Source organism: Cebidichthys violaceus, unplaced genomic scaffold, assembly GCF_023349555.1.
Source record: "Cebidichthys violaceus isolate CVI_PGR_0920_01 unplaced genomic scaffold, fCebVio1.0.p SCAF_19, whole genome shotgun sequence".
Taxonomy (NCBI): Eukaryota; Metazoa; Chordata; class Actinopteri; order Perciformes; family Stichaeidae; genus Cebidichthys; species Cebidichthys violaceus.
The window spans coordinates 6,437,202-6,509,290 of NW_027176361.1; the positions used below are offsets into that span (position 1 = coordinate 6,437,202).

General features: G+C 41.5%; 3 protein-coding genes across 4 annotated transcripts; 1 reads left to right on the forward strand and 2 right to left on the reverse strand.

Moving 5' to 3' along the window:
- The first annotated feature begins 1,059 nt into the window (after positions 1–1,059).
- Positions 1,060–45,008, forward strand: LOC137874606 (multiple PDZ domain protein). 2 transcript variants are annotated; one of them, XM_068713385.1, is made up of 47 exons: positions 1,060–1,134; positions 3,570–3,655; positions 5,419–5,585; positions 8,000–8,161; positions 8,460–8,599; positions 9,050–9,263; positions 9,709–9,831; positions 10,122–10,319; positions 10,866–10,971; positions 11,596–11,684; positions 12,394–12,631; positions 14,482–14,568; positions 14,870–14,949; positions 15,161–15,307; positions 15,609–15,779; positions 16,493–16,678; positions 17,156–17,365; positions 18,376–18,534; positions 18,824–18,976; positions 20,881–21,225; positions 21,645–21,756; positions 22,646–22,844; positions 24,201–24,242; positions 25,457–25,564; positions 26,052–26,132; positions 26,341–26,518; positions 26,698–26,808; positions 30,520–30,582; positions 31,679–31,853; positions 32,862–33,058; positions 33,243–33,334; positions 34,150–34,228; positions 34,592–34,660; positions 36,210–36,305; positions 36,390–36,464; positions 36,644–36,752; positions 36,839–36,984; positions 37,755–37,838; positions 38,915–39,108; positions 41,076–41,223; positions 41,326–41,412; positions 41,522–41,618; positions 41,719–41,882; positions 42,649–42,753; positions 43,043–43,137; positions 43,314–43,437; positions 43,535–45,008. In XM_068713385.1, the coding sequence occupies exons 2-47, from the start codon at positions 3,640–3,642 to the stop codon at positions 43,679–43,681; spliced, it is 6,168 nt and encodes a 2,055-aa protein (XP_068569486.1). In that variant the 5' UTR covers positions 1,060–1,134; positions 3,570–3,639; the 3' UTR covers positions 43,682–45,008. The 2 variants fall into 2 exon arrangements, with proteins under 2 accessions (XP_068569486.1, XP_068569487.1); XM_068713386.1 differs by lacking the exon at positions 18,376–18,534.
- A 16,984-nt stretch (positions 45,009–61,992) lies between these two features.
- LOC137874905 (leucine rich adaptor protein 1-like) lies at positions 61,993–65,998 on the reverse strand. The gene is made up of 2 exons (XM_068713878.1): positions 65,542–65,998; positions 61,993–63,401 (listed from the first exon to the last, which is right to left on the reverse strand). Exons 1-2 carry the CDS (start codon positions 65,758–65,760, stop codon positions 63,012–63,014), a joined length of 609 nt encoding a protein of 202 aa, XP_068569979.1. The 5' UTR covers positions 65,761–65,998; the 3' UTR covers positions 61,993–63,011.
- Positions 65,999–66,423: 425 nt separating this feature from the next.
- LOC137874607 (5,6-dihydroxyindole-2-carboxylic acid oxidase-like) lies at positions 66,424–71,776 on the reverse strand. The gene is made up of 7 exons (XM_068713387.1): positions 70,104–71,776; positions 69,500–69,822; positions 68,507–68,711; positions 68,218–68,385; positions 67,943–68,122; positions 67,684–67,830; positions 66,424–67,567 (listed from the first exon to the last, which is right to left on the reverse strand). The coding sequence occupies exons 1-7, from the start codon at positions 70,456–70,458 to the stop codon at positions 67,380–67,382; spliced, it is 1,566 nt and encodes a 521-aa protein (XP_068569488.1). The 5' UTR covers positions 70,459–71,776; the 3' UTR covers positions 66,424–67,379.
- Between the last annotated feature and the right edge of the window lie 313 nt (positions 71,777–72,089).

Sequence of the window (72,089 nt, forward strand, 5' to 3'; positions counted from 1 at the left end):
TGATAATCAGACGCTGATTGAATTTGAATCATAACACCAGTTTGAGTCAATTCTGCCAAGAATGGATACCCTGCAGCAATGTTTGTAATAGGCCAACAGTAAAGAGGTCTGCTTTCTTACTTATTTGCCCTTCATGACTAGTATGTCTAAAAAGAATAAAAGCTGTATTACTCTTCCATTATAATAGGCCTATATTTAAGATACAGACCATCATATTTTGCTCAAGGGTGTATAAACAGTGCACTACAGCATCTGTGACACTTATAGGTTACTCAGGCCAAGTGTCCTCAAATGTTATCTTTTCAAGGACTTAATTCAGTTACCTTTGACAAAACAGCATGGTTTTGACATTTTGTCTTTCAAACCTGCGTGTTAAAAAGTTATCCTTAAAGGTTACCTTTAATGAAATTCACCAATCTATCAGTGCCATCAGTGCGAACAGTGCAAACTACAGCAGAACACTGCTGACAGAGCTAACTGTGTTAACCTGAGGGGGAACCGGAGGGTGGGTTCGGTCGGTTTTATCAGCTTTACCCGCTGCATGAGCACAGGGGCTGAGCGGCGGACGCAAGCCAACCGGTGTGGCATGCACACATGCACTCACATTCACTGACGGACACGCACAGCCAGTTTGCTGCTATATCAATGCTCTAAATATTGCACAGAGAACCTTTAAGTGCACACTGCTGACTACAACATCTCGGGCCCCTGGGTGCCTTGGGCCATGGGGAAGTAAGCCATTTGGTAAACCAGCAGTCTTGGTGATAGGTGTAAAAGTCTTAAGTTTATTACTGCTTGTGCTTAAACTGAGCTGTGCAAATTAAAAGACACTTATATGCATTAGGTAAATCAGAGAAAGTGAGAAACGTTCTGTATTTTATTAGTTGACCACAATAGTGCCACCGGAGCTGGAATACAGGCCCAACGTCTCAGGCCTTGGGCCACCAGCAAGCGGCGCTTCTGTCCCAGCTCAACTCTCTGTGCTCCGCTATCGCTGAAAATGTCCATAGAGGATCGAGTTACACTACGCCCCATCTTTAAGCCCCAGTCAGTGGCAGTGCGCCGTTAGCCGCAGGACAACAGAGGATAGGGTAGGATACCGGCGGCCGGGACGGTAAACGCTCCACACTCAATGTAAGTGGTTATTTTCTGACATGTTTCGCTCGGGAAAATGCGACTAAAGATTTTTTTTTTTTTAATTACAACAACAACTTCAGCTTCGGCAAGAGTCGCTTTGCAAGCTACAATGTCGCTAATGAGAGGGGAGATATTCTGAGACGCCTGTTGTCGCGGTGGTTTACTAAACAAGAAAGACGGGATTAAAATTGCTTTTAGTGTTTCTTTTCAAGCATAAATTACATCCCGACCCTGTAAGTAACCACCTTGGGCGTTTTATTTAACCCCAAACCGGCGATACTATGCAACTTCTTCTCCGTCTCCCTCTCGAAAGCCTGTTGCTTTGCTCCCTGGATGAGATGCGAAGGAGGAGGAGGAGGAGGAGGAGGAGTTGAGAAAAGCGGATTGTCCCGAACGCTTTGGCGACTTTATTCAAAATACAAGCAAACCCGACTGGATTTACACATTCTTCTATCGAAACAAGCGCTTTTTTAAGGCTAATACATATTTAATGGATACGTTCTCTCGACCGGCATTTCCTATTGTTTTGGAAAAGAGCTGCACGATAACGTGACAACGTGACAACGCCGTTATTAGCTATTTGTGGTCACTGCAAAGCTCACGCATGACTTCACCAACGACTATTTTCGGAGGCAAATGCCACCGTAAAGCTCCCGTTGTTTTTATTTTGGTTGAAGTCCACCGTGTAACAGTAGCTAATGAGTTCCTTTGGCCTTCTGTGAATCATTACAAGCAACTGGATATGTGCAACCGAAAGAGTGAATCACTTCTGCCCTTGCTTAAGAATGTGAACCATATACCTCCAATATATTTGAAGGGACAATGTGCTAAAGGTCCCTGAAAGCAACACCTCTAGTTATTATAGCCATACTATTGTAATAGCATAGAGAAAACATATAAACCCACTTATAAATCCCAAGACCATAATTGAAGCATTAGCCTATATGAATTGTTCTAAGTTTATTTTTTACACCAGTACAACAAATGCCTCCTGTTAATTCATAGTTGTTGGATAAATAAAATACACAGTGGCCACATACCACGCTTAGAAAGCTCAATAGTCGGTTTAAAGTGTCTAAACATTGGGCGAAGCAAATGAAATGAACATAAGCAAACCAGTGCTGTGGTGATCCTGCTGCCACATGTACTCTATTCTAAGATTCTATATCTGGCTTTTAATTGTCTTACCAATCTCCTTTAATCGTGTAATGTCTCCCAGTCATGTCATGCTTGTAACAAAGCCACCAGTAGTCGAGTGTGACGTTCCTAAGACGGGAGTTGATGGCCATGACAAAAACACCTCCATACATTATCATTTGGCTTCAAAGGTGTGGTGCATCGATGATTCTTCTCTGATTCAAGCTTGTGACAAATACGTGGACCACAAGTAATTAAATGGCAAAATGTTTATGTGTAAAGTCTACTGAACTGTCGCACAATATATAAATCAGACGTATGACGTTATGGTGGGTCATGAAAGAATGAGGATCTTCAATATATCTTATATATAATATATATTTTGAGTCAAGTAGTACAAAAAATAAAAGTCCATATAAACTTCTAAATCTAAATCTAAACTGCCGACTGAAATTCTGACATAGAGCTGCAACAATTAATCAAGACATGGAAATAATTCTGCAACTATCTTGATAATTGATGAATCATTTTATTCTTAAATAAATAAATTCTTATGGGCATTTTTACTATTTTCTGACATTTGGTAGACACAACAATTAGTTGATTAATTGAGAAAATAATCCTCAAATGAATATATGATAAAAAAGAATTGTTGCTGCACTGCTATCATGCAAGCAGGATCTTAAAAGACTGCTGACTGGCAGCCGACATCTAGTGCATACTACAAAACTACTGCCAAAGTGCACTGAATGAATGTAAATTACAAATTGATGATCCATCAATAAGAGCATTAGTCAAATATACGGGAACGAACAACCTACAGTAGATGTGTGCTCAAACAGAGCTGTGGACTGAGTAAATAGCCTACAGTTCTTCAGCACAATGGTTACTCTGTGATGTTATGATGAAGCATTTTTAAGAGATGAATATGGCCCTGATGGAATGGAAATAAATCCATTTTCTCTTTCATGTTGACTTTTTGGATAGAGAGGTTTCCAAGAGGCTGGTTCAGAGGAGAATGAGCTCTTCAGCTTGTGCTTCCTGTTTGGATCAAGTGTGTTGTGGAAGTATACAAATAAGGAATTTGTGGCTTGATGTTCAGTTATCTGATTGTTAAAGCTGGTGTTGGCAACATTGGAGAAACCGGCAAGAGAAAGCACACCTTCATGGGCTTATTACATTATATTCAGAGCTAGAACAATAATTTCAACATGTATACCAAAAAAGGTTTCTAAAGTACATCATCTATCCCAGCTTAAAGAAAATGACATAACACATTGTGTTGTTCTTTGCAGGCCTTGAAAAAGGGAAGCGTTTGAAATTGCTGTTGATGGGGAGAAACCGCGTTCAACTGGAGTTCTAAAAATGATAGAAACAATGGGTAAGTAATCACTTCTTTAATCGTTTCATGGCAACTAGATGTAACCAATACAAAAGCTCAACTTATTTAAGATTCATTGCTACCATAATAAACAAGACAAATATGAAATATTGCCTCCACACACTAACTGTGCCTTTTTACATTTTAATCTTCATTTCTTAGATAAGCATCTTTTCCGTAGAAGGGTCTGGTTTTGTCAAATGGGTGTCCGTCTTTGCTGGCTCGCCATCCGTGTTTGGCTTCTGCTGTGAGTTTCTCTCAACCAGAGTAAGAGGCACTGGATTCAGTTCAAGGCGTGGGGACCGCCAATGCTGCCATATCTGATCATGTTGCCATATACTTGATTGTTTGTTTGTCCCCATAGAGACGTACTTGTCCAACTGTCAAACATGGAGCCAAATTGGTGCTGCCAGCTTCTTTTGTTTAAAGCTGCCATCAGTGGTCACTCTCAAGACTGGCATGTTGACCATATACTTACTGTATGTCCCACCTATAGTAATGTGCAGGTTGGGGCGATGGGGCACGATACACCAGTCTGGGTAGTATGAGAATTGAGGCTTAAAGTCCCAGTAAATGGAAGTTAGAGCGTCTTTAGCTTCTGTACTGTGAGTATTCTCCAATGAAACGGAATATTTTAGCTGTGTACAGTGAAAAGAGGGATGTATATCAAATTCTTTGCATTTGATTGGACCTCTGTGAAGTGGGCGGGCTTAGGAAGTAGCACGATATGGAGTGCAGAGGACTAGAGTTTTTGTATTATGTAAATTTGCATATATTGTTACATAGGTGGACAATATTAATTTGACCTCATTCTAAAAATAAACTGTCTCATGTGACATGTTTTCAATGACTCCAACTAGGACTTCAATTTTGACAATTTTGATAGTGTCATCCTTATGCTCTGGTCCAGGACCACCCTGTCTTTTGGAACACACACAAATGCAAACAGATGGACACACACATACATGCCATGCTGGGGGGGGGGGGGGGGGGACTCTTCATTATGCTAACTGAGGTGGGGGCAGTGAAAATGATACAGCTACCTATAAAGGACAAGTGATGAACAGAAGGAAAAAAAACCTCGCTGACACCCCAGTGTTGTTGGCTTGTTTACATCCTTTGTTCACACAACAGAGCTTCTAAGTGCAAAAAGTGCTTTGGACCTTGTGCACGCACTATTAGGTGTTAGTCACAGTTGGTGAGCTTCGGAAATTGCTTTATTTTTGTCCAGATGACGTTGGGCTGGCCCGTCCACACTAACAAGCCACTCTGGAGTTGCTCCATTGTGGGGCTTATGCAGGGTCCAGCAAGCAATCGGTGGAGGGTCCGGTTCTTTTTTCTTTTCCTCCCGATACCCATTCAATGCTCCTGTGAATCCCACCATTGACCCTCAAGGCAAAAAGCCCCGAAACGTTTCTATGCTGAAGACAAATAGTGTTCTTCCTCTGGTGCAAACGTGATGCTATGGGATTTCTTCCTTCCACTTTGCTTATTTACATGTCATTGTAAACATAAAGACATATTTTAAAAGGTGGTATAGAATATGGTATATATTTTTTCAAGTATCTTATTAAAAATAAATGAAATCTAAATGAATACATGCGCCTATGTCCAAACACCGCTCCCGGTCTCACTATCTCTGCCCGTGAACTGATAAAGCCTCATCTCCTCTCTCCACCTCTATCTCCACCACGCCTGCTTCTCCCTACGTCCACTCCTTCGATCCGGCTGGTGCTGTCACTGAAATATGCGACGGCTTGCAGATACACAGCGTGCCTTGCAGGCGGTGGAGCGTCTCCAGGCCAAACTGAAAGAGCGGGGGGAGGTGCCCACTGAGGAGAAGCTCAGCCTGCTCAAATCAGTGCTCCAGAGTCCCCTCTTCCACCAGATCCTGGCCTTGCAGAAGTCTGTCCAGCATCTCAGAGACCAGGTAAACTGATTTCATGCTATCCAATTTGTTGTCCTTGTTCTAATAGTGTAATAATGCAATAAGCACGACCACAGGACCATTTAACCTATTACAAGTTTTCATTTTCATGTAAACAATGCAGTATTCATTGTTTTAAGCCTCACCGGGCCTTCGAGACTGTGAACATGTTCAATTAGAATAGACAATGCTGCATATAAATGAGTGATGCCGGGTTCCCAGGGTTCCAAGGCCCCATGGAAGGTTACAGGGTTATGGTCATTTAGAGTTCTGCGTCGTTTGTATATGAGTATAAACGGCCAAAATGCCAGATGGCAGCATCATACTTTGTTAGCACAGAAGTAATATAAACAGAAGTGGTCATGTTTAATGATAAATAAGAGCTTGTCCGTCTATTTTTTATTATCATGGTGTTGGATGAGCTGGGGCTGAGGCAGGGGTGATATAAAGGGCCAGGCATAGCTCTTGTGTTAGTGTAGACAAGTGCTGGAATCTTGCACACAATGTAAACAAACTTAAACCTTTGCATTACCTGTATTATATATAACATTTTCTATACCTTCCATAATTGCAAGTGCCTTTATCTTTTCCCGTTGACCTCACTGATTCTGTTTTTGGCTCACCCCCACCCCCTTAAATCCCCATCCCCAATAGTGTTGCTGCTATGGCCAAATTGCTGTCAGGGTTCGCACGAGCCAGAAATAATATGGGTGCATGAGCAGAGATACTTGGTCTAAGTCAGCAACTCTTTTTCAAGCCGATTCTCTCCATTGAGAATAGAACATTTGAGTGGAGGGAAAGAGGAAAGAGCTCTTAAGTCACAGTGGAAAGGGGCCAGGGTAAGCGTTTCAGAAATACAGACGAAAATATTTGAGCTATGCAGTGGGAGGCAGGGATGCTCAAGCTTTTTTACCCCTTGTGGAATTTAGATTATAAAGGCCCTGCTGGCATTTTTGTGTGCTGGTGATTTAGCTTATTTCAAAAGAGGTACATTCCGCCTACTGTATGTGCGCGTGTGTGTCTGCGTTTGCTGATGCATGCGTTTGTTTCACTAAGCAACATTCATCACAAATTCCCTTCAGATTTTGAAATGGACCGATTCCATGTTGTAAAAACGATAAAGAGACGCATTTCAGAATCTGCAACAAGTCGGCGTTATGTTTTTATAGAGCTTCAAAACCCAACTGCGCTTGTTTGTCCCCCTTAAGTAGAACCAATTTGGAGAGAGGGTGTGTTTTGTTGTGAGACAAGAGCCAGACACAAACACACACACACACACACACACACACACACACAAACACACACACACACACACACACACACACACACACACACACACACACACACACACTCTGTCCGTCTTCTGGCTCTGCTAGTTAGGCCTTGCACAGCCCATGTCGCTATGGCGACCAGGCCTCACTCTCCAATGAGAAAGAGGCCACTGTATGAAGTGGGGCAGAAACAATTTCTTAAATGTGCGAGAACCAAACTGGAACTTTAATCCTCTTAGCCAGGCCCCAGCTAACAAAGCTCATGCATGAGGACAGCAACTTAGCAGCATGCTACGCTAAGTTAGCCTGACCCATAGGGTTTTGTTTGCAGTCGCAGCACTAATGTGTCCTGTCCAATGCAGTTTTGTTTCTCAGGACTAATCTGGGACTGTATTTAAAGGAGGCATAACTTACAGTTCATGTTCCCTAAGCTGAAAGTTGTGCAGTCAACTTCCCAAAATGCAAATGCGGAAGTTCACAAGGACAGCTTTAGCTCGGCAATGCCATATGCCAAATGGAGTGTTTATGAAATGATTGCTGTGTGCTATATCCGTCCTTTTAAATCCAGTTCAGATGGCCATAAACATTATGCCCTTTGGCTAATGAAATTGGAAAAACCCTGTTTTATGTAGTTGTCTCGTTCATGTAATTCATCTGTCACACAAGTAAAGTCATTGCAGTAATTAAAACCAAAGCCTAGTAAGGCATCCAGATGGCCAGTGATGCTTTCCCCCCACCATGATAGAAATATTGTATTTGGAGCCTACCAGTCATTGTTGGAACATCAGCTAAGAGCCATTATACCCTGAAGGATTATGCTGCCATAGATCCAGCTAATCATTATGGGATAACAAACTATCCGTCATCCCAGTGGTTTCAGACACCCGGACTTCAGGGTTTTGGAGTCTCAAATTAAACTTGCGGAATGTTTACGTCCACAGAAGGAATTTTTGTTGGACTTTTAATTGTCTTTGGCTGGATTATCGCCAGTAATTGCCGCTCTCTGCAGGTGCATTTTTGCACAAATTCAACAGACAACATCACATTTATATTTAGTTGAAAATGCTTGGTAGAATAATAAGTCAGTGACACATCTGCAATTTTCAACGTGACACACTACATGTGTACTTGTTTATTTTTTTCCAGGAGAGTGTCCCAGTGTCGAGTGGGAGTGACCTCAGCGATCATGTTGCAGCAGTCAAACCAAATGGCGGCCATGTTGCCATCTCAGACGTATCACCTTCTACACTCATCAATGGCAAGACCTCATGTGAAGAATTTGAACTGCTTGTTAATGCCATGGCGCAGGTATGGACAACTGTAAAGCCAAAGCAATCATTGTGCAGTTCATTTTAACACGCGCACAAAAGTCAGCATCTCATCTGTAAACAGGTAGATTATCTTGATTGGGTCTTTCTCAACTCGAACCAAATATCCGAAGACAGTCAAAGAGGAGAACCACAGGCTGCACACTGCGTTATTTTCTCTTGAGGCACTTCAAATAGACTTCTAAAGGCAGCCACAGCTTTGATGCTTCAGTGAATCAGCACAGAGCCAAATTGTATTTTGTGTGTATATTGTATATGTGTGTGTGTGTACGACCCAGGGGCGCTGCGTGACTCAGGTGGACCTACAAAAGCCAGAATCAGGAGGTCTCGGCTTCAGCGTGGTGGGCCTAAAGAGCGAGAACCGAGGAGAGCTCGGCATCTTCATACAGGAAATTCAACCAGGAAGTGTGGCTCACTGGTATGTAAGACTCAACATTCCATTCTTCAAAGATTAAAATCGTATCCTAACAAAGTCAACATTCTCAGAAAATGTTTCAACATTTGGCCATTTGTTGAAGAATTAAGGATTTGAGAAGTTAATTTCAGACAATCAGGGGCTTATACAGATTTCCTGGAATATTACAAATTGGCCTATTTTACTAGAAATTAAAGTTTTTTACAACTTCTTAAAAATTATTTTTGCTAATAAGTCTATTATTATTATTATTATTATAATATAATTATATATTATATATATTTGAGATGTTTTCTTAAAATTGAAACCTTTCATACATGAATGTTACTCACATAGGAACATAATATTATAAAATAATTAGATATCAGAGTCGTTGACACCATTTAGCGTACCATACCCCTCTCTCTCCCTCACTGTGAGACTCCATGCTCCCCCCCCCCCCCCCCCCCCCAGTGATGGGAAGCTCAGAGAAGCTGACCAGATCCTAGCCATCAACGGCCAGCTCCTGGACCAGAGAGTGACCCACCAGCAGGCTATAGGAATCCTGCAGAGTGCGTCAGAGAGGGTGCAGCTCGCTGTGGCTAGAGGACCAATACCTCAGCTGGTCAGTCCTGCGGTGTCCCGCACGCCCTCGGCTGCCAGTACACTGTCAGCCAGCTCCAGCGCGGTAAAGATACACTCTCACACTAATGTCATGAATAAAAACTTGCGCGCCCACTTGCCAATATTGAAAGAAAGAATTGTGCAAACAGATGTCGGCAAGGAATGTGGAATAGGTACACGATCTGACAAATATTCTCGTGAGACATACAAAAAACGACACACACATGCTTGCTTTGCCAAAGAGTGTAACACGCATATACACAAAGACACAACCGAGCATAGAAGCAGTAAAATGTGATTACGGCCGACATACACATCTGTTTCTTAGCAGGAAAAATAAAGCTTTGCCACCACTACTGATTCAAATTTATTTTTATAATACACTGGACAACAACAGTTTTTGTGAAAACACCATCTGCCTTTTTCATCCAACAATGTTTATGACTGGATACATTTTTGTTCAAAAGTCATTTTTTCACTTTATTGATTCTTGTCTCTATTACGCCTAGTGGCAGCACGTGGAAACCATTGAGCTGGTCAACGATGGCACTGGACTCGGCTTCGGTATCGTGGGAGGAAAGACCACTGGGGTTATTGTCAAAACCATCCTCCCTGGAGGCATAGCTGATCAGGTGAGTGCATTAATGCATCCCTACTTTCTTTGGGAATTTTCTTTCAGAGTGTTGAGCCTAGTTAATAGTTGTTTATACAGTGTTTGCCATAAAATGGCATTTTTTGGGTATTTTATGACACCTTCAATGTTCTAGAAAGATGGCTCTTGTCAGTTAGGTATAATGAGAATTGCAAGCAAGCACATAATTAACTGTCACTCTTGTCTTTTGTTTGGTAGCGATAGTGTCATTATGGGTTCTATTGAAGCTACACCGACTTAAGTCAGAAAACATACTTTTTTCTACCGCAGGATGGCCGCCTGCGCAGTGGGGACCACATCCTGAGAATCGGAGAAACTGACTTGTACGGCATGGGCAGCGAACAGGTGGCCCAGGTCCTCAGGCAGTGTGGTAACAGGGTGAAGCTGGTGGTCACCAGGGGTCCTGTGGATGAGAACCCCTCTCTCTCCGCTGTCATGCCTGTGGTGCTCCCCACTGTCAATGAACAGGTAAGAACCATAAAGACGGCAGAAAATTGATTCAAATTCTTACAATATGGAAAATGTGTCACATTGAAATTGGTTGAAATATTTGGAGTATCAGTATAGTAAAGCAGTTTCTCTGTAACAAATGGTCAAGATGATTCAGATCTTAAGTTCAGGTCTCTCATCTCCAGTTCCATCCTTTCTGACAGCCCTGAATGAATGGAATTAAAGAAATAGCAGGTTGCCTGACTCACACATCGGAGAACAGATGTCGCTTCACTTTTTTCAAAAGTAGCGATTTCATGGCTACTCTCAGTACTCAACCCTATTTAAACATGAATGAAATGTAGTGACTCGCTATAGGACTGACATCATTCCCTTTGTATTGCACACATTAGCTGTTATTTTATGGTCGCCAGGTTCAGAGCGCTGAAAAAAGGTATTTTGGTGCCCATGTGTTACAGTCGTATGCCATGACTTGCTTTTCTGCTGTTGTCAAATGTATCGTCCTTTACTTTCATTTTGTTGTCAGTGGATGTTGACCTGTCCTTACCATTCATCTTTTCACAGGGCTATGAGGAGGAAGAGGAGGATGAAGCATTTGATGTGAGCCTTACCAAGAACACCCAGGGACTGGGGATCACTATTGCTGGCTATGTTGGAGATAAAAATGCAGGTGAGAAATGGCAGCCTTCCTTTTTTCAGAGCAGATGACCGTTTCAATTAAAGTGTCATATTGAAGTTTAATTGCTTCCGCGCTTCACTAAATACTCATATAAGTTGCTATGATGAATTCATTCTCGCCTATAATCAATGGATCAAGTGTGGAATATGAAAGCGGTTGCTAGATGTGATGAACCCGGTATTAACATCCAAGTCTACAGAGTGTTTCAGCATCTTTTAACAGCGGATTGTTTTGAGTGAATTTCAGACTTCCAAACACAACTTATATGTAAGTTAATATAATATTTGTACTTTTATAAAATGTAGCAATAAGCTACAATACAATGGGACCACAGACAGCCTGTTATTAAAGCTGTGATATTTAATGAATCTAATTGACTATTGAATGGCCTTGCATTAAAAGTCTTTGTTTTTCAAGGTTAGCGCAAGGGCACTGGGTTCATCACATAATTTTTTACGAGTTGTGTACTGTAATATTTAAACATGCTCACTAACCCTGACTTTGAACATCAAATGAAACATCTGTTTGCTTTTCTCCTTGGCTCTTAATGTCATGATTCATGGCTATGTTCTTCCATCTCTTTAATTTTTTTTTGTACTTGGTCTGACTCCTCAGAGCCCTCTGGCATTTTTGTTAAGAGCATAACAAAAGACAGTGCCGTGGATCAAGATGGCCGTATTCATGTTGGAGACCAGATAATAGCTGTAAGTATCAATTATGCTTTTTGTTGCTATTGCTATTTTATCTGTCTTCAGTGGCATGAGGCAACAAATGCAGTGAATGTTTAATATAATATATTATTGTAATCACATTTAATCAATGGAGGGAAATTCTGAGATGCATCATGACTAATTCACAATTAACTGATTCATAAAAGTGTTGTTTTTTTTCCTGTGACTGAATATAAGACTTGAATTAGCACTGAGCAATTCAGTTTTTCATTTCATTACTTTAGGACATCAACAACGAAGTGTAATTTCTTGCATCATTTGAAACATGAGTTGATGTTGCCCTTTGTTTTCTAAAGTTCTCACAAACTCTTGTTTGCAGCGGTGTATTGGTGTTCATGTGTGCCTGATTGAGTTCTGTTCTTAAGCGGAAATGTTAATGTGCTTTGGGATCTTTAGAACTGAATAAAACACCTAATTGACTGAGAATTCTTAATATGTATGCAGTTTTTACCTGTCTTAAATGATCTAAATAAATTAAGTTAATGGCTGAAGTAGATGGGAATACTCATGTGCAGCACTCTGTTTCTACCCCTGCTGGTATTTATAATCACTTTGATTAATGCTGTTTCAATTCCACTTCTATCAGACAAGAATATAAATGTTGATTCACACTCACAATGTCAGCACAAGCTGTTCAGGCCCTTCTTTAATCCATGGGCTCACAAATGATCGCCCTCTGCAGGTGGATTGCGTAAACATCCAGGGATACACCAATCAGCAGGCAGTGGAAGTGCTCAGACACACAGGCCAGACAGTCCACCTTAAGCTGATCCGGCGGGGCTTCGGGCCTGAGGAGATCCCCCCTAATGTGGCCCCCGTTGTCATCGTCCCGCCCCCTTCCGCCACCACCATCCCCACCACCACTGTTGTCATGATGGAGCTGGAGCTGGAGAGGAAGAAGGCCGAGGAGGCTGCTCAAGGTAGGAAGGATGAAGTGAGAGAAATTTAATGAGGACAGACGAAAACCCCTTCCCTGTTGCTCATCACCCTGTCAAAAAGAAGTTGTCATTTGATATGCAAATATGTCTCTGACAGGAGTTTTTATGATGCAGTAACGAGTGACTCCAAATGGAAATTTTCGTCACTTTTATCAATATAGTTGAAATACGGAAACAGAATATTCTCCTGCTGCATATAAAAACACTGACTTGAGTTGTACTGAAAGGCAGTCCAAATTGATGTCAACATTGTTATTTATTATTTAATGAGAAAGGTGGCCTTCTACTGAATATGTAGCAGGTGTCTTTATTCTTCGACAGAAGCATATATTTGTTAATATTTTGATTCAATATTTGACACCGTTCTCAAAAAACACTGATTGTGTTTTGCCTGTTTGAGGACTCGTCTTAATAATAGCAATAGAATGAGTACGCCCACATTACTGGCCATCTTCCCTTCCTAAGAAAGTGAAATGCACTCATTATTAATACAAAAATATTTTCTCAGACATGTAAACACATAGTCAAAGAATTCCTGTCAAATCCTCCCCTTCTCATTGGTTGTTATACTGCACTGGCTGGACTGACCCAACAACCACATTTCTAAAGAAAGAACCAAAGCTTTCCATCATGTTGTTTCAACCCTGAACCATCCATCCAATAATAACTCAGCATGTGATGCCCAGCATTTGACAGGGTATCCACACAGCTAAGACATTGACTATTGAGTTACGGCTGAGGTCTGCATGTGTGTGCTAGTATCCATCATGTACTTCCATGTTTTTTAAAGGACTTTTTTTCTCCTCGCATTTTTTATGATGTTTCCATCAAACAAGACAGACAGAGAGTAAACAGAAAGATTCTCGTCCCCAGTCCTGACAGGACCTCCAGGCCACTACAGAAGCAGGAAAAGCAACTTGCATGAGTTGCCAATAGTGATAGAGTTTGAAAGTGATTCGATTTGGCAACAGGAAGTTCTAGCCCAAAAACCTGCAGAAAAACTAGCAGCCAGAAGTCGACAAAACAGAGAGGGTCAGGGTTTTCTTGGCTGCTGTGAAACCAGCACTTTTGAGTATTACAGATATTCAAAAGGACTACATCAGTGCATATATGATGTTATGTCCCTGGAGCTCCCTTTGTTATAAACACAGAATAGTTTGGTGAGTAAGAATATATTTGAGTTAATATACTGGGCATGGTATCACAAGTTTGATGTACAAAGTTGGAATGGGTCATTTAATGGTTGGGATTAACGAAAAAAAAAAATTAACGACACACTTAAATTGTTGTCAAGTCAGTGTTAAGGTTGTTGAACTCCTTCTTGCATACCATGAGCTAGCATTAGTTTTTATGTTGGCACTTAAAAGGTGCCGATGAACAGTGTAAACCATGGCTTTCTCGGGCACATGGGTAGTCATTTCATGGGCGACCACTTTGTTGCCCTGTGGAACTCCAAAGACATAAACCGTGGCAATAAGTTGTAAAAAACCTACTGGGGTCATTAAGCAGATATTTGAAGTACTGGAACGTTTAGAGTCTGCCATTATGGATAACATCAGCAAGAGCATGTAACCCTTTTTCAGACCCATAAGGAAATTAGATAGGTGGGTCCTTCTTCTGAAGTGACTGTCATTATGAAAGAGTAGGAGATGCTCCAACTGTTTTGGAAGAATAAAGTAGTATCAAATATAAAGACAGTATTTCAAATGTGTTTTTTGGGTGTATGTGCTGTTAGTGGAAAGTAGAGGTTTTTGTAAGTGTCTGTCTCTACTGTCATGTGTCTGTGTCGCTGCCCACTTCCGTCTGTCTCACTATCCATTGTGTGTTTACAGTCACCACGGATGAAAAGCCGCCCCAGACAAAGAGTGAAGGATCTGATGTCAGCCCAGCCGCGGATCAGCTTACAGAAGACAAACATGGTAGGGGCTCGGAGGCAGGGATTCTTCTTTAAGTACACCAGCAGAGATACTGGGCACACATCTGACAGATAAGGGTTATGGTCGTCAGGAACACTCTGACTAGCAAAACACACGGTGAGGTAGTACCGAGATGGGCGTCATTGGGAATTTCACAGACAGTGCAGAAGTTAAATATTGTTTTTTAGAAGCACAGATCAACGTTTTTGTTTCAGAAGGTCTGATCTTGAAGTCAACATAAGTACTTTGCAAATAGTTTGAAATTTTGTATCGCGTATTCCTACTTTTGTCTTGTTATCAAAAGGGATGGAGCCAACACCCTTTGAAGAGGAAGATCTAATGAAGAAGTGGCAAGAAATTCTGGGTCCAAGTAATGAAGTTGTAGTAAGTTTCTTTTTCAAAGTGAATTTGTTTCTCTCATCCATCAAAATGTACTTGCCAGAACTTGGTTCCAGGGCATTTGCTTCATGATGGTAAACAGCTCAAAACTGGCATCTTAAAAAGAAGGATGACCTTACTCGGCAAAATTAATTGAGTCATTAATACAATTTGTTTCATATGCTGGCTGAAATGTGATTTCTTGTTTCTATAACAGGTGGCACAGGTGGAGAAGTTTAGTGAGAACAGTGGGCTGGGCATCAGTCTAGAAGCCAACAGTGGGCATCATTACATCCGCTCTGTTCTACCTGAGGGACCTGTTGGTCGCTGTAGCAAGCTGTTCAGTGGAGATGAACTGCTCGAGGTGTGTGCCCCTAAATGAAAGAGAGCAATTCATTATCAACAGTGTAGACCTTTTCATATTGCATTTCCCATTTTTGCCATTACCACTTATAAGTTACTTTGATATACTACAAATACCAGAGCTAAAAGGTGGCCAGAGACACGACTCCATATGAATGCTAATGTGGCTCAATGCCTGCTGGATGTGTAAACATGCAACGGATTGCTGACAAGAAAAAGAAAGAAAGAAATGAACGCTGCTTTAAACCATTGCTACGGAACCAAGTTTTGAATGAAGCTAATATTAGCCTCTCCTTTTGTAGGTCAATGGTTTATCCCTGATTGGTGAAACCCACAAGGAAGTAGTCAGAATCTTGAAGGAGCTTCCACTTTGCGTAAACATGACATGCTGTAGGCCCGCCCCTCACCTGCAGACCGACATGGATGCTGTCCAACCGGAATCAGAGACTTTGTCAACAACGTCAAAATTAAAGGTACTGCATTTGCACTGCTGATTTACTCCTATGTATTATTTTTTTTAAATGTACATTTTTCAAATTTCATAACGCATCATTACATAGAATTTGTCAAGTATTGTTATGTTAAGAAAGAAAGCTTGAGCAAGTGACTGAAGGAGCTTGTGGCTATAATCATGCGGGGTATTGCAGCAGATGACTCTTATAAGTAGGTAGGGAAACTCCCTGCATCCTCTCGAAATGCAGTAATGTGAATCATGAAAAATGTTTCCCCGCCTCTGCATATTAACCAGGGAATATGATTGAGGAGCAATACTCCTAAAGTCCTCCTCTGTTATAACCCATCAACTGTTATTAGCTTAGCCCATGTGTCAATCGCTCCATTGGCTTTCCACATTGTCAACGATGATGGATAAAGACTTAACAATACACAGGGGAGGCTGAAAGTTTATTAAGACCAATTCTAGTGAAACCTCAGCAGCAGCAGCCAGCAACATTTGCAAGAGATATGAGACATCAAAAGCGGCTTCCCTTTGGGGACGGGGTTTTCATCTTTCCAGCTTTATCTGTGATAATGTACGAAGGCCCTGGCACCCCAAAGATATTTCCCTTTCATCTGCTGCCAGTAACCTGAGCCAGAGACACAACTAGAGGGTAGCAGTCTATGGGGTTGGGAGTTAAAGTGACGAAGGCATGCTGTTACATAGAGATTTTGGGATTTTGCTCTGCAGAAACAAATAGACCTGAGCAGCGCACTGGTTGCTGAAGACTCAGAGGTGAATGTAGCGGCGGCGGCACAGGATAATGTGACAGAGGAGGCGATAGGATCTTCTTTGGCTATGTGGGAATTGGAGATCCAGAACATCGAGCTTGAGAAGGGAGAAGGGGGATTGGGATTCAGCATTCTGGACTACCAGGTGGGAAATCTTCCTGGGATTTATAGTTGTAATTCTTTTTTTTTTTTTAACACCAACGTATTGGTACTTTTATAGATCTTATATTTGTTACTATTTTACAACAACATATTTGTACTTGTATATATATTGTTGTATTTATTTCCATCATAAACATATGGAACAGTAAATTCCATCTCAAGGAAAGCAATACGTAACATTTAAATTCATACTCTTATAACACTTTTTATATTTTGGAGTATTGTTTTGTTTTTTTATCCATATTTAAATGCTTCTTCTGACAGTCATACAAGTATCTCCACAGAAAAAAAGAACATACTGGATCACGCTAACCTTACTTATTTAGGCCTTTGTATTCCTTGTGGAAGTTATATTACTAGACAAATAAGTTAAATTACCTGTAATTTCCATATAAGTCTAAGGCTGTGATAGTTTACCTTTTGACATCTTCTTAATTTTACCGGACCGGACTTGCCATAGGACCCACTGGACCCCACCAAGACGGTGATCGTGATTCGCTCTCTGGTTCCCAGCGGTGTGGCCGAACAGGATGGCAGACTGTTGCCAGGAGACCGACTCATATACGTTAACACCACCGACCTAGAGAACGCCAACCTGGAGGACGCTGTCCAGGCCCTGAAGGGAGCCAACCTCGGCAAGGTCCAGATAGGAGTTGCCAAGCCACTGCCTGTAAGCATTAAACAAAGTATTTCTTATTTGTATGCCTGTATCTGTTGGGGTTACTACAAGTTTTATACATATTGCTTTTTTTGTCTTTTTGGTAAATCTTTCAGCATGTCAGGGATTTGTCACAGTGTGTATGCGAGGTTGTGAGTCAGGTTGTCTCTATATCATGTGACATAGGATCTAGTCGTGAGGGTTCAACTTACGAGGGCATGCATTTTTCATCCAGGAAAAAGAAGTGGAGGTTGGCTGCATGGTGTAGCATTCCACCCGCTGCTCATTCAGTGGCGGCGACCAGCCTGAAAAGCTCTGCGCCCTTTGTTTCATATATTCTGTTATTGAATTTTCCAAGAGCACATACCCTCTTGTACACTTAAACACACTGGGGCACCTGTCAAAATATTGGGTCGGTCCAACGGCGTGTTCATCGCTCCAGGCCCCTGTACTCCTCGAACGAGATGTTTCTCTCTGCAAAACTGCATTTTTCCAGCTTTAGAGCTACATTTCTCCTGTATTGAGTCTGTGGATGGAATACACAGTGAGACATCTGGGCTGCCAAGGTTAGCTGGATTACAGAGCTGTAGCAAGCCTATGTGGACTAATCCAACTCTCCTGCAGGACGTGGAATGCACCTCTGAGGGGTGTTTTGGGGTATTGCTTCTCAAAATTGAGTCTGACAGTGTGCATTCTCGGTTTTCTTACATCTACCCCAGCTGCATGCTTTACAAAATCAATATCAAGAGCTACTACTAAAGAAAACATACTTTCTTTTAAGAAGAGATTCATAATTCAAAGAGAGTCATGAATGTGCCGTTTTGAACACTTGTGCACCAAGATCAATATTAAACTCCATAATAAGTGTATACAAATCTGAGTAACTTCTAACATCTAACACCTAACATCATTTTCATTCCATACTAATTTATTTGTACTTGATTTGGTCACAAAAATAAATAAAATCAAAAATCAAATTATATGAAACTGGAGACACTGAAAGAATTTCTCCACTTTCCTAGGGAATATGTGGATATTCCCACTCTCCACACCCATATGGTGAGCAGGAAATTACTTCATCATCCACCATCCATTCATTTGACTTCATAAATATTTGGGTTGAAGAAGGAGAGGAAGAAGGACTGACTGAGGGCATCGTTTACCGAGCAGAGCCAGCATTGGTTAGTTAGCTTTTGGGAAAGTGGAAAACAGATTGTACTAAACATGTGATATTTGCTTCTGCCTATTTTTTACCAAGAGATCTGTTTGTTTGTAGTCATGCATAGAGTTATCTTATACAAGCATTGTCCTGACAAATAGATTAAGGTATTAATTAAGGGATACATACAGTATATGTTGTATTTTGTAGTTGGAAAAGCTGTCTGTGCTTAGATAGTCCACCAAATTGACCAATATTTAAGGCCCGTTTAGTGTCCCAGTTGGTTACGCTACTTCCGTTCGTTATCACAGATTGACACCTGCGAAGCAGACCTGTCTGATGAAAAGGTGTTAGATCTTACTTACTCTGGGATAGAGGACGACACTTTCCAGGCATCCATGATTGCTCTTCATGGTAGCAGCTGTAGTGCAGACCTGGATTACCTGCACTCATCCACTCCCAAGGTAAGCAGCACAGGAAATCCACAGCTGAAACCGAAAGCACAGCTTGAAAGCATTCTCTTATTTCATTAAATGGTACTGCAGCAGTAATTTCCCTTTGTCACAATAACTATACAATACAGCATGTAGTCATTTTTCTTTCTTTTTTTGCTAGCGAGAGTCAAAATGTCATGAGAAGTGTTCGTTTTTTTCCTTGGTAAGGCAGAAACAACATTATTTGTTGTTATATGGGGATTGTAGCTGTGGCTGCTTTTGTTGTTCTGGCTGCCCAAGAGCAGCAGCGACTCCCCAAATGGATATGGAAGCATTAAGGAAAATAAACAAAGAAGAGCAAGAAGCACACAAACTGTTTTTCCAAAAAGTCACAGCTGACCTTATTTGTCAGGCCTTCCGAAGACATTTCTACTATAATAGGGCAGCCTAGAGGGATAGACACGGGCCAGGACAACGTGGGGCATTTTATAGTGTTGGGGGATTTCACAAAATCGGTTTAAAATGTTTGTATGAGGTCAGACAGCTCAGTCTTCTTGTGAAGATGAACCGTTTTCCTCCCCTAAGCTCTAGAGAGAGGCAACAAGTCTGTTGATACATGTTAGATCGACTACAGTGACAGTAACTGGCGGACCAGCTCTTTTCAGACTTGCTTGACAGTATCTAAGGTGATATTTTCTGAGGAATATAAATGATTTCTTCTTTCTGGTCCACATCTATAAAGGTCAACTGGTTGTTAAAGACCAAATGAGTGAGTCCACCAAGTCAGCGTCCGAGACACTGTCATTAAACCAGTGACAGCGATATATTACAGCTGTGCTACTTGGAACTACTTTGAAGGGACTCATCCATGTGCTCATGCATTGGTTGTTCTGTTCAAGACCATAGAAAAATATATTTGAAGTCTATTGAAAGGCACTCGAGTATAATTTCTCCCTATAAGACTGTGCCCTTTTGAAACAACCAATTAGATACATTTCCCAGACCAAACCAGACCACTAATATAATTTCTTTCTATGAAATATTTTAATTTTTAAAGAAATTTAGAAAAAAGTCATGGATTTAATGGCATCTTAAGCTTTATCTGGGTACGCCTTGAGTGTGAAAATGAAAGTTTAATGTTTGAATAGTTTTTATGGTAACGACTTCATGTCATGTGTAATTAATTTTTAGAGATGCTAAAGGAAACTCTTTGATTCAGCCCTTAGATACTTGCAAAATGTTTTCTATTTGTATCACCTACCCTCTCTAAATATCTCTGCATGCTATAAATTGACTTGTACATACAGTATAGTCATGGGATTTACACATTTAAATGGTTTGAATTCACTATAGACATACCATTTACTATACAGACACTATACTATAGTGATTGCTAACTTGAACGTACACATATATACAATTTTCCCTCCTGCCTGTAAATGTCTTTTCTATTTTCATAATTGCTGACCAGGAATAGCTGAATACCTTAAGTTGTCACAGACCAGTTCACCCCAGATGTATAGCACTACCTTATTAAAATGAAACATCCTATTTCGTGTTCTACTCTACTTTTCTCCTGTCTGCTTTATTAAGCCCCACTTGTATTACGTATTTGCATATTTTAACTTTTTTTTTCTAAAGATTTATACTTCTCTTCTGGCTCCCAAAGGGAAGTGGTGGCTGAGATTCATCACTACTCAATCTGGTTCTAATAAAGTCTTAAATGCTGTTACAATAAAACTACATTTTGTGCACGGCAAGCTGAAGTTCACCAGTAATTTCCGCTGCTCTCTATTGGTCACTGATGGCTTTTCTATGGCTCATTACAAGGAGGGCGGGATGGCGACTGAGCAAGATGAATTCCCCCTGTTGGGCAATTGTCTAACTATCACAGCGGAACGTTCATTCAGCTGCTATGCTTTGTTTTACCCTAGCTGACAGCTCGCCTGGACTTGTTGGATGAGCATCCCTGCTTTCCAGCGCCGCCCGGCATTGCGGACGACACACAAGCGTTCTCCCAGGAGAAGTCGGCCTCTTTCACTCCGCCGAGCTTGAGAGGTCGTAACCCCACTTTTAATGCCATACTGAGCAGTTCTGATCAGTTCCTGGCACAGCACTCGACCCACGAAGAACCAGCGGAGAGCTCAAACTCATACAGCCCGTTCGCTGAAATAGGGACAAGATCGTCTGTCCCAGATGAACCCATGGAGTCTCTTCACTATCCGAAGGAGCCAACCATGTCTTTTGAAGATTTTGGAGATATAAAGCTCTTGATGAAGGTAAAATAATCGTCTCACAACAAACTATAGATCTGGAGGATTTCATGTATATTTAGCTTGTAGGAAATAATAAGATGAGCAATGAGTATTCTGTTAGGCTGATGAATGAGTATAATTGATTGGCATGCTGTGAACATCACAGGTATGTTGAGGTGCATTCCAAACACGACTTAATAATCATCCTTGATCGTCTTTGAAATATAATTTCTTAAGGTAACATCTAACCTCTCTCCCAGTCAGACGTGAGGCTCCTTTCAAACATTAGACAGGCAAAGTTCTAAGCTTGTTTGTTGGCAACTCATTCCCACAGCCAATCAGCTGCACCTACCTTTTCTCGAGAGACCCCTGCTTTGTTTGGAATCCGGCCTAACATTTTAATTTACTTTCATGAATAACTGTGTTGAATTATCACCCTCAAGGGCGAGGAGACTGGTGTGAAAGAATCAGCAGAAGCCGGTGACAAGGAAGTACTGACCTCAGGGAGCAATTTTGAAAGGACTATCACAGTTGTCAAGGGCAACTCCAGCCTAGGTTTGTGTTAATTTCTTCACATTCTTTGATTTGTTCTTTTATTTATTTTTCCCCTCATTCTTCACAGAAGTGTAAATGAGGTTGCTGGACTTGAAAGGCGTATTGGCCTTTACTTTTTGCGTCATATTTTTCTAAATGCCAGATTTGAAGCAAAATGACAAAAACGATTTTTTTCAGCCTGAAAGGGTAATTTCATTGCTATACAGGGTATTTCCATTTCAAAACCTACCCATGGGGCTGCTACCGGCTCAGAGAATACCAAGTTTTAGCTTCGACACGAAGGTGTTATGAAGACACTGTTTATAATTCTCAGTGCCTCATTGAAAGCAGTGCCTCATTTTGCTTTTTAGTAGTCTTTGAAGGTTTCTATTTCATGCTGAATTCAAAATGTCCACATAATACTTTGGGGTTTTGTATTTCTAATCTTTTTACCGTGTGGAACCAAATTCCACTCCTAAATAGAACATATGATGTTATTTCTTATGATATTTGCAAAAGAATCCCTTTACACTGTGCAAGGGAGTTTGAAAGTTTGAGATAGACTAGTCTCCACAAATATTATGCCACACTCTGAAGTCACTCCACGGAGAATAAATTGAAACCCATATTTGTGAATAATGTGACCGTTTCTAGGATAATTTGCTGAGACAAGAGGAAGCTTTCTTGTTTCAGAACTGATAACAATGTTGTGAATCAGATTCATTTGAAGTAAATGTACCTTTTCATCTATAATAACAGTTAGTCCTGTTTATTGGTGGCATTGTGGTTTTAAGAGAGCTCATTTATCCGTGATTGTCCTTCAATGTTAAATCTTTAAACTGTTTATTATAATTGTAATCCAAATCCAAATGTAGCAGTGTGTAACAGTTTCTTATAACATACCTCAAAGGGATGACCGTGAGCGCCATGAAAGACGGTTTAGGAATGCTGATCCGCAGTATAATCCACGGTGGATCCATTAGCCGTGACGGACGTCTGGGTGTCGGTGATCTCATCCTGGCCATCAACGGAGAGCCCACAGCCAACATGAGCAACGCTCAGGCTCGCGCCATGCTTAGACGACACTCTCTCATTGGACCAGACCTGGGGTAAGAGACTGTGATTAGAAAGCAGTGGCCACACATGTTTACACTTACTGTATTAATGAAAGGAAGTAGACGATTGTGCCACAAATGCCTTGAACAGACAGGTAGTCATTATGACACAGTCAGTTTGTGAACCAATACTAATACAATGTTTGGTAAAACATAGAAAATAAATAAATGTAAAACATATCAAGTCAAGGCTCTGAAATGTAACTGTTCAATGTTGTGTTATAGCTGTGTTTGATTTGTGCCTAAATGAATAGTAGTACAGTACAACATAGATACGACTGTGATTTAAATGATTTAAAGAGCATTACCTTATTAGTTTGATTGTCACTGACCTCTAAACTCTGCTGGTCTGATTTCATCATTGTTTTCTGATTCACAGTACACTGCATAATGCATTCCTCTTCACAAAGCAGTTGTTTAACACCCTTGCTGCAAGGATACAATATTGTTGTACTAGTTTGTATTAGCAATTAGAAATCTGAGGGAAAAAAATCATACTTAGCATTCTGTGCCAACTTTTAGTCCCTGAGTTTTAAATTTTCTGTACTGCAAACATAATTTGTTTGGTAGTGAACAAGCAAGGTCTTCTGAAGTTGGTCTTTGCTTTTGAAAGATTAATGCTGGTGAGATATTTAGTATTGGTATAACTCTAGAAACTGGTAGAGCTGCCCAGTATTTTCCCCACACCGGTATACCTCAAGGTCCAACCTCAATTACATCAGTATTGCTTAAAGGGGACATGAAAAACTTACTTTTCAGTGCTTCTGCACATACATTTCGAGTGCCTACCAACCCACAAACTGTGAAATAAGATAAACCAGTCAGTTTTATTATGGGCTGCCTCGATCAGAAAACATATGGTTCAAAAAGCTATTAAGTTTTGTCTCCCCTTCCTATGTTAATTGCAGGCTCATTAGAATATCTCCAACCACGGCTTGAGAAATACATTTGCAAGCCACTCAGGGCAGCTTGGGCTTATTCAGGAGTGCAGCTTAAAGAGACAGGCACTAAAATAAAGTGTTTCAGACACAGGGTGAATACAGGTATATTCAGATGAACAGTATGAACATTAAAAGCATGTAAATGTGTTCTAGTAGAAACCCAAAATACAAGTATGAACCTGAGTATGTCCCCTTTAAATGCAAGCCTTACAAACAATACATGTTGATGTAATTAAAGCATATGATATTCTATAGTTAGAATATGCACACAGCAAAACTCAGATGTTGCATCAAAGGAGTTACTGTTCCACAAGAAAATTGGATGTGTTGTTTCACAAGTTCTGCTTGCTGAACTGAACTTGCCGGTTTGTTAGCTCCGGTGCATAAAAGCCAACTCTTCACATTCTAGATCTGCTTGTGCACCTGAGGACGATCTGTGCCCATTTTATGTGTGAGTATGACTAACTTCCACACTGGTGGTGTTTTTCGGCAAGAAGCTGCCATCTCTGGTTTCCTTCCTCTCGTTCTCTCCATCTGCCGACAGGCTTCATTACAGTCTGTTAAGGAGCTTTATCCAGACGCAGAATTAGACAGCCAGCTCCATTTAGAGGAGTGTCAAAACAATGATAACAGCAAAGTATAATTGATGAAGATATGCTTCTGAATGTCATTCCGATTGGCTGATTCACATTTTGATTACGTTGACCACTGCACTGTGTATTAACCAACATTTATTCAAAATCTGTCTTGTGCCAACAACACTTACAATCACACACACACACACACACACATATATATATATAGTCAAAATGATGTCTGGATAAATCTTGATAGACTGCACCACTTACCGACTTACCTTGCTGCATAACTTATCATTTTTTATTTCTGTGACTAACATTTTCAGTCATTACATGGATGTTTTCTCTCTTACCATTTAACAGTTTTTAACTCACTGCTTTTCTATTAACCATTGGTATTTAAGCTCCGCCACGTCTCTCTCTGCATGCTGGGATGTTGTCACTAAAGTGACTCATCAAATTTCATTATTTCACTGGGATTGGTTTTCCTCTCTGTCTGCATGCTATCATGTTAAAATAAAATCAACCCCTTCTGTTGAAGATCTGTCAGCTTCACTTTAAATGTGTTTAATGTGCCCTTCAGAATCAACTTCACTCTGAATTGTTTGGAAATGGGACTTTAAATGGGTGTCACATTTTGTCAGCTCTCTTTTGGTTCATTTCTTAACACAAATTAGTAATCTGCCCATGAATCTATGATGGATATGCCCTTCCGATTTGACACATGTTCATTACACAGAAGGTGATAGAAGACTTGATTTGCTCAGACATTTATGAAGGTAAACATCTGTTTTGAAGCAAGTTTCTGAATGTAAATAAGCAGATTTAAAAGAGGCTCTTTTGTTCAGTGCTTTAATAGCTGTTTGCACTTGAAATGCCAGTTCTTCTCTTTTTTAGGTCAAATTACCGTGTGGGTTTAGTGAACAGGGGCATAATTACCACTAAGGAAGGTGATGGAAAGCTTAAAAATGGGGGCATGCCAAGTCGTTTGCTTTAAGAAATGTTCAACTCATTTGTGTGTCTGTGCTTGTGCGCTTGTGTGTGTGTGTGTGTGTGTGTGTGTGTGTGTGTGTGTGTGTGTGCGCAGCATTACATATGTTCCAGCAGAGTATCTGGAGGAGTACAAGGCCAGCCTAGAGCCGGCTAAAGAGGATCTCTTCTGTGAAACGGCTCCAGTCCCAGGAGCAGATCCAAAGTATGTCCTCATGTTCGACCTCAGTAACTTGTGTTGTGTGATTACACTTTGAAACTGGTCACCTTAGAATGTGCCCTGTTGAGAGTCCTTATAAACAAACCACTTATTTTTACATTCAGTGACCAAAGCACATTGGGCCCCAAACAGTGTGTACGCACAAATCCAGCATTCATCAATATTTTTTATTTATATTATATATTGAATTTGTTTGTACTCTGTATCCATAAGGTCTTACAAACAAGTGTTATTTCCTTTTTTCCAACAACAATGCAAAGCCAATTTTTTGACGGTGCAATGTTTTCATGCATGTTTGCTAGCTAAGCTTCTTCACGTGTTACAGCTACCACCAGCTGATCAGTGGTTTAGCATGAAATAAAACAGTGACCCACTTGTAAAAACATTGCTACATCGCACTACTTGTGTTGTTGTCCCTAGAGCTTTCTTTACAATTTTACCAAACTTTTTCCTTCCATCTTTGTCGATCTAGAGATATTCCGAGCCTCCCTGAACGGGAAGATGGCGAGGGAGAGGAGAGTGCCGCTTATAGCAACTGGAACCAACCTAGGAAGTGAGTACCCACTGTATTTACGCATCTCATCTAATTTTGTGAACATGTCTATGACAGACATGGTTTGCAGAACTTTATATGAAAGAATGATTGCTGAAGCATTGACACAAAAAGAAACTAAACTAAAAAGTAGAATTCTGAGATAAAAAAAACATTATTTTCTGTCCAGCATACAAAATTAAAAATCTAGCCTGCGTACCTTCCTCAGAGTGGAGCTCTTCCGAGCGCCAGGCAAGTCCTTGGGTATCAGTATCGTCGGGGGCCGAGGGATGGGCAGCCGGCTGAGCAATGGAGAGGTGATGAGGGGCATTTTTATCAAGCACATCCTGGAGGACAGTCCTGCTGGACAGAACGGGACCCTGAAGACCGGAGACAGAATCGTAGAGGTAAAGGAAAGTGAGGGTTAGATTTGAATCAATCAGGAAGTTTTCTTTTCGGACAAATTACTTCCCATGGTATTTGATTAATGTGCAGTCATTTGAGAGAACCAAAAATCCTTGAGGAGGGTTTGAAATCATGAAAAAAAAAAAAAACCACTCATATTGTTCCCTAAAATGTGTGTCAGGTGGATGGAGCAGATCTAAGAGATGCTAGTCACGAGGAGGCAGTGGAGGCCATACGCAGGGCAGGCAACCCTGTGTCCTTCTTGGTCCAGAGTATTATCCACAGGCCCAGGGTAAGTCTGTATAATAGCGTCAAACTAATTGCCAGTAAATAATCTAAAGGTCACAATTTCCTTTTCCATTTTCATGTCATGTAAAGGCTAATCCGCAAAGCCCATTTAGGGCACTTTCAAAAACCACAATGTAAAAATATGCAACCCCTGTAGCATCCGCTTTGCATTTGATTGTTAAATGCCATTTTTAAATATTTTATGAGAGCAAAAATAAACCCTGTGTGTCTCTAATTGCGACACTCATTGAAACCATATCAACATCGTTTGTTGTTTGAAAGTGCCCTCAGGCTTTTAAAGTAGTTTCCCGCTGGGTCTCTAATTGGTTTGGCTCCAGTGTCAGATCTCTCATAGTCAATCACTTGCATTGTCATCTATGAGATATTCCCACTTGCTTTCCTTAACATTCTGGTCACTCATTAAAGCCTTGTAGCAACTCATAATGTGATGTAGCACGTGGAGAAGAAAGACACGAAGAGGGGTAAGAAATCACGTTAAAGGAGAATCACGCTCAACAGTGGTGACTCTAAAAATATTAAAAAAAAAAAAATTCTAATAACAACAACAGGCAGCTGTTTTGAAAAAAACAAAAACCTAAAATCCACTGTATGCTAAATGTCCAGCACCAAACAGCAGACAAAGTTAGTAACTAGCTGGTAACAGCAGTAGAGTATTTAACTATTAACTAAGCAGCCAGATATTTCCCTCAGCAGCTAAAGGAGAGAGAATATTGGATATTGCTAATTATTTTGTCTATAAATTCTATAAAGCTCACCAATTTTTCATGATAACACAGCAGGTTTTGTTACCTTTGGACAGGGCAAAGCTAACGTTAGCTGTATTTCCAGTCTTTATGATAAGCTAAGCTAACCATCTGCTGGCTGTCGCTTCTTATTTAGGATACAGACATGAGAATGGGATCTAATCTAATTTGCAGCGAGAAAACAATTGATTATATTTCCTTATGTTAAGAGTTCATACTTCAGTGACTACATTATGAGTTGCCTCAAACCTGCATCTATATGTTCCTCCGCACTGCTTTCTCAGCCTGGGTCAATATATAACCGAGCCCCATCGTCTGCTGTAGAGAAACACACCGCCGCTTTCACATGCATGCCACATCGCACATGTCAGGTACTCTGTCTCCCTCTTTTTGCCTCTCATTTCTGTTGCATCAGCTATCCATCACAGTTAATCTGTGTTGCATTATCTCTCCTGCCTCCGCTTCCGTTCCGTCTCTCAAACTGTTAGCTGAGTCTTTCTTTTTAACTGCATCTTTGACTTTGATACACACATAATGTGTGTATTGACAGAAATGAAGACAAAGTAGAATTGGAGGTTCCTTCTGGGAGAAAAAAAAAAGAAACATGGGAGACGCAGACATCCTATTTAGTTTTCTATCACAGAGTTATCTAACTATAACAATGACACCGCCCACAATTTAGTTTTTCATCAAAAGGCTGAGCAAATGGCAGTAGCACGTTTTGTTTGGAAAACCTCTGTGCTGAAAGTGTGTAATGTTGACATTCAATACACAATGCAATCTCACCATGGGGGTTATTGAAATTTCATCGCTATATTTTATAAAGGACTTCATCAAGTAAACAATAGAAAAGCAAATAAGGAAATCAATCGTACCTGTGTTACTAGGCGGCTGTCAAAATGTGCTCAAGACTGCTTCAACCCAACAAATATAGGAAGAAGACATCGTTTCAATTCACTATAAAGTCACCGATATTGAGTTGCAGCTCCACTAAAATGCATAACGATGGCCCGAACAGTTTCAAGACATATTATTTTGATTGGATGATACCTCTCAGTGCTGTAGGCAGGTCAGTAATGCCGTTTTTAAATGCAGCCACTGGGGTCCACCAAGAGAGTATAATAGCACATCCATGCTGTCTCCCTTTAAGTTTCAAATCTTTCTCTTGTAAGCAGTGAATAATCTCAACGTAGCCTGGAGGAATCTTTGAAACATTTTGTTAAAGTATTTCAGAGAAAGCGGCTTTGCTCTGATTTTTTTTGATGTGGAGGAATGGCTGTCCTCAAGGAAGCCGCTTGCTTTAATGGTTACTCATTTAAATAAAACCTGAGGTGCCTCTGTCCTCCAAACACTCCCCTCCTTTTTTTTTTCCTCCCGAGTGGCCTCCGATTAAATTTTGTCACAAAGACTCAGCCGTCATATTAAATATTCGTCATGTTGTCAGCTCGTTGGTCCTGTGTGTTGCTCTTAGAGGCCGCCCCTGCCCTTTCTGCAGCTAAATAGCCACCGGGGGTCAAGCCTTTGCTGCACTAATCAAACCTACTTAGCACCTGCCTTCCCTCAGGTTAGAAAGCTACCCCATGTCTATGTCTGCCTGCTTGTGTATGAGTATGTCTTTCACTTGACCTGTGCTGCTTTGACTTGTTAAAATGGTGTTAACAATGAGCTGCATGACATGAGAGAAGAAGCCTACATGTGTTTGTGTGGATTCTAGGGTTAAACATTAAAAGTAATTCAGTTTCAGTCTGCATGCAGGTTTACCACCTCAGGGCATTTCATTCATTGTCATGATAGCCATGAGTTGGAACACATTTTATGTTAATTGTTCCAAATGCCAAACTTTTATTTTCCTTTATGGTAAACCATATGGAAGCCCTGAGAGGCAAGTGAGAAAACTATTTCTTGGGATCTGTTTTTAAGTCTGCTCTAAATAGCTTTTATGTCTTAAGAACAGGTGAACAAAAGGCCACCTTTTTTTAATGTGTGAAACAGGTGAAAGTTTCCCTTTAGCTCATTCTTCTGTGTTTTTATTTCTCCATGCACTCTAAACACAAGAAAACAGGAACGCTGTTAGTCCTCTTTCCATGGAATAGTGGTGCACTTCAGCCTCTACAGCCCGAAATAAGAATAAAAAATAAAATGTAATGCTTGTGGAAACATTTTTTTTTCACCATTTTTCATAACTGAAAAAAAAATAACTTAGAAAAATTGGGAACTTAAAAAGACTATCCTGGCAAAACCTTATTTCTCCTATTCTTAAGTCATAACCACAGGGGAGAAAACAAAGTGAAATCTTAGTCAAAGCTTTTACTATTAGTGAAATTTATTTTTCTCCTGTACCCAGCTTTTGAAGGTCCAATTCTTTGTGAATTATCCCTCAAACATTCTCCTGAGTGTCTCACTGCCAATGTAACGAAGACAACTTGATAAGACAGTGTAATGTGAAGAACTGTAAACTGCAATATAATTTTTGACTTTTTGGCAAAGTCCTTTAAACTCAATCATTGCAGAGAAATGTTCAAAATTGGATGCTCATGTGGGGTTGGATAAGCTCTTTCACTCAACGCATCATTATGTTGGCGTGGTTGTGTGTGTTTGTGTGAGTGAGTGTGGTTTTGCCAAGACTTTTTTTTCTTCTTTAAAAAAAAAAAAAAGTCTTCTTCATGTTTTTCTTCATTTAAAAAAAATGTGTCTTTTTCTTCAGTAGCATCATTTCTAAACAGATGGTTTTTCATGGAACAGCATATGGTCCAGATTTTATTCATTCAGAACACTTTTGACTTTGTATGAACTCATTAATATTAATGGGATTTAAACATGATTCAGTGTCGTCCGCTGTATGGCGTTATGAATATGCTTTCCATAATACGTGACCCAAATGAATTTGCTTATTGTGAGTGCCTGATGTAGAGTAGAAGGATTTACCTCTGTGTCTGTCTTATACGCCGCAGTCATCGGTAACAGACTCCAGTGAGGAGAGAGCTGCAGCTAAAACAAGGGACAACAAGGACAAGGTTGGTGTTTTCAATTACCCTCCACTGACAACTTGAATCAGTGTTTTGTATTTGTCCTTGTTCCACTTGTCAACTTTGGGAAAAGTGTTGCTCACCACAATCGGAATCAGGTTTGATCACATCAACAGCACCTGCGTTCAACTTTTCACCAAGAACCCAATATGTCTGTCATACGTCTGTCGATAGATGTGGGTATCTGTCAGAAATGTGCTGTCTTCTAAAGTTCTTGCCCTTTGTCTCTTTTCCGTAGGAGGGTTACAGTCACAGTAGACTTTTCCTCCGTCTCTCCCCAACTAACCCTTTCACTCCTACCCCGTTTAAGGTTTGTGGGTCCCTGTGTTGTGCTTTCCACTTTCCCTTTCTGTGTATGCTCGTGCAGATATGTCGATTCGGCATGATACAGTTCATGCGTTGGATCTATTCTGACATGCTCTGCCTGCGTACACTCTTACATGTCCTAACATCTCTCGCCGTCTGATTCCCTGAAATCAGAACATGTTGTGATCTTTTTGTCTTTTGCATTGTGTTACTTCTTTTTAAAAGACAACAGAATTGATACTCACTTCATTGAATGACAAAAACAAATTTGAGATTTTTTCGATTAGCTTGACACTAGTTTGACCACAGATTTTGTATTCAAACAAGAAGTAATCAAGTCTGATTTGTTGTTCTTGTTTTTCAGGTAAGTGAACATATGATTGGTGAATATTAGATTTTTAGTACCAATTTGATGATAAGTAATTACATCAGTAATAATTAAGTGTCACATTTTTGACTCAGTAAGCACAATTATATTATAAATAAAGCTATTTTCCAATTAACCTAATTCTAAATTGAGCCTCTGGCATCTATTTGGAACCATATCATATAATTAATTTTCAGCCTAAAACTAATATCCTGCTTAGAGTGATAAAGCTGTTTATGTAAACCAAGCAAATGACTTTTATTGATTCCATCACCGGCGCACATGTGCCTTCCTGTTTCTGTAAACCTCATATCAAGCTGATTCAAACTTAAAGAACAAAGACACAACCTTCCTCTCTCTCTTTACCTTTCACTAATAAACCGTTTTTCAACTCCATCTGTGGCGTGACAGCCTGTGAAGCGTGACGCGGCGAAGGCATCTCCCAGCAGCCCTGTCCTCCTCCTGCCAGTGGTGCCCCATGTGGGAGAGACTGATACAGACACGCTGACAGAGATTCCTGGCAGACCTGCTGAGGCAGAGGAGGAGAATGTGGAGGAGGTGGAGGACGAGTTTGGATACAATTGGAGTGAGTTCAGTTTCTGTTTTCTTGGGGTTAAATGATATATTCTGTTTGGAACAACAGTGAAAACATGTATTGTGTTACATTTTTGTCATTGGTTTATTTAATTTCACACTGGTCTAGTATAAGTAAATCCTGGTTTGCATGAATTCTTGGTGCGAATGTGACTTGTGAGGAAGGTGTGGGTATAGAGACATGCATATATACTCCGAAAGCATATATAGACCAAAAGCATTTACATTTACTTATGTTATGCATGCATTATCGCCTAGCTGCCACTAGAGGTCCTCCAAGGTACATTTTGTTTCTCGCCTGCTCGTGAATTCATCCAGAGTCTGCAATAAAAACAGCACAGACTCAGGTGCTTGAGGTGGTTGTACCTCAGCAAAACCTGAAGGACTCATTAGCATCTTGCAGACACTCGAATGTCAACTGTAGGATGAAGTCACCGCTTCAAGGAGAACGGGTCACACAGTCGGTCCCATTCAACTCAGGCAACCAGCATAAAGGACAGACTTCCAGCCTCTGAACACCTGGGACTGTGGCGAATGTGTGTGTGTCTGCGTGAAAGTGTGTTCCCATCCTGCGGGGATGAGATTGATGAGGTTGGGCCCGGGGAGGTGAGTTGTGGAGATTAGTACAGGACTGATGGTCCAACAGTGGCAGGGAGCCCAGAACAACAGGATCCCATTGGTCTGAACAGGGGCTATCTAACACACCAGAGACAGGAGAGAGAAAGAACGGGGGACTGGAGTGAGAAAGGGGGGGATAACAATGCAGACAAGATTGAGACAAAGAGATAGAAACTCAGCAGTCTGACATTTAAAACTTTTACCATTCACATTTTGTGCCTTTGCACAAAACCCAATCTCACCCAATCCAAACACATGCCCCTCTTTCTGAGCAACAAGACATAAACTAATATGGAAGTCCAGACTCGAAACAATTCTGGCGCTATTCTGCAGCGTTGTCAGCTTACATCTGTCTTGCTACGACTTCACCCGCCTCTTTCAGACAACATAACCCAGCGCTATGGCAGCCTCCCGGGTGTCCTACACATGATTGAGCTGGAGAAAGGCAAGACAGGCCTGGGCCTCAGCCTGGCGGGGAACAGGGACCGCTCTCGCATGAGCGTGTTCGTGGTGGGAATAGACCCCAACGGGGCGGCTGGCAGGGACGGACGTATGGCAGTGGGGGACGAGCTGCTGGAGGTAAGATGTGTATTGATTGTCCTCAACTCAAGTGGATTTGTAAACAAAGTTTGCAGGATATGTGACCCCTTTAAGATATATAATCTATTCTAATCTATTCTATAACATATATAGTAGTGCTTTGCATCACACATTTCACTTGGAGAACAAGTGTCTTCAATTCTATGTTTTTGTATCCTGTCAGATCAATGGGCAAGTCCTTTATGGCCACAGTCACCAGAATGCGTCCTCCATAATCAAGAGCTCTCCATCCCAAGTCAAAATCATCTTTGTCAGGTATTTAAACAGATTTTCTTCCTATTAAAGCCTGTATGAAGACATTTCCATGGCAACAGCAACTACATGTCATTGTCAGACAGCTTATGATGAAAACTGACATTTTCAAGTCTATTGTAATTTTATTCAAAATTCAATAGAGGGAGCTATTGTAACTCAACAGAAGGATGCAACTGAAGGTGAAGTGTTCGGATCCATATTCAGTGGTAACTCACAGAGTCTTCCTCAAGTATATATAAAAAAAGAAGAAGCGTGTATATTTGCTTTAACAGTGATTTCCCCCAGTAATGTATTACATGTTATTACAGTTCATATGTAAAGATTTATATATAGAAATCTTTCAAAGCCTTAAATCAAGGTGACATTTACATATGAAAGCAATGATTTACTCACTGCTTTCATCGCTTCTAGAACAACTAAACAATGTATTCAAAAAATATCCAAAACTCAAGTCAGAAAAACATGTTGCTCTCTTTGTTAGAGATGGAAGTATTGTACATTTTCCTGTTAAAATAAAACAGTGAATGCTCATTACACTAACTGCACAAACAGAACATTATAAAGATTAGTATGGCTTATGCAGTTGAGTATGAAGCGTTGCAGCTGACACAACAGCACAGAGCCAGCCACATTTGACCCTTGACCCTTCCTTAAACAGTCCTCTCCAAAATCACTCTACTTAACCTTCTACTTAAGCTCACATCCCTTTCCTGACCCCTGAAAACAGACACTGTGATCAGCCCACGTAAATCACGGCTCCGCTGTCACAAAGCAGAGGATCCGCGATTTACGCGAGTTATGACTCTTTGGAACAGGAACGCGGAGGCGCTGAACCAGATGGCTGTGGGACCTGTGAGAGAACCCGAGGGAGACACAGTGGAGCCCCACACTGAGGTAACACTGCGCTCATGGCCACACACACACACACACACACACACAAAACACCACAACGGACAAAGATTATGGAGATGTTAGAGAGTGAAGTTCCATCTGCGTAACAAGCAATGAAACTCTCACACAAACCATTATAATTGCTTTGGCTCTACCCTTGTGTAATTTACTTTTTGCGCTAGAGTTGTTTTCATGTGTTTGCTCCTAAAAGTCTCTCTGTGTGGTCCTGGAGTTCCCATTCTTCCAAGCCTGTGTGTAACTCCCAGGACATTTACAAACCACGAACACACTCAGTACTGAACTCCCACCTGCCAGCAGACACAAACACAAATTTCACTGTATCAACTACTGCCTGTCTCCTCACAGCTAGAAGCGACTGCTGCTAATGGTGATGCCGATACTTCAAAACATGTGCATCACAGCAAAAAGCTGAAGGTAAGATACACTGGACCCCCCGTATACACATCACACACACACATAGGGCAACCCTGTTCCTTTGAAAAACCAAAATAAAGACAATAATAGAGAGGAAGCAATGCTATAATGAGGGAGGATGTACACAAAAAAGGTCAATGGGGTATGACAAAGAAAGAGAGGGGGAGCATACAGGAGCAGTCAAGTCTGACAAGCTGCCAGCAAAGAGCAAAGATTGTCAAATAAAAGGGTGAATAACCAAAACAACACATGAATGGGAGAAGAGCTGTTTCAATTTGGACATAAAAGTTCAGTTCACCCAACAAATAGAAAGGGGAACATAATTTTACCCTTTGTGGTGTCTACTTACTACTCAAGTGGATATTTTCAGTTTTATTTACCATTCTATTTAGTTTGAAAAATATCCCATTTCAGAAACTCGCAGCAACGTGTCTCTCCGGAAAATAGTTCCCACAGAAAACTGCTTAGAGTGGAATCTGTGGATGATTTTGAGTTGTTTTTTTAATGTCATTCTTACATACTGTGAGCACCACCAATAACAAGTGTCACTGGATATCAAAAAATCGTACCCATTAACCTGAAAACATCTGCACGATTACATATAAGTGGTAATTTGGAAAACTTGTTTTGTTGTGATCCCAGTTAACTGGCCCTTTAAAAATACACCTAACTATAAACACTACATTATTAATAACCTTTGAATAAACAAGAACACAGCACCGTATAGCAGCGGGGGCGGAGCTTCAGGGCCCTGCAGACAGTCCAGTATGATGTCTGCAGCGGGTCGTCGACTAACCCTGACCTGAAAGTGTGTTTTCAGGGCTGGATTTAGATGGTAACGTTGGTATTGACAGTGGTAAGAGAAGTAATCAAAATCTAAGGTAAAACAATTAACTATTAAAAGTAAAATTATTAATATCACACAGGAAAAAGTCCTGCTTTCAAATTTTTACTTTAAGTGAAGAGTGAAAGAGAGGCATTGTCAGCGCAATGGAGTCTAATTAAATGTACTTTAAAGTAAACAATTTCCAGTGTGGGACCCTCACAGTGAACGTTCCCCTGAGACTATGTAGCACAGTTCGAGCTGGGGTCGGGTTATCAGCAGTTCACAAAAACGCTGCAAGCGCCAACAACCCAGGCCGAGCATTCGCCCGGGTCTGAACAGCCATGTTTTTAACGGGCACTGCACTAGTGAGTGAAGAAAAGACTTTGATGGAAGCCCCAGTTTGGGACTATCCATATGGTATGTCAGGCGACAGGGAATGACACAGCAGCATCTGGGCAGCTCATTGATGCGAACACACAAACACAAAAAGGCCCCGTTGGGAACGTACGATTAGAAGTGTGAAGGATGTAAGGGGAAGCTGTGACTTATTTTCTTTCTGGAGATAATTGTCATCAGTCATGCTTGTTTTGGTTAGCTGGTGCAGCTCTGTTACGTAACACACGCCACAGCCATGTGTCAGTCTGCATGCTGTGTTTAGATGTAGCGTACTAAATGCTGTATATTAAAGAATCCTATTTACGCACGATTGTTTTTCTCCAATAGGAGGACGGCGGAATCGGCATCACATTTGTGGAGGGGAAAACCGACAGTGATGCTGAGATTCAGAGTATATCTGAAGTGAAAGGAGACACAGGCAAAGTATGTATTACATACTGCACCTAATGGTGTGTCTGTACTTTATACAGTTTATTTCTAATCAAAACTGTGATCTGCTTCATACAGGAGGGCTGCGTAAAACCAGGGGACCAACTCTTAGCTGTGAATGGTGAATCAGTACCAGGCTACACTGTGGAAAAGGTAGTGTGGCCGGAGATAAACTGTAATCGTCATATTGTATTCCCTGTAAAGGGAAGCATTTCACAACTTTGTTGTGTCCATAAGAACTACCTAAAACAACAGTCATGATGTAAAGATCAAGCCTGATTAGTAATTCCACTGTGTTTTAAGTCAATTATCCTTCTTTCTCTTTCCTCCAGTCAACCTGCCAGGACGCGGAAAGCTTGGATGAGGTCTTTGCAAGCCTACCCAGCATGCCCAGCGCCACCACGAGTACCCTGAGTCAACCACAGGCGGAAGTGGTCACGAGTGAGTCCGCATTAAGAAGTATGACTTCTTATTCGGGAAGATAAATAATGATTCAATCGGCTTACTATATGTTTCCTCCATTGTAGGTCAGAGCCGCTCTTCCACCCCTTCCACTCTGGCATGTGACCCGACGACCTGTCCCATCATCCCCGGCTGTGAGACCACCATCGACATCTCCAAGGGCCACACAGGCCTGGGCCTTAGCATTGTGGGAGGCTGTGACACCCTGCTGGTAGGTGACAAAAAATATGAAATATAGGTATGTTAATGTTAATGAGGGTATATCACTTCACCAAAAACATTCCTTGAGGAATGAAGTATGACTTAATTTTCTATATTTGATTCAACAACACAAATAAGGTTAATATATCCCTATTTGCACTTTTTACACTCTACAATCCTTTTGAAATATACTGTAATTACTTTGTAATAGCTTTAAAAACGTTAAGTGACTGTACTTTTGAGTTACCACCCACCATGCCACCCACTTAGAATCTTTGGTGGTGGTATAACCCAGGTTCAAAATAGCCACGGCGGCTCAGGAATGTAGGAAATTATGTTGTCACAGCCTTCCTCCTCGTCCTCGTCCTCGTCCTCGTCCTCGTCGTCCTCCTGCCGTCCTCTCCTCAGCCCATCTATTCTGTCTGCTCAGTCAGGCTTGGGGGAGCAGCTCTTTGTCTGGCCTCGGCCGCAGCAGACAATATCCAGCCCTGGAATGTAACCTCTGAACCCCAAATGACACACACACTGGAACGCAGAGAAAACACACTCGGAGTCAGGAACATACACATGCAGAATGAGAATTCAAAATAATGACTGTCAAATTATAAATAAAACCCACATGGTCTTTAACTAATTACTTTTCCCATTATTTGCTGTCCTGTATGCCTCACATTTCTTCCAAATACATCATTACTGCTCTCACTTTATCTCCAACTGTTCCTGTTCACCATCTTCTCCTATCCTGTACTCATTTGCTCTCTTTTTTCCCTCTCAATCCAGGGGGCCATCATTATCCATGAAGTTTATGAAGAGGGAGCAGCCTCTAAAGATGGCAGGCTCTGGGCAGGAGACCAGATCCTGGAGGTGCTGTGCCGTATAATGAGCATCACATATGACCTAGATTAAAAAGAGGCTTGAACACATTACAATAACTTGAGACGCGGCAGCCTGAGGATCTGTAACATGAAAGCTACAGTCAAGGATCGAATAGTGCGATACATTTGTTGATATACATCTCAAATATATCTGAAAGCTGCAACAAAAAAGGATCTAACTCACACCAAACTATTTATTGTTTGTGACACAAGTACTGAAGAATAAATTGATTCTGAGTAAAAGAAAGTACCAGCTCGTATGAGTGTATGTATTACACGGAGAGAGACGAGTTAAGTATCCCAGTTCAACTTGGATTTGCCCTCCATTTCACCTCATGCTTTGTCACAGAGGGAGGGCAGGGGTGGAGCTCAGGAGTTTTGTTATGGTAGCTCGATCAGTAGGCCTTTATTGAAAAGCACACATGCATGCACGCACACATAGACACACACTTGATTGACTTAATTTCCCTCTGCTATTCATTTCTGTCCTTGAGCCAAGCTGTTGTGTTTAGAAAACAGGGTCAGAGAGGAAAAGTGAAAAGAGTGGCTTCCCAGTCCACAGCAATGCCATTAGCTGCTATGGGAAAATAAATACTTTTGCATGTCCATGGCGAAAGCTAATGGGGTATTTCCCCCCTTTAATGTGGTAAAATAAGCTGGACATAAATCCTTAAACTGAACACTCGAGATTTTCCCAGACTTCTGTGGGAAGGCTGAAGTTAAATCTAAGTGCTGTAACATTGTCATATTATGATCCAGTGTTCAGATAGCTCAGCAGTTTGGGTTGCTCAAGAACAAATGTAACCAGAGCAGTTTAAGGAAAATTCTGTTTTAGCATTCAATTAGGCTGCTAGCACTTTTTTATAGCCCTCTGCTGCATTCGCATTATATCAGGAATAGGAGAAAAGGGCGTTGCTACTTTTTTAGAGCGTTTCTGTAAATATGAGCAATAGTAATGACTTTTAAGACATTAAAATGTAACATACAGTTGTCGTATTTTTCTGTTGCACTTCTGAAAGAGGCCAATGGTTGCTACAATACTAACCTCCTTTTCTCTCGTCACAGGTGAACGGCATCGACCTGCGTGAAGCCAGTCATGATGAAGCCATCAATGTGCTGCGGCAGACTCCACAGAGAGTCCGGCTGGCGGTCTACAGGGACGAGGCCCAGTACAAGGAGGAAGACCTGTGGGACTCGTTCACTGTGGAGCTCCACAAGAAGCCTGGCCAGGGCTTGGGCCTGAGCATTGTGGGAAGGAGGTGAGAGAGAGATGTATTATTAGATCTACTACCAAGCTACTACTACTTTATTGATGAGACCTGACGGTATTAAAATGCTGGTAATTTTTATATTATATTGTATTTGGCTCCCCTCTTGAATCGGTACAGCCAGACTACAACTATAAATATTATATATGTATAGAATGGTATTGGTGATATAATGAACATAATTAGAGTCAACATAGTTTGACATTAACTGTACGAACTTTCTTTTTTAATGCAGATCACGGGATCAGAGGTAATTGCTGTCACTATTTAGAAAGTGTGTAGTGTAGAGACAGATCTTGTACACACACAAACACAGCAGGGTTTTTAGATCTACCAATACGCGATAAACCATAATGTGTTTAAATCTTATTTCATGGTTGAAAAACAGTTTATATGCCCGGCTGGATTGCTGACATGTTAAATAAACATCACAGAAATGTGTCAGCAGAATAGGTGTGTGGTTCTCTGCATCACTTCAAACTCTTATGATGCCTCTAATGAGGACATGCAAAGCTCCTTATTAGCCCTGAGATCATTTTCAGTGGCACCAGTGCGGATCATGACTCCAGCGTTGCCAGTCTGTTCCAGGACTGGCAAATTGGGAACCGCCTTACACACAAACTCCACCGAGGCTTCTATTCTCGCAGTAGCATTCATGGGTTAAAGCACATGAGGGGAAAAGCCTGCTGGTCCACATGCTGACAGTTCTTTACTGACAGGTGTGTGGAGTGTGGTGATAGATCCCACCTCTGGGAAAACCCTTCGGAATGGCTTATACAGACCACACATGCATATGTACTGCTGGTTACGTGTGTGTAGAACTGGTTTTATTCTGGATTTGTCAAAGTGCGAGGTAAAAGGGTTCATGGGTTGAACAGCTTCGACAGCAGTAGGCATATCAACTTTAAATGTAGTTGTAAATCTTCGCCTCTGTCACAGTGGTTTTGCTACACAAGGGGAAAAGCAACTAAAACGCTCAACAGGATGGAAAAGGCAACAACGTAACAGACAACCGAAAACCCTGAGCTAAAATGGAAAAGTGCAAGCTAGCAGTTAGTGGTGAGGACTTGTGACAGCCAACTGTCTCTGGCACTTAGGATCGTACGATCAGGTCGCTTTGCTTCACAGCTTCGGCTTGTGTTAGTTTTATCCACGTGGAGATTTGCACGTCGGATATGCAAAGTCAACAGTAGCGATGTGCTTTTGGGTGGAAAAAAAGACACAGGCTATTTTATCTTCCCTGCAGTTAACATAGTGTCCCAGAGGTCAGTGCTCAGAGCAAGCAAATAGTTTGTGACTATGTTTGTCTTTGGTTTTAGACAAACAAGAACAAACTGTATTTTCCTGAGACAAACACAACTGGTTTGTCAAAGGTTTTGAAGCTTGGATTTGAGTAACCACTAAATGGGAAACAGATGGCAATCATGACAGTTGACATTGATAGGTGTAGACACTTGTCAATCAATCAAGCAAGCGCCATGAAATGCGTTTCAAGAAGGCTTAATATCGCCTAAACATATCATTGGTGAAGGAGGATTCTTAGAACTGTCACCAATACACTTATAAGGTGAAACATATCTAAGTTTGCCATTAAATAATATGTGATAGCTTCTCACTTTCTGTGCCCGACTGCAACATGTCCACAGTAAGCTTCATGCAGGATTCAAGATGGAAAACAAATTAATCGAGGTCACAGTTGGGGGGTGAACACACTACTCTTTGCTATTAAATATTCCATCTCACCAGCAGTCTGCTGCTTCCCAAGGAGCACAAGCCACATTTGTGCAAATGTCCATAGGAAAAAATGTGCTGGATCAATAGTGTATTATCCATTACATGCTCAACAAGAGTCAGCAGTGTGATACAGTTACGGTCAACTAGAAGAGAAAATCTACAGAACGACTCTTACAGCACATGTCATCTCACTGTCATGTCTGCCTTTCAACCTTTCCTACCAGGAATGACACCGGAGTGTTTGTGTCCGATATTGTGAAAGGAGGTTTGGTGGACACTGACGGCCGCCTGATGCAGGGCGACCAGATCATGTCAGTCAATGGTGAGGATGTCAGGTCCACCACTCAGGAGGCCGTAGCTGCACTACTCAAGGTACACCCATCGCACTGGCCCTCAGAGGGAAGCATACTTAGCGAATGACAACCCCTGCTTTAAACTGTGTTGGATGACAAATTACTGTGCCTTGTGTTTTAGTGCTGTGTGGGGCCTATAAACATGGATGTAGGGAGGTTTAAGGCAGGCCCCTTCCACTCAGAAAGAAGGCTCTCTCAAAGCAGTCAGGTACTGTATTTTCACATCTCTCAAGGATAATATTTGATTGTTGAACAGAAATTGCTCTGACAAAACAACAAAACAAAAGAAGCAACAGCGCTGAATATCTGTGTTTCAGATGAGTGAAACAGGCAGCACCAAGGTGGCCTCTCTGTCATGTTCCGACTCTGGGAACCTTCCCGGTGACCATGACAAACTGAGTCGGAGTCCGGATTGTAAGTGTCCTCAAAAGTCCTATTAACTCGGCAGCCATAAGTAAAAATGTAAATTGTGGACGAGGCTTCCTAACTTCCTGCATGTTTGTTTGTCTCACAGCTCCAGAGCATCAGGACACCAGAACAGTTGAGTTCATTAAAGGTCCCAGTGATTCTCTGGGTATCAGCATAGCGGGGGGCGTGGGCAGCCCCCTGGGCGATATCCCCATCTTTATCGCCATGATGAACCCTGTGGGTCTGGCTGCTCAGACACAGAAGCTCAAGGTACGACATTTGCGCCTCCCTCTCAGTAACCTTTATTCGGCTTCCAGCGGAATACAAAACTAAGAATTTGCATGCCAGTCATTGTCGTGTGGGATTTAATGTGAATCTTAATTATGTACAGCGATCTCATTCCCACTCATTTTACTCAGTTTGTGACTCCTAAAGGTCAAGAGCTACAGCCCTTTGCAGTGAACTTCGCAGTAAAATGACAATTGTAGCTCTGTGTGACACAGACCGGAGGAGGACAATAGCCATTGCTAACGCGGATAATAAATCTCCCACTCCTGCATTCAGATCATGAAGCCTACAGAAGGGCTCATTGAAATGAATGGGGGGAAATATTGAATAGTTTATTCACGCTGCTTTATCCTCTCAGCCAGAATGAGAGACGAGAACCCTACATAATGAAATTACTCAGCCGAACACAAGCGTAGTTTTGCTTTTGTATGGCGTGGTGAATTCAATTTTCAAATAGTATTAGCCACATCCTGTTATCGTGCAGAGTTGTCCAGACTTTTGTGAAGTCCCAGCACTCATTTACACTTTTTAAAGTGGCATTTCTGTGGTGATACTTATGCATTCTGGATTTAGGGAATAAGGGAAACATTTGAGAGTGTTCGTTACAGAAAACAGAGCCAACTTTTGTTAGATTTTCATTGTTATCGTTGTAACCCAAACACTGATGTGCCAGCTTCTCCGCTCAATGTGCCAAGTTGTTTTTCTCCCATGTGTCCTTTTAAATTTGACTAAACTCTCACTTTTCCAGATTGGGGACCGCATTGTCAGTATCTGTGGAACCTCTGCTGAAGGCATGACCCACTCACAGGCTGTCACTCTGCTCAAGAACGCCACAGGCACAATACAGCTGCAGGTCTCGAAGCGCACACATACACGCACACTTACACACACACCTCTGTTGTAATGAGACAAACCTGCAGACAGTTAGATAACCTGTAGTTGAGTATGTACTTTATTCCTCACTATATCACTATATTACAGTCGAAGGCTCCCAGCGGCAGACTTTGAAGTACCATACAACTTGTCTCCCTCATCCAGCACTACCACCATGCTATCAGTCTTTGTGTCGCAAGTCTGCCATACCATAAAAGTGTGTGTGTGTGTGTGTGTGTGTGTGTGTTTGTGTTTGTGTGCACCTGTAGGTGGTAGCGGGCGGTGACACCACTGTGACGGGTCCCTCTCAGGAGCAGGCAGCTGGAGGTCTCACGCCCAGCTGCATCTTCCAGGATGACCTCGGGTATGACCTGTTTATTACACAGAAAGAACATTTTACTGTTGTAACATCCGTCTTACCACTATAATGTCAGTCAGTCTAAGTAACAGCATTACAATTATTGCCGTGTTTTTTTCCTTTCTTTTTGCTGAAGGGAATGTAGTTAGTATATTTTCTAACTGTCTCCGTCTTTCCATCAGCCCACCTCAGTATAAGACCATCAATCTCGAAAGAGGACCAGACGGACTGGGTTTCAGTATAGTGGGAGGGTACGGCAGCCCCCATGGAGACTTGCCGATCTATGTTAAAACTGTTTTTGGAAAGGTACGTCGCACATTTCTCCGTTTTATATTTGGCAGGATTGACAATTTGTGTGTTATTGAGCAAAACTCCACTCGCATGTGTGTGTGTATGCGCTTAGGGGGCAGCAGCGGAGGACGGCCGCCTGAAGCGAGGAGACCAGATAATGGCCGTTAACGGGCAGACTCTGGACGGCGTCACTCATGAAGAAGCCGTTGGCATCCTGAAAAGGACCAAAGGAACTGTCACGCTCACTGTGCTATCATAGACACACATATACAATAACCCACAAACACACACACACTATCTTCACAACTGTTTTTACACTTCTTATCAAACCCAATGTTAATCCACATCTATAGAGACTGAAACTCAAATATTTCACAACTGGAAGATTCTGCTAAAATCACCAATGTTCATTTGTGAAAACACGTACACTGAAATAGGAACAACATTTTCTGATAATCATGAAGGAGCTTAATGTAGCTTTGAACACTGTGATCCACGTAAGTCTACAGCCAGTAGACTTATGTATGTCTCATAATACAATTGCTTTTATCACTGAAACAGTCACCCAAAATAGTATGAAAGTTAGATACATGAAATCATAAATATTTTGCCATACAGGGGTTTAATTCGTTGTATAAATCTCAAAGAGGTTGTAAATAGTATTAGAATTAGAGCCCAACTCAGTTACATTCCACGGCTCTGGATTGAAGTATTCACTGAACATAGTGGCTCAAGTATTTTGCCGTTTCCTGTATAGAAATGAATGGCTTGTGAGGTCATTATTTTACAACAGAAAGTACCCAAGAGCAAAATCTTAATAGAGGAGAGGCCTGTGTTTAAACAGTCTAATAGGGGTCACCTCCCACTAAATTTAGAGCATGAAACAGCATGAAAACGCCCATGAGGTAATTAACAGATAAGCAGAATTTAGCCAATGGCTGTATTCGCTGATAACAGCATTATTTGTCTTTTACATTGCACTGCTGTTGGCAATTCATCGTGCTGATTTTCCTGATGCTGCTGATGCTGCTGTAACTGGTGTTAATCAACTTGTTTTAGAAAAAGTGGCGCCAATAGAGCATTTTTAGGTGCTCATGGCTAGAAGTCTGATATTGTAAATACACAGAAAGACGTGAAGTCCATAAAACTAAGAAGCGTGGTTTGAGTGCACATTTGACAAGATGAGAAATTGTGCGTGTATGTACGACCTACTCACTGAAATATAGTGCTGCTAAAGCCGATATATAAGGTATTATCTCAGTATTTTGATTTTTGAATTAATGTTCCCTTCATGAAAGTGCAAAGCAAAGAAAATGACCTGCTATCTAGGCTTGAGTGGACGTGTTTAATTAGTCAAATGACTATATAATGGACCTGAGCGCATTTTGACCTTATTGTTTACCCAAAACAAAGTCATCTAGTGTGTAGTTCCTGAAGTCAGTCGGCTTGTGTTGTGTGGTCTAGTTAATGAGAAAGTTGTCTGTTCTCCGTCGTATCACCTTATATTATGTGTCTCTAGCACTGTCAATGTGACAGTATTGAATATTATTCACACTGAATTAAATAAAAGTGACCTTTGGATTCAATCAATGTGTTCCACTTTTTCACCCTTACACAATTAAATCCACAAAGCAAACAAGCTGTTAAAGCTCAGCAGAGTGACTATAAACTTAAATCTGAAAAAATAATAGTTGAGCATAGTGAAACGCAGGGCAACTTTCCAAGCACACCAGCTGTTACTCAATCTAACTGCTCCTAACCGAATGCTTAGATTATTGTACATTACATCTACCATACATCACATGAATATATTTTCCATCCAGGAGATTAAAGCAATTTACTATTGCAGTAGGTTACATTTAAATGAAAAGCAAATGGTCAGCTAAAGCGCGCCGAAGTGAAATGCACATGATTAAAGATTTACAGATATGGGATAATATATGGAACAGCACATGTGGACTTGGTTGAATAGACTTTGTGTTGTCACTTAAGACTTAATAAAGCCCTGATAGAGAGAGTTCCCCATTAAAATATGGCACCCCATCTGTCTGTACACTGACAAGCACAGCTGCTTCACAGCCAGCCCGTCAGGTGGTTTTTGTAGAGTCCTTGTCTTCAGTCGGTTTACAGCAAACATGGGGGCCACCAATTAATCACACGGGGTCACAGAAGCCCTTTGAAGCCCTGTGTCTAATGAGGTCTGTGGTTTGTTCCGATTCAGTGGGCTGTTAGAGAAAAAGAACTCTTTAAAAGTCGAAGTACATATGCTCAACTGTCGGGTGACTCCTTCACCCTGAGGTCAATGCTCGACACAGCTACCTGCAGCTGCTGCTAGCTAAACCATCAGCTAGCTGCCGCCTGCACTCAACAGCTGAGCTCTCCTCTAACACCTGTTGTTTTAATGGCCCCTGTGGCTTTCGAGGTTACCCGGCCTCCCTCCAGGTTCAGGAGACACTGGTTGGTTTACACACACAAGACATGTCTGCACAAGCCTTTTAGATGTGAGATCAGATGTTACCGCTGCGTCATGCTCGGCTTGAATGTGGGCGGATGGTGTTAAGTTCCACGTCGATGGCGCCAAAGCTAAATCACTTTGAAAGACTGCATTATCAAGATGTCAATCAGGCCTCTATGTACATTTTCATGGGATTTTACCATGAACAAGACTTCTTTGTTGATCTTATAAACGAAAGTTATAACAAAGTCACTAAAGCGTCTGACCCCGCAGCTTTAGATGCAGCCTGTGAGATAAGTTTGTCGCTGCCCGTTCAAACATTTTAAAACTCATACTCATGCATCATGATTCATGCTAGCACCACACTGGCTATCAAGAGGTTAAGCAAGCAGAAACCTAGTTGATGATTGGGACATGGTGACTCAGCAAACATGCCAAATGGGACGCCATCATGCCGGTTAGACTGTTAAAAGGGATTTTGCTTGAGTCTTAAATTGACAAGAATGGACCTGACAGAAAAATTCCCAAAGTGACTGTACTTTTGATCCTGTCGCCTTATGACTGATAATAATTGTAACAATGCTAGCAGCACAGGCCTCGGGATGGCAATGTCTATCAGTTTGTCTAGACTGAAACATCTCAACCACTATCGGATGGATTGCCATGTATTCTGCACAGCTATTCATGATCAACGGCGCGTGACGGTCACTGGCATTTTGTCCAACTAAAACTGCAAACATTGTAAACATTATACCTGCTAAAACCTACATGTTAGCCTCACCCCCTGGGAGCTTGTTGCCATGGTTGCATGCACATTTAGGTGTGCCTCTAAGCACGGGCTCACATAGCCACCAGCATGGCTGTAGTCTCACAGAGGAAAGTTGACACATGACAGTATGAGGAAAGTGAGTGTTTTTTTTTAATTTGTTTTTCCAACTAAGTATTAAAATATTTTTGCCATCCTCAAACCTGCCCTGACATATCAAACTGTCACAAAGAACAACTGCAACTTTGAGCAGACACGCTTGGTTAAACACCAACATTCACCTCCTGACTACCTGATCTGCCTTGTGGACTCTTCAACGTCACGGAAAAGAGTCAGGCATAATCAGACATCTCCTTTCCACGGTGAGTGACTTTTTGTCTTGGAGACCGGGGAGGTCTTCAAAGGGTCACCTTTCCGAGGCTGCCCTCACAATGACGCGGCCTTGCATAAACAAACTAGCAAACATAATTAAATTTCCACTGTGACATTGGCTTGATGAACACACTGCTCTACAAGACAACGCGTTCCCTTCACCAGCTTTGAAGGAAAGACGTAAAATGTTCCACAGTCAATCATTTGACCTCGTGACTCTGTTGTCTCAAGTCTTTACTTATTAGCTGTCAAATAGATTAGCACATCACAGACGCACACAGTCCTCTGCATTGTTTGAGTCAGCATATACTAGTTGCTCTTTAACAGTCCCTCCTCTCAAGACAGTGGTGTAACATCTTGACAAATTGGGTGGAGATTGTTGGCGGCAACAGCTGAACATTTCAGTCTTCAATAGATGTATCGAAAAACCGTATCATTAAATGACTAATAAACATTGGAATGTGAGGAAGGTTCTTGTTTTTATCAGATTAGTATGTGTGCCTAAACTTTATTGGAGTAGGATTTATGATAACCACAGACAACAACATCAAGGGAAATATTTCATCAGACTGATAAACAAGTCTTACAACTCAACCAGCCCTGCTTCTATTCATTTGTTTACTCTAGTTTGACATATCTCACTTTGGTGTCTTGTTTCCAAAACATACAATATATATATATATATATATATATATATATATATATATATAACTCCCCTCCTTCATTTAGATGCTGACAATTATGTTTTCTGAGTGAACAGTCCAGAAACAAACAAACACATACTTCCCTTCTTCTCCATATCTTGAACTTATGCCAGAGTCATACTTTGCAAGGCAGGAAGCTGAATGTTATCAGGATATACATTGTCCTCATCACGAGGACAGCGACAGCTCAGCACACACTCCTGAGTTCTTGTTGAAATAGAGCTGGGAGTTAACCAAAGATGACATCATGTGAGATCGGATTTCCTCCTCACCTTTGGTGTGTTTGCACAAAGTTGACTGTGAGGGCTGAGGCTGGTGTTTGCACAGACAACAGAGCACATGTCCGATGAGGGAACACCAAACACTGGCATTAAATGTTTGGTGTTCAGCCCCTTAACTGCAGTTATTACATGTTAGCAATACAAACAGTCTACTCAGCTCAGACTCTTAACATCACGGCACATCTTAAATGACCCATCTCAGTAAACTACACTGTCTCTGATAACAGGAAGAGGCCTCACCATAAGGCCACCGCTTGTCTTAAACACACCTTATGTGTTTCCCCTAGTACGTTTGCATTTCTGTTACAGCTTCAAATTACATCACCGCGGCCGAGGCCTGATAAGGCAGAGTGTGTAATCATTCGTTTATGAGCTGTGTGTAAAGTAATGCGGTGACACATCCCTTTAAAATGTTTGCAGAACCCAGGATGGAAGAATCACCTTTGTTTGCCCGTGAGAGCTGCACATGTCTGACCTTGTGGAAGGAGGCAGGGCTGTGGAACCAGCTTTCATGGACAGAGAACCTGCATAGAGTCAGCACAGCATGAAGTCAAACAATGCATGCCAAGTCTGATTCCCTCATCTTAATACAAATACCTCATCTAACTGAACATTTTTTGAGAACATACTCTAACTCTTAGTCTGTAATCTAACAAGAATGTGAACTTGCGCTCATTTGATTGGCCGCAGCAGCGCCTTGCCGGCTAACTTTTGCAATGCGGCTGGACAAAAGTTTCAGTCAGGGCTAAAGGTGGATGTGGCCTTAGTTTAGCATATTAGCACGCTTACATTTCCTGTTAGCATTCAGCCATGAGTAGCCATCAGTACCAAAATATAGTGTGAATCCATCAAGCAGATTGAAATATTTCACTTGATAAGTGAATATTGGAGCGGTTTGAGGTGCTACATGCAAAGTCATGGAATCACTTCAGTTATTAGGATTCAGCCTCTGGATACATATATGATAGTTGTACCAGATCCATCCTATAGATTTTGTTTGAAAAAAAACAAAAAAACTCATGGACGCACTCGAGGAAAACGTCTGGGGACCATGACTGTATGTACAAAGTGTGACAGCAATCCCTCAAATAGTTATCGAGGTATATAAGTGTAGAACCTAAGTAAAGGAAAAACCGACAAGCTTCCAGCCATGCCACTAGTGGGGCTAAAAAACACAGTACTGTAACATAACCACAGGTCTAGCAAACACACTGCGATGTGCTTGTTCCACATGTTGTAATGGTCTGTGTTATTGACTGCCATTCACACTCATTGCTGGTGTAAAAACAAAGGCATCCTATTGATTTTTAAGGCTGGATGGAAAAATGAGCCAGTGATGAAAGCCCATTTACGCCCCCGGCCCTCGCTGTTATTTGAGCCCATTTTCTGTCTTCGCTCAGCAAACGGGCCTGCGCCATTAAATTGAAGCAAGTGCCAAATTAAATGCCGTCCCATGAATAACCTTTTTCTAAGAGTGGTACTTGCTCAGGCTTCAACTTGCTGAGCTCCCTTTTTTTATTTTGAGGATGACATTTTTAGAGCCTGTTATCAATCCCCCATTTACGACCCAGGCTTTAACCCCTATTTAAGACTGGGCTACAATTGTTGTGAATTTTAATGTGTGGTGTGAGAGCGGGAGATATACTTCATCTGGAGCTGTACAATGACATATTCAAGCCTGTTGTCCCAGAGAGCTTTCTGCAGTCTTTGATCTGGCATCTTACCAAGTCAATACTTACGTCACACAACCATTATCTCACCTTAACCTTAGAATTGTTGTTATACTGTAACAAAGGCTTGATGGAGTCATACAATTCCGCCTGTGTGGAACAACTTTTTGATCGGAAGCCTAAAAGGTATTTTTTGCCCCCTAATCTTATCTGTTGCGTAGTGCTCCAGTAATGGCTTGAAGATGACGAACACATACTGCTGAGGGAGAGATGTTAGGATTGTGAGGACATTCTTGCAAGGTTGCATTCTCAGACCGACCCATAAATAGTAAAAGACGGTCTGTACCAAACAGTCATGTTCCCACAGTTGAAGGGAGCGCTGAACGTGCTTATTTGAATTAAAGTTGTGACATTTAATTTAAAAGAGTATTAGTTATGGAGCTCAATGAAGGTCTACATTCCAAAGGTGACTTTAAACAATGTTTTCCTCTTTATCTAACAGCAGCTATAAATGAACCTGTTCTGTGGCCACTGCTGTGTCAGTACTTAAGGTGCTGCACTTTAAATCAAGCTACCCTGCTCCCTCTGCTTGATTTATGAAGACTTCCAGTTGCCTCTAAACGAGACCACAACATGCTGAATGCAGACCTCAGCAGTGCTTTAAACCATGTTTACATGCCTCTGACCAGGTGATGTGCTCCACGTCTGTTTGTGCTGTTAAAGTGTTTGCACATTGATGCTTTTCCTGGAGATCCCAGATGCCAGATAGTTCTGTTGTCTTTTTACTTCCTGAGTGGATTCCAAGCTTTAAAACAGGTGTAACCATGTCCTCTAGTCATTGTAAAATCCGGCAAGGATGGAACAGAAACTTATTTCGCCTTCACACGCTTTTTATCTGCAGTACTCGGCGACCATTACGTCAATGCAAATTGAAAAGACGAAAAAGAAGCACCCATGGGTGACTCTTAGACTGGATTCCATTGATGGCTATCTGAAATGCATCTGGTTGACTGTCACATTAGTAATCAAGAAAGAAATGCAACTGGGTGACAATGTTGCCTGTCGTCTAAAGATGAAGAAACGCATGTCTGAGTCTGGCTTATTCTGCAAATGCACCTCAGGGGAAAAGATTTTAAAGAGCTCCTACAGGAATCAGTTTATGCATAGTCGAGAGGGGCAACGGTTGGAATTTTAAAACACCTATCACATCTACACAAAGCCAAACACAATATCAAACATAAAGCACATTGTGTGTATACAGGTTCATACATGTACAGCGATTTTGCAACGTCATAATATGCAAATGCAAATTAACTGCATATGAACTCTCCTCTGAAGAAAAGATAATCCTTTCTCAGCAATGAATACACTTCTGCTTATTGTGAAGCACTCTGTGTTGTTTGATTAAGAGCAAATTCACTCAGCGTATGCCTGAGAGAATGTCAAAAGCAAAAGAGAGCACACAAGTGTCAGCAGCCAACAAGGAATCCATCACACCGAAGCTGTAGGGTATTTAAGGAAAAACTTTCCATCAAACTTGCATGGACATGTTGTTTGCGAGGAGCCAAACTGATTCATGTGCTCCTGATATGTTGCTATGTTCGTTTAGTTTCCTACGGGCAAAATTAAAACCACATCCATCATTGTTTATGACAATGAAATCTGATTCATTTCACTTAATTGCTACCTTGCTCGGAGGATTTATTTAATGACTTCAAGGACAAACAGACATCGGCCGAAGCAGTGTTGCTTGTTTGAAAGTGAGAGAGTCAGCACATTTCTGTTTGTCGTTGGGCACAGAGAGTAAGCAGCCAACAGATGTGGCTGCAGGGCCTTACTGACACATGACATCGTCGGAGGACACTTGCACATGACTTGACAGGTTTCATTTCCCCCGGGGTGAACGGCACACATTTCTTGACAATGTACACCCTGTTGTGTCTGCATTGTCACCGATATGCTTTTATTTTCTATCCTTTGAAGAACCGTGCACCAATTTCAACAGAATGCATCGTGACCTGAAGAAAAGGGGAAACAAGATGAATCAGATCCCATCCAAAGAGTAACCAGCCTGTATGTAAAGGAATGAGCATTCATCTTAGTAAGTCTTGCAATTTACATAATGGGATGTCTTTAGTCGTGTGAACAGAATCTGTAAAGTTCATTTTCAAGTAGACGTAAATATAAACACCCTTTATATTTCAAACCATTAAACTCCAATTCAATTAGCATTCAAAACATGCAATTCATTCAGCTGCTTTGAATGTTGTTAGAAATTTGCAGCAAGTTGACAAACGCACGTAGTTAACTAAATGTGAGAAATGTTTTGTTCTCTAAGCTCGTTTAGCAAAGAAAAGCTTCGGTGCGGCAACAAAATATCAGATCTATAAAACTTGAATACAAACATATAGTGCTTCAAAATGTTATAGTCTGGAGATGGAACGTCAGCATCTCCACAACAGAAGAGACAGCTTTTTGCGAAGCCTTGCAGCCGTGCATCTGATCTCTCATTGTGTGAAGTGGGCTGTAGAGGAATCCCTGCTATGTTGCATTGCTTGCCAAGATCCAGAAATTCCCCATGAATCCCATTTCCATACACTTCATAACGAAAGAGCTAGTAGCTGCAATTCCTTTTCATGTCATATATTTATTATAAATTTAGTGATAAAATGACGCGGCCAATGCCTTGTAAGCCTCAAACAATCCAGAAAGGAACATACAGCTGCATTGTACGGATTGCTAAATGATGAAATGAGCTTTTATTTTGTAGAATTGTAGCTTGAGCATGCAGGTTCATTCTTGACCTGTGGTAACAAACATCTGTGATAGAATATTCCAAAGTTCACTTCCTGGCTTTTAGAGGGATTTCAACCGTACCTAACAGCTGTCTCTACTTCGATTCCAACTGGGAACCTTTGTTGTCATTCCCCTGTTTTCCCCATGTTTCCATTCTATCAGCTGCTGTCACTGTTGAGTGAAGGCCAAAATGCCACAAACAAACCTAATAAATGAATACAAAAATGGAGGGCATATCCAACATTCAGTGACAAAACTCCCCACCCTTGAACTCCTGTTCCACTCTACCCCCTGTATATGTGACCTAAGCAGTACAGAAACAGAAAAGCTAGTGAGTTATATATATATTTTAGCACAAAAAAAATGAGCAGTTTTTAAATGGAAGTCATGGTAGTCAAATTCCTCATTTGTTTGTTGAATCTCTGTAAGTTAAAAAAAACTGAACTTTTTCCATTTAAGCGTAAATAGATGAGGAAATGTCCCTGAAAGCCATTAACAGAATTCACAACTGAATGCGTTCAGTTTCAAAGGCCAGGAAATGTACCATGCACTTCCAGGACTTGTACCCGATCCGCAATCTGCACTATCATTTGTCTTCATTAGTCTCAAATACAACATCCTCACCTATGTGGTCGCAGCACTCAGAGAAGCTGGGTGTGTGGGTGTGTGTGTGTGTGTGTGTGTGTGTGTGTGTGTGTGTGTGTGTGTGTGGGGACATCAAGCCATCTGACTACATGAGCAGACAAGCCGTCAGTGAGTGCTGCCCCAGTGATTCAAATGATGATCTGTGCAGAGGCAATCATTAACTGCCAGCGGCCTGAATACTATTAGCTTAGTTATCGTGTCTGCAGTCATACAGTGTGCTTTAACACTGCTGTCCCCCTGGCTGTTCTGCACTGGGCTATTGACCCTGCATTTTATAACTTTCACAATTACAAAAGCCCACCAAAGCTCTATCATAAAAATATCTTTATCACGGGAGACAGTAAATGAACGATGTCACTGTATTACACTGCTGTAGCCCCTCCCCGACAGCAGCGAGTCCAATCAGTTACAGCCTGCTAAGAGGCTTTACCCCCCCCCAGCACAAAGAGCTGTCTGTTAGGCCAGAGAGGCATCCCAGGAGTCAGCCGAGACAGGTGGCTATCCCCACAGGGTATGTATGTGGGGGCTGGGAAGCTGAACACTGGAGTAATCAGAGACAAGTCAAGACAAAAGCATGGTGTTATTTCAGCGTGTGGGTTTCCTACTGTTGAATGTCTGGGTTAAATGTTTGGTGGACAGCAACACCACAGCAAAGAAAGACAAATATGTAAAGTATTGTTTTGTCCATCTCGAGTGTCTACAACTGCAGCCTGGACACATGGAAATAAAAGCATTACGTCTTTCTGAATGCTTTCGATTAAGGACTGTTCAAGAACAATTTGTGGGGTGGGGTTGTGTTTTTTTGTACTGTTTTTTTACTATTTATGCCATTCCCTAGCAAAATTGAATGCAAGAAAAAAACATGTCAAATCAGAAGTGGCTTTAGTGAGTGCAGTAGGTCAAAGTGTGCAGGGACAATATCACCGTTTTAAGAAAGAAATAATACACTGGATCTCTATTGATATAATTGATTAAACAGAGTCTCTACCAACAGTCATTTCCACTTTCACAAAAGGGGAACAAAAGTTAAATGTGTCATAAAAAGTTAGTCAATATAATGTATAATTCAAGTTCAGCATTACACACTGGGTCGAGTTCACTCAATTGTTGGCAGTAATCACTGTTTGGTTGGTAGCTTCTTCTTTGAAAAATAGAGTGACTAAAATATTCAGCATTTTCTTCTGTCACCTATGCATTTGACAGTTGCAAACTATTTTTGATGTATGATTGCTGGCTGTGTAACAATGATTGTTTCATTAGGATATTATGGTTTAAACTGGGGTACATCAGAACATAGCCTCTTTTAGTTTTCGATAAAATGGGGTGAACCAATTCAATGTTTAATGATCATTATCTCTGCCAGGGGATGATGAGATTATCCGTGTGCGTGTAAGTGAGTGAGTGCATGCTTGCCTGTCTGTCTGTCTACAGCTAATCTTGCATACTACTGCACCAAACTGCATATTATTTTGGGTGCTCGATTTTGTCTGTATGCTCAAGGACCTCTGGTTGCAATGACACATTTTCTCAAAACACCTTTTTCTGCATGTTTGATTGCCTGTTGATTCCTCACTCACTACTCTTAGTTTGCTCACTTTTATTGTTTTGTACACACACTCCACACAGAACCACACACACAGCTGCCTGCATTGTCGTTGGTCAGCTGTTGCTCTTCAGGCCAGAGACACAGTCACACCATGGCTTTTATTGCAACCTCGTGTTTTCCCGAGTGTTGTCAAAGAAATAAACTTGAAGCCTAAATACATGCTTCAAGTCCTGGTTACGCCTGTGAGACTGAGCTGAGACATGGGCTTGCACTGAGCTGGTGCTGAAATCTGCATGGATTCAAATGAGAGCTTATCTGCTATGAAAAATGCTAGTGAAAAACATGTCTGATAGAATGCATTCTAGAGTTAGCCTGTTGTGAATAGTAGTAATTCAACCAAACAATACAGCAGCGGTCTTTGCAGACACACATGGTGGAGATTTACACACCTTTCTAGTTTTGACATTGTGGTGGGAGGGTGTTGCAGTTTTTTTCTGAGTCAAGGGGATGGTCCAAAGAAATAATAACACTAAGAGAGCCATGCTTTAAAAAATAAATAAAAATCCAACAAAAGGTTCTGCCCCCTCCCCACCCCAATACTTTCCATAGAGTCCCGAACATAAATAGAAGTGTTTATGAACACTTACAAATAAATGCCTGATTGATTGTCTCTGTATCCATACAGGAGATGACAAATATGAATTTGTTGAAGAGATTGTAAATTAAATATTATATGGTTGATAAATCAACATGAGGAAACTCTTTCCAACTGTTCCTCCACATTTACACCCCGACTCTAAATCTACTTTTCTTTTGCATGCTAACTTTTAAGGTAGATGGGGCCTGACGGTAATCCAAACCCTCCAAAGACACTTCCGCGGTGGAGACCATACAAATCCTGCTCAAGCAGTACAGGTTTTCATTGAAGCTCTGGGTTTGAATGAGGGGGCTTTAAGAGGGTGCCAAGGAAACCTCGCCAGTTTTGCTTCCTAATCCCTGCAGATCTTTGGAGGTCCTTTACCTTTCAAACCAAAGCACTTGAGCGAGATCTTCCGGGTCCTGTTACACCAGTTTTGAGATGCAGAGGAGGGTATTAGTCGCAAGGTTTGAGGTTTGAACTTGGATGGCCCTGGGAATCAGTGCTACCAGGAAGAAAGAGAGGATTTTACTTCGGGTCAACGTCAGAACTGAATGGTGAATCCCAATTTGTGCCACATTTTTCCACATCAGGGATGAAGGGACTGACAAGAACGGCTTTGTCTGTTTGTCAGCGTGGAATCAAACTGTGTTTGCTGAAACAGATATCATGGTGATCAGAAGACTGAGAATGAGCAGAAATACACTGAACACAAATAGAAACCAAAATACGGAGCAAAGCTAAGAATGCGTCCTGATAAGCCACAAAAGGATTACATAACAACAGTGGGTGCTAAAAATTGGCACAACAATTTTAACATTTGATTACCAACCAATCTTAAAGTTCTATGGATATTACAAAGTAAATTTCCGAACAGGACATCAGACAACAACACTGCCTACTACAGTGCCATGAGATGACCATGGGAGTGTCTTTTGCCTCGCAGGACAGTTCAGGGGAGGGAATTTGTTCTTTCCCAAGAGGATCACATCTCTTTCCCAGGAAGGATGACACTTTATGAGAGGGTGCAGACAGACAGAACGATTGGGAAAATGGAATCCCATAGTGACAAGAAAGCTGTGATACTCTTGTGTACAGTGATGAAGGTAGAAGAGCAAATTCAAAGAAAGAAAGGCAGAAAATAACAGACCGAAGGCAAGACTTGAAGAGCTCGAGGCAACAGACGCGGAATTCTCCATGAGTCGTGACAAAAGGAAGAAAAATACTTTGCCGTAAACACAACAAACATGATTGATGACAGCTGTTTTTTCCCTTACTGGCATTCTATCACTTAAAACATCATTTAACCTTTTTTAACCTCTATGGGTCAATCGATTGTAATGCCTTCCTGTTGACCCCAAACTGCCCTCATTTGACTGAATCAGCGTCCAGGGAATAACAAAGCAGAGATCCACTGGGAAGCATTTTTCTTCCACCATGTTTTCCAATGAAGGAGTAGCCCCAGCTCTGCTCCCATAACCATCACAGGGTCATCTTGTTGCCAGGAAACACTTGAAAAGACTTTTGACCTTTTGGCTTCATGTTGCCTTTGCCATGTTGCTGGGAGGCTTCCTCATGCACATGCCGTTAAAACCACTGTGGAAATAATCAATGTGAGACTATCTTAAAGGGTTGTTTGTGTCCGTTTTTGATTGCATGTCTGTCTTGTTCCATAACTCATCAAACACAAGGCGAACCCACAGACAAAAAGTGCAGTACAGCTGAAATAATCACATACACTGTAACTTCCGTAAGCCTCAAAGTAACCATGATAACATGTATTTCTTTTTCATGACTCACAATTTGGCTATCAAAGAGCAAAGCAGAAGTTCAAAAGATGTGGCCGGGTCAGTGGCTTCTGTAGAAGTCCCTTTGATTCCTAATATAGTCATGGAAAGGCTTCCTGGCCCGGACAGAAAGAGAAGGGAGTGAAAAAAAGGGGGGATCAAATGGGATAGAGATTTGTTTTGTTCTCTCCTCTCTATCCGTTGAAGGTTCCTGGCTGATGTAGCCTGCTGTTTAATCTCAGCCGGCTCAACAGGCTCGGCCCGCGGTGGTGTGGTTGCAAAAAAGGCACCTAATGCAGATAGCCATCGCACACAGTCAGGGTGACTCAAACGACACAAGGGTTAAAGCTACTTTTATGATTGGTCCTACTGTACAACTGCTCATGAATTATCATCACTTTACATATTCACTCTGGTGCCCTTTACCTGCACTGTTCAGCTTATGCAAAATGTGTTATCTTAAACTTTGCTGGCTGTATGTGGAGCGAAGGTGAAATTCACTGATCTTCAGCATAAAGGTTACACTCTTTTTGTGACTAATGATGACTAAGTGGCCAATCCTTAGTTCATGGCAGAAATGGGAACACATCATAATAGGTGGTAAATATTAGCTGCGGTCACATTGCATAACTGGTTCCACCAGTTTGTGCTTTCAATACAAGATAATTTCACAACCAGCTGTTGATCGTGTCTGCGTCACAGCATTATTAAATATATAATGAATTCATTAGAACTAATTCATAGTTTTTCATTCTTCAAGGCCAAGAAGAGTTTCTTGTTTTGTTGTTCGAGACATTTGTAACTTTTTGTGTGTCGTAAGTTCTTAGGATTCGCTGCTTTCAAACTTGTGATTCATTAAGCATAGCAGATTTAAAAGCAATCAACTACAGCATATAAACAGGAAGTCATAACTGCTAAAAAAAAAACTGTTTTAGGGGCAAACAATATAGTATTTGTAAATGTAGGTATGACTTTGATTTTATATACATCTACATGTGTTTCAGAGTTAATTAGATAGTGTTTATTCAGTTTAGGGTAACTGGGAAATAAACTATGGTAACCTAACCAACTGTATTTGGTCATTTAGGGTAATGGCATTGCCATGTTGTTTTGTAATTTGAGGTATAGTGTGCTATTTTTGGCTCATTTATCAAAAGTGCTCATTACGAAAGAGATGGCGACCGCTGAGCCAGCGCTGCTAACGGTGATAACAGTGCAAACAATGGCAACAGTGGTGACAGAGCTAACTCTGTTAACCGAAGGAGACACCGGAGGGTGGGCTGTCGACTGTAAGACAACGCTGTTGGCTGGGACGGCGTTAGCAGGTTTAACATACGAGTGTAGTGCAGAGTGGAAGCCGTGAGCTAGCCAGTGGGGCACACTCTCATGCACTAAAAGGCATGCATGGCTAGCATGGTTATGTCAACAAGGCAAGGAGAAGCTTGAATAACCCACAGAGGGAGAGCAACTTTCTCTGCTCAGGTAGACCTTACTCCACTAGATAGCAAATAGATTTACATTGTATATAGAACACCTTTAAACAACATTTTGAATACACTGACCTTCATTTTGTCTGGTTGTTGGGTTAACTAAATGACAGATAGGCTGCCCTTTGCAGTCACTGGCTGGAAATGTTCTGCGTGTGCTAATCTTAGTGAACACTTCAATTATAATTCAATTAAGTTCGAAGATGTGAAGAGCTGGTGCAGCTTTCTGAGAGGCTATGTTCTCACATAGCATAGTGTAGCATCATCCCAAGCAATATAAGGTAGCCAATAATGTCTGGTAAATCCTCAGGGGTTCTAAATTAAAGTGTGGCGCTGGAATATAGACAAACCTAAGGTTCACTGAGTCGGTACAACAATTAAGACTGTAGCAATTCATTCCCAAACTCTAGAGGAAAAATGTCCCAGAAAAGAAGTCCCATGGGGTGATTTGTATTCTTTATAGCTGTAACTACGTCTGATAAATAATCAAGAACTCTTTGTGTATATGTTGATTAAAAATAACCCCATGAGTTATGAATGGAATGCCTGACCAGCTTGCAGGAGGGATTATGTTCTCAGGCTTGCCACCTCCTGTATTTGGATTGCTCAGATGTTTTCTGTGTCATGTTTACAGAAGCTTCCAAAGGGTGCTCTTTCTAAATCTCAGCCGAGCTAATTTATGAGAGCAGTGGCGGCCATTGTTAATGTTTAATATTTGCACTGACGTTAACAGCTTTGCCTCTCTTCTGCTGCTTTTGGGAGACGGTGGCTCCCAGGAGTTTAACAAGGCTCCCGAGAAGTGACTCACAGATCCACAGCTTGGCAGAAGGCCAGCCGAGAGCTCCGTCAAGACTTCATTTCCCCAAAAGGGATGTTTTCCTAACGTATACGGTAGACATATATGTCTGCCACTCACGTAATCTAACCAGAACGAGGTATACGCTTGGTTTGAAGTTGACGCTATCATCGCGTCGGCAGTGCGGAAAATCTCCTGTGAAGCACAACATTGGGGTTGTGGCTAACCTTGACATTCATTAAGCATTTTTCCTAGACGAAACAAGATATTCATGCTATGGGACAGACCTTATTAAGTTTTCCACGGCTTCATAAATCTCTCGACATGGAGCTCCTCGTGTCTGGGAATGTAATAAGGCCGACATAGTGGATCTAATGTGCTACATCCATTACAGGCATTAGCATGTTAGGATAACATGCAGGGCCATCACAAACATTTGTTCTTAAGTCAACCGTGTTGTACACAAGACGTGCACTCTCTTTAATACAGCTGTGATGTTTATATAGAGCTGTTGGAACACCAACAGAACTGTGAACCAAACCAGAGGCCCAAAGAAAGAAAAGCTAATGAAACCAGAATAAAGTAACTATATTTACTTGCTATCTGTGACTTCCTGTCTGAAGGGTCGCCTGTGTCTCTGGCTCTTTTAACCCCCCCCCCCCCCCCCAACAAAAAAACCCCCCAACTCGAGTAACCCATATCCTGTATCCTCATTTGGTAGCATGGTGACAGTCTCCCAGATACCAGGCGGTATTAGTTTCCCTTCATCTTGTGCAACAGGCCCAACCCCAGTGACTAATTTGTTAATGGATCCCTGCTGGAAGCTGCTGTCTCAACTGTGCGTGAGTGTAATTATTTGTGCTCAAGCAAAGTAACTGAAGACTAACTAAGAGAATGAAAAAGTCATTATTTGCAATGGGTTGCCAAACTCAGGGCACTGCAGCTGATTGTACCTTTGTTTGCTTTCCACAAAGCCTGGGTGTCATTCACCCACAGAATAGTGACTACAAATGCTGACAGAAGAATTTGACGAACTGAGTAACTTTCCTGGACTATAATGTAAAAATACAATGTTTTTTCTTTCACACTTTCTAAATGGGACAATTAAAAGGCAATATGTAATTACTTTTAGCTTGGAATGAGCAGAAAAGTTAATTTTCTCAAATGCGATTGGACGATTTATTGTAAGACAGCACTCGTCTTCACCACAAAGGCAGTGTGTCAAATGGGTCTCCCTTTTATGTGGAAATACACACTTAGAAGGACAGAAGAAGGCCCAAGAGGCAACTTCTGTTTAAGTGTAGTGTACCATGTAGCTCTGAGGAATTCTGACTCAGAGCCATTATAACATAAACCTGCAGAGCCTGTTCTGTGTGTCCAATTATTTCAATGCCACAAGCTCAAGTCTCAACATTTTCCCCCTGAGGGATATTAACTGAACTATCATGTCACGGTTACATTTGTGAAGACATGAAATTTAGGGAAGTTGAGAGAGTTTTATGTTTTTAATTGAATTGCTGACAAGGAGGTCGTGCTGCCATTCACAAGGCTCTTTGGTTCAGTGTGGTTCAGCTAGACAGTGAGCTTAAGCCTGCTAAAGCCTCTAGGAGGTAGAGATAAGGAAAGGCAGCATAAAACCAAATAAAGCTGCTTTGCACTTGGTGTGAGACAAAGTTACAAGTATGCTTAATGTGCCTGGATAAAGTGATTACATCTGTCTGGAACTAACTAACACTAAAAGTGTCCTTTGAGTCCAATCTTGTTATTTTGTGCATTTCATGTCATTCAGGATGACTGTAACGCGTTCAGAAAACATCCACACAACCCTTCATCCATGGCTTCATGAATGCCAATTTTAAAAGAAGATGAGATCCTAACATGAGACAGCTCTTCGGACAAAGTGAAAAAAATGACGATTAATCCAACACGGCAGCATTTCCAAAGCAAAGTCTTGCCGTCACATCCCAGTCTGAGAAACCTCTGAAGTGCTGTGCCCCATGGCCACTCATTCAACTGTAAGCCAAAGAGACCAAGCTTCTCATCTTTCCTATAATGACTTTCCCTGTATAGTCTGTCTGGAACTTCAATTATCACATGAAAGATAAGAAGCTTGTGAGATGCATTAAAAAAAATTAAAATAATATAGTGGATCATCACATATTCTGCAGGGCTGGCAATTCAATCTCCCATTTGATTGGAGTTATTTTCATATAAAGCTCAGCCAAAACGTGGCGCTCATAAGAGTTTTAGTAACATGATTCCTCGTCTATTATAATAGTTGGTATGCCATCCTGAATATTATCCTAAGTGGCATTCCTCTGCTAGTAGCTTGGGAAGTTTAAAGGGCACAAGTAAGCAACCATTTGCCAAATTTAGAATCATCATCCTCCTGGTTTTGTGTTTTAGCAAAGGAAAGTGACACGGAGGGACAGAGTTCATTAATAAGGGACATTTACCATGCCACAAAATCCCACTTCATTGTCAAGATTATTCTTAACTTAAAAAAAGTAAACCACCACAATGTTCACTTTCCATCTCATTAAGGTTCCATAACAGGATCAGGGAACTGTTTTTTCGAAAAAATTTAGAATATCACAACATTACATTGCATTAAAGACTTACACAATGTGAGCAGGAGAAAATCACAATATATTATTTCATTTCCACAACAAAATGAACAGCAACCCATAAAAACAAACATGTTTTTTCTTACAAATGCAGGCAGTGTAAAATACAAATGACAAAAAACACACAACGTTTAAAGCTAAAACAACACACCTGTGTTTGACAAGAGAACTAAAATGTGCCCACAAAGCAAACTCGTGTTCCATATGTCCAGCGTCAACAAATCTCCCATCAGGCATTAACAGGGTTTTGCCTCAGGCCTAAATTATCTATAAGACAATCAAATTGCTTTGGTTTTCAGTCAAGCATCTGTGCTTTAAATGTGCTACTAATCTCTTGAGTGCACATGCAAGTTCTACTATTGCAGACTGTGATTGAGTTTAGATTTAAGTAAAAATAGTTACAAAGCTTAACATGTATAGTAGGTAGAGCTCAGAATTTGGCATGGAAGCAAATTGCACTTGCTTTAACACTTAAACTTACCACTTTAAATAGTTAACTCACTTGCATCACTCAGCGTGAAACGTCCAATTTTCCAAGTGGCTGCTAAATCCTAATCTACTCCTTCACTTCGATCAGATGATTGGGGTTGACATTTCTACAGATAAAGAAGATTTGATGTTCAGTTCATGTTGCTACTCTTATTCACCCCGTCTTCAGTGATTTTAGTCCAAGAAGTACTCTTATCTGTGAAACTAAACTGCTGAGGTATCGGATAACTCAATAAATACAATCTTTAAATCCTAACAGAGCACCTTTTTCAACTCAATTGACCTGCATGATAAAACATTAAGACTTAAAGAACTGTTAAGATGTTTTCACTTGTGGTGTGACATTAAGTGGCAATGGTTTGACGAGGTGTGTTCAAACCACCACATAAGGACGCTGGTTTAAAAAGATAAAAAGTAGCATTAGCCATTGGAGAATATTCTGACAGCTGTGTTAATATGTCAAAGTGAAGAGCACATTTTAAAATCTTTCTTCACATATCTCAGTTGTCTCTGTAACCACTGTTTAGCTTATTATCCAAAGCAGTAGTATTCATCCGATTCCGCCCTGAGTTTCAGTGGTGATTTGCTGAAAGTATCCCCATCAATAACCGTTTTATCAACAAAACAGTCGAGATCTGTAGGTGAGGGGTCGTCCGAGAGGTCCTCTGCTAGAGTGTCCAGGTAACTACCCACGGACAGAGTATCTAGCCCGTCACTGTTGGCATCATTCAAGCTGTTGAAGCTGCTCCGCAGCGAGGTACCGTCCTGGCTGTCTGACAGGCTGTACAAGCTGCCCGTCAGGCTGCCCTCTTGGCTGGCCACGCCTCCTTTGTCTTCTATCATCCAACGGATGGACTCGATGCCCTCGTTGATGGACATAAGCTGCTGCATCAGCTTCACATCGATGGCTCGCAGATGTGCCTAAGAGTTGGAGAAAAGCATCTCGGTGAGGTCATGGTACTAAATCCAGCATTTAAGGTACAAGTTCAACATTTTGAGAAGCATATGACATGGTTTTCATCAGCAGATTGAACCTCAGCTTTTAAATCAACATGGATGCGAGAGCTGAAAGAAATTGAAATTTGAATATCTACAATTCTATAACAACTGGGCAATCTCCAACTGCGAATGAAGATCATGTGATATGAAAGAAAAGCTCCGGATACTTAATGAACTTAATGAACGTTGTGGAGAGATTTCTTCTTCAACAATTGTTAGCATTCTTACGTCCTCACATGGCCAGAACACTATGTGCTATTATGTTTAGACTATCAGGCTTTGTTGCGAACAAAGAGACTTAACTATGTGGCACCGGCACGACGACATACTACTCATGTAACAGCACATGCAGGAAACCGTTTGCCTCCAAGATTCTGAATGATATGCCCACTTTACACAGTACGGCCATTGATTTAACTCCATGCCATGACAAACCGTGCCATTGACTGGGGAGGGAAGTGGACAGCATATGGGGTCAATCAAAGGGATTCCTGTGTCACTGGGTGACTAGCAATCAGTCAGAATGAAAAATGGTGAAGGAGCAGCTGTGACAGCCTCCTACATTTAAAATGCAGGCAGATGAAGGTAAACAGGGGTGGTATAGTGCTCCAGACAGCTGGCTTTGATACAACAGCCCTTCTTTGGAGTGGATTCATGACAAGGCTTCATTTGACTCATACTGCTGCCGGTGTGTTTGTTTTGTGAGAATAACCACCCGCTTTACACACACCATGGACGACGAGCAGATGGAGTCGCATTGCTATTTAAGACCAAGCAGCGATCTCGTGTTAATAAGGTGGCACCAGAGGGTCAGTAACACAAGATGAGTTTGGGCAACACAATTAGCGCTGCATAATTTTGTCTCTGCTGGATAGTAACACGTTTAATTTGTTATATGAAACTAATAAGAGCTGATCCATAACCTTTTCTGAACTGCAAATTTCAGAGTTCATTTGCTCCTTTGATAGGCCCCTCAAGTGCTGTAAAATATAGCAAAACACAATGATGCAAAAAGTGTGTGTGTGTGTGTGTGTGTGTGTGTGTGTGTGTGTGTGTGTGTGTGTCTACCAGACGTGTGCACACCAAAACAGAGCAGTCTGATTGGATTGGAGATGAAGTTGTGATGGTAGCAAAATCATGGAAGCCCAAGATGGCCCAAATTAACAATTAGCTGTCCGACAAGAAGAGAGACCACTAATGGCATTACACGTAATTCACTTTTAAAAGTCAATGTTTTTTTTTCCTTCTTCTCGTATCAACACAATTACATGACTGTAATGACTGTCGGGTTGAAACGCATGCAAATTAAACCAAGGGCTGTTCCATTTAAAAATACAATTATAGGTCTCAATGTCTCTGTCACATAAATGTCAGCCTATCAACACAAACTCTCTGGGTGATTGGTCAGTCTGCTGACCATGATACAGCTCTACTGCATTAAACTGGGCCATCTGCTCAGGAATCCTAATAGCTTTCATGACCTGACTTAAAATGGGGGGGGGGGGGGGGGGTTTGCTAGGACTCTGGATCTTTTCCTGAGGTAAAGACGGTTTATCAACAAAGGTCCCCGCTGACTTCAGTGCGCAGGTGTGAATGGCTCTCACAGATTGGCCGGTTTCACGGTGCATTATAACACAATGAGGCTGGAACTTTGCATTTAACAACCACATGTTGATATGTAGACCTGCTTTGCATTTGAGCCCAGGCTCGACTGCCAACAAATGCGATGCATTAGAGAGAGCAATCTTTTTTTACCTGCCTGACATTAAGCCATGCATAATTAGCTGGTTTACTAATACAGTCAAGTGTATTTCCTGCTCCCATTAGCCTAATTGGAACGTTTGTGGACGAATAAACGGCTCGGACGAATGTAACGTTAAGCATTAGTGACCTAGCTTTTAATAACAAGTCGGTAAACGCTGAACTACCTAATAAAAGCTACGCTGGAGCATCTCTATTTCATTTGTGGCTATTTATCAACTGGCACACTTTCCTTACTGTAACAATTCCCCAACAGCTCGTTTATTAAACAGGATACAGAAATTAAAAAAAAGACGCTTACCATTTCTTGTTTCAGGAAAAGCATTTTGCTCTCCAGTCTTTTCAAGTCCGCATTGTTGGCATACAGTTTGCAGTTCACTAAATGCGGCACTGCAGACTTCTCGTGCACGTCGGGATGCTTTCCTGCAGCAAGAGAACGGATGAGGCTATCCGGGACCTTAAGACCCAACTTTGTCTCTATATCCTTCAAGTCAGGCAGGACGTTGTTATCCTCGTCCATTGCGGACTGTCCGAAATATCACACGTTGACACTTTTGAAGTGGAGCAAGCGGACGTGTGAAGCGCAGCGCTGTGAGTTGTCGGGGGAGACGCGCGCGAGCTACATCCAAAGAAGAGTTGGTCCAAAGTTGCAACAGGCGCTTCCCTCTCCGCGACTCTACCCGACCCGCTGACCGAATGCAGTGTCGGGGCAATGCCACTTTACACTGAGTCCACCGCACCGCTGTTACGCCGACAGACCTCCCATTCAAGCGGCGGACCAGTAGTGAGACAGTTTAACGACAACGTGCTCTGGGTAGACCCTCCCATAAGGGAGCATCCCCTGAAAGCAGACACCAGACAGGTGAAGTGACACCGGGTTGTTTTTGAAAAAAAAAAAAAAAAAAAGATTTTTTTTTTCAGGTGTTACAAATTAGGAGTTGTGAGTCCAACCGTAAGGCAAATGGCTAGACTTACTAGCCTCAATAATATGGGATACGCACTTGTAGCTTCCATTATGTGTTTCTGCAAAGTCTTTCAAATGCAGGTAAACAAGGTGAAGCAAAACCATTAATGAAAAGCAACTGAAATACCCTTTAATTAAACATGGACTCTAGAGATATCATAAGATTATATTGATTGTGTTGTGATTTGGTGAGTACATAAATATATTTCATGTTGCGTTTATCTGTTTTAATCACCCAGACAATTAAATAATTTAAATAATGTGGCACGCACCCAGATTCAACCACTTTCTGGCAAAAGTATAACTGTAAAAACAGAATGGCATTAATGAACATTTTGCATTGATTTAGTTGAAAAAAAAAAAAGACAAGAGATGCATATGGTGTGAGCACACATTTCAGAAAGGTCACCGAATTATAACAACTTTATAGACACTTTTCTTTCACCTCTTCTTTCGTTAATTACATTTTAGCTGGTCATTTGGATCAATCTTAACACATCATTTAAATACAACCCCCTCTCACCTCAAAGCATATCTCTCTTTCCAACAACGTGATGAGTTTTACAATTTGAACTCTTGCATCCCCTTGTGGGCGTTATGGATCCATTACATGGGCAGTGTATTTAATAACAATTCCTCACACTTCACCCCTATAATGGTCTACGGACAACAAACATGGTGGAACTTGTAGTTGTATATGTTTTAATTCATTTGTATTACTCCATTCCTCCACTGAATAGCAAATCTGAATCGACATTCTTTACATCTGATCACCTTTTTACTTAGTGCAATATCAAAATCTAAACTACAGGAGGCAGCATTGCTGATCCTGAAAAGTCATTTAGAGTAAAAGCCCTGACAGCACCAGTTCAGCACCACCTGCTGGCGTCACTGTCACACCAACGCTTCAGTTGGCCACGTTCTCTTTATTTAAACACATTTTTAAATATTCCCGAAAAGGAAAATTTCAAAGATCGCACTATTGCAAAGAGTATTTAGAAAGAACTGCATATATCTAAACCTTCCAATTACAAAAATGCATCCTCAATGAGTGCTTCATATCTGCAATATTTGTAACAAAACAAAAAAATACACACATCGTGCTTCAAACAACTGCATTGCTGTGTCACTGCAAAAGTAAAGGGAAGAGAGAGGCTCATGTTCAAACAACGATCTTAGACCACAGATTGGCTTTTGGCATCGTCGTAGCGCTGGTAGTGATCTCCAAGCAGAGGCTGGTGGCCCTCCATCTTGTGAGACCTGGCACGCACGGCACACGTGGTGGCAGCGAAAATGACCGCGACGAGCACGAGGGCAGCGACTATCGCCATGGTGATGACTTCAGTCATAGTGAAAGCTTGAGCTGGAGAGGCAGAAGAGGATGATTATTACCTTCGTCGTCTGGATTTATTTAAAGGCAAGATTGAAAGCAGACCCACGGAAATGTGCCAAGTGCTAGAAATCATCCGAAAGGAATACCTGGCCATTCAGCTTCGTACGAGTAACCAAGGTTTTCGGGGGCAGTCAAAAACATCTCGGCGTTAGTCACGGGGGGCCAGAAAGGCACCATGTTGTTGCCTCTGTTGTGACCAATGGGGGCATTTTCTTCGGGATATAAAGTTGAATCTGTCAAGAAATACATGAAGTTAGCCTATAAGATCACCATGTTATATATAAAGCAGTAAAATATGCAGGTTTTATAAAATAAACATCTAGAACAAGATGAAAAAAACCAAACCTGGACTGTGTCTTCTCAACCACTCATCAAATATAGCGTCGGTGTAGGTGTGCAGCAGGACGAAGATGGGGTCATTGGGGGAGAGGTGAGTCTGTCCTCCTGTCCCATTCAGGAACAGGTGGGCCAGGTTGTGGAGGCTCCTCACCACAGGGTCATAGTTCCCCTGGGGGGCGCTGTAGCCTGCCGAAACAACACGAAAAGTCATGCAAATGCAGAAACATTGCATGTCAATGTAAAAACACAGTTGGACATAAAATGTCTTTGTGGTTGCTCACCTTCAATTGTGTTTCTGAAGCTTTCGGAGGAGGTGGAGTAATAGGGCGGTGTGTCAAAAGCGTTAACCTGCAGACAGTCTGCTACATCTTGGGGCTCTGGGAGACGCTGGACCATCGGCCTGTTGACATTCCCTGCTGGGTTCCTTCTGATGGGAGACGTCTCAGTGCCTGGCAGGAGACAGGAACCAGATTAGATACACAACAGCAATTTCTTTGCACTATCACCATAAAGGGGATCACTGTAACAACATTATGAATATTTGCCAGGATGAAGAAACAATAGTCTTACTGTTGCAGATGGTTCCCAGTGTGTCGTAGTCTTCTACGCTCTCACATATGACCCTCCACTGGGAGAAGAGGGAGTTGGTGCTGAGGGAATCCATGTCAAAGCTGCTCCGGGCTCCCATCAGGTCATCTGTGCAGATGTCACATGTGCTTCCACCGATGGCAAAGTTCCAGTAGGGCAGGGCGAAGGAGGGGTCTTGCAGCATGTCCTGGTTGTTTGAAATGGAAGCATGGCTGAGTTAGTTTGTGAATGTGAAGATCTGAGTCTGTATTTTATTATGTTGCTGACAATGTATTTCCACCTCCTTCATGTGTCAATGTATATTTAGAGTGTCAATGCACAGAATACATTGGTTATCAGTTTCACACACATTGAGATTTATTTTTAAAGACAGTCAATGAAAATATCTGTTCAGAATGCATGAATACATCTGAATATTGGTTCTTTAAAAGCCTTTGGGGAAACAATTTTAGGTCCTCTAATAACTTAACAAGAAATACATAATATGTCTACACAAACAGAAAAAAAGAGAATGCACATGCAGCTAGGGGGCAGCAAACGGATAAATAAAATATGATAGATTTAGAAACTTAAGAAAACTTTCTGGAAAGAAAATACTTTTTTGGGAAATTGAATTGTGATCGCTTTTTGACTGTCTCTTGCAAAAACTCAAATTCAGTTAAATACAAAATAGATATGATTTCAATGGAGTAGGACAAGAAGCTGTGGCATTTTAGTTATATTAGTTAATGCAGTGCATCCTGACGCCCTTGCACTTTCAAATTGCATTAGTTATGGTTTCTTCAACAATACAGTTGTGGGGAAACGCATTAGTTATAATAAACGAGCTGGGAAAACGTCATGGGGGTGAACTAGGACATTAGACGGTGATATATGGGTAATTCCAAGATGTGGATAAGCAATGACCCATCACATTGTGTATATAATTACGTCAACATTACTCCAATCGTCACCCCTCTTTATACGGGATCTCACCTGCATGTCTCGCTCCAGCTGCAACAGGTGGAACCTGTGCCAAGTGACAAAACCGGGCCCCTCGTGGGAGAAGTCCACTCCCCCGAAACTGGCCTGCCCAGCACCCAGGAACGTCTTACTGACCGAGAAGTAGTGGGTCCACACGAAGTAATTGTAGATGGTGATGTTCTCGAACTGCACGGTGTTCCCGTCGGGCCCGAAGATCTCCGGATAGCGCCGCGTGGCGATCACCAGGTCGGGGTGCACCGTGCGCTTGGCCTGATCCAGCGCGTTCACGAACGCGCGCTTCTCGACAGCGCTGAGCTGCATCACGTTTCGTCTTACTGGGGGATTATGGAAGAGGGAAAGTGGATTAACTCAGCCAGGCATGCGTTAATTGGGGATCAGTTTTTAATGACTGAGAAAAGAAGTACAGAAATGCGCGTAAGAGGCCGTTTTGATCAATTCATTTTTCAATCAAATGCCCTTTTCTAACTTTCAGGGCTGTGGCTATTTCAAATACATTTAGCATGATTCATTGTGAATTAACTTAGATAAAATAACTTCAGTTAGAGTCATTATACTACAGCATGTTTATATGAATAAACAAATGGTGCGCACTCACCAACAGAAACTCGCTGGTCACAGCTGGGCCCCGTCCATCCGTGTCTGCAGCGGCCGCAGTTATAACCGCTGAAGTTTCCGTTGCACTGACAAGTGCGGTTGAAGAAACGGACCGGCCATCGTTCCCGATCGTCCCGTCCGTCGTGTGGGTACTGAGGACCGTGCGGGTGCGCGTCCGCCGCGATGGACACACACTGCCCGCGCCCCGCGCTGGAGCCGCACGGGTCGTCGTTGAGTCCGGAGGGCGATGGACAGCACTGTCCACTCCTGAGTCCTTCGGGTGTCACGCACTCTCTGGGGAACTGAGCGCTCACAAGCACCGCGCCCACAAGCACCAAACAGCAGCGCTGCCACATCTTTCCAACAACCGTTGTCAGATTTTACTCACGGCTGATTTGGAATCAGTTTTACCGACTGACGATTTACCTGTAATTATGCACTTAAACGAAGCTTTTATCCAATGTGAATCACTTTACCACACCAGGAATTATTGTCTCTGTTAATTGTCTGTGTGTATAAAACGTCCCCTTCCATGCGCCCAGGCCCCTGCTTCTACCTCCCCCCAAACCGGTGAACTGTGAGCCTTAAATACCAGATTAGCGCATGACCGGATTTTACCCCGCGTGATGCCATCACACAACATCATATTTCCTCCTGGGCAAGGCGGGAGAGAAGAGTGTGATTCCTGATGAACAGTATTATTCTTCTAAAAACTCACAGGACTTCTAACGTTGCCAGAATGAGTCCAACATTATTAAATGAGGGAAGAAGTCTGATTCATTACGAAATTCTGTCAGATTAAGACACAAATTATGATGAATTAGCAGACCTATATGAACTTTAATATGTGTACATGGACTAAGGTTTCAGCACGACTTCATCACTATATAGAAATCAATTTGTTGCCGCATTGGCACAGAAATAGATGCAGATGTGGAATTCAAATAAACTCTGTGCTGCAAGCAAGCTCAGAAATACAATATGGTTCTTGTTTATCATGATTTAGTATTTCACTTGTAAACTTTCACTTTTGTCATTTACCGAAAGCCAAATAGAAAAGCAATAAATAACCATAAATGTGTTATTTTAATACCCTGATTGTCCCTTCAACTGCAACAATAAAATGTCAGGATCTAAAAGCCTCAGAGGTTCATGCGTTTGCTCGGGTGATTATATTTCAGGTCATTTGACTTCTCAAGAAGGCCTCTCTCTTTCTCTCCACCACCTCCTTCTTTCCCCCACCCCATGGCTGCTGCTTGTGCTGCCATGAGCATGTGAGACGTGGAGGCATGAGGGCATTTACTGCACAAAAGACACCTTGTAGGAATGCATAACTCTTTCTATGATTTCTATGTTTCAAATCAAAGTGAAACAGATGCAGTTTACAATGAAAATATGTTTTGTGAATCCTATTTAAAAACAGTTTTTTAAATATTCATTTTGTAGTGGGAATATTTGTAATATTTGCGAAAGCAGGCACATTTTTAAAAGGCATTAAACATCCCCAAACATTAAAGGGTATAGTCGATAGATTTGTTATAACACTTCTATTAAGTTAGAAGACTTAAGGTTAACAAATGAGTTATTAGATGGAGCAGAGGCAGACACATCCTGACTTTTAGTCCCTAGTATCGGACAACTCCAGCAATGGATCCTCCACATCCCAGGATGCAAATCAATAGCGTCCACCTGGACGTAAAAACACCCAGCGTTCATTTAATCTGACTGTTGTATGGGTTGGCTGACACAAGGCATCCATGTTTGTTTGGTATTCAGGCCCTTTCAGTGTGGGACATGTCACAGTTAATTTGAAAACTGGCAAGATGGGAACCGGTAATTATGATAACTCCAACATGACATGAATTCAGCATTAGAGCCTTCATGCCTGGCAAATGCCCATATCTTTCAAACTCCACTTAGACAATTTAAAATTATGTTATCCATTTTTCGCCTTCTAAACCAATGCTGAAAAGATGACATCATCTGG

Coding starts and splice junctions, on each gene's coding strand:
- LOC137874606 (XM_068713385.1), top strand. Junction 21,757..22,645: donor CAAGGGCAACTCCAGCCTAG/GTTTGTGTTAAT, acceptor CATACCTCAAAG/GGATGACCGTGAGCGCCATG. Junction 39,109..41,075: donor CTGAGCATTGTGGGAAGGAG/GTGAGAGAGAGA, acceptor CTTTCCTACCAG/GAATGACACCGGAGTGTTTG.
- LOC137874905 (XM_068713878.1), bottom strand. CDS start 65,760: ATGGACGAGGATAACAACGTCCTGCCTGACTTGAAGGATATAGAGACA. Junction 63,402..65,541: donor TTTTCCTGAAACAAGAAATG/GTAAGCGTCTTT, acceptor TCCAACTCTTAG/GCACATCTGCGAGCCATCGA.
- LOC137874607 (XM_068713387.1), bottom strand. CDS start 70,458: ATGTGGCAGCGCTGCTGTTTGGTGCTTGTGGGCGCGGTGCTTGTGAGC. Junction 69,823..70,103: donor TGACCAGCGAGTTTCTGTTG/GTGAGTGCGCAC, acceptor ATAATCCCCCAG/TAAGACGAAACGTGATGCAG. Junction 68,712..69,499: donor AGCTGGAGCGAGACATGCAG/GTGAGATCCCGT, acceptor TCAAACAACCAG/GACATGCTGCAAGACCCCTC.